Source organism: Engraulis encrasicolus, chromosome 16 (genome assembly GCF_034702125.1).
Source record: "Engraulis encrasicolus isolate BLACKSEA-1 chromosome 16, IST_EnEncr_1.0, whole genome shotgun sequence".
Classification (NCBI taxonomy): Eukaryota; Metazoa; Chordata; class Actinopteri; order Clupeiformes; family Engraulidae; genus Engraulis; species Engraulis encrasicolus.
This window is the reverse complement of record NC_085872.1, coordinates 3,646,886-3,712,583: the sequence shown is the minus strand read 5'-3', so window position 1 is coordinate 3,712,583 and position 65,698 is coordinate 3,646,886. Positions and strand designations below refer to the sequence as shown.

At 41.8% G+C, this 65,698-nt stretch overlaps 3 protein-coding genes across 6 annotated transcripts; all 3 read left to right on the top strand.

Annotated features, from left to right (window-relative positions):
* Window positions 1-11,873: 11,873 nt before the first annotated feature.
* Window positions 11,874-23,892, top strand: si:ch73-290k24.6 (WW domain binding protein 1-like). 3 transcript variants are annotated; one of them, XM_063218309.1, is made up of 7 exons: window positions 11,874-12,129; window positions 15,049-15,093; window positions 15,374-15,394; window positions 15,508-15,561; window positions 16,233-16,374; window positions 17,885-18,046; window positions 18,981-23,892. In XM_063218309.1, the coding sequence occupies exons 1-7, from the start codon at window positions 12,070-12,072 to the stop codon at window positions 19,883-19,885; spliced, it is 1,389 nt and encodes a 462-aa protein (XP_063074379.1). In that variant the 5' UTR covers window positions 11,874-12,069; the 3' UTR covers window positions 19,886-23,892. The 3 variants fall into 3 exon arrangements, with proteins under 3 accessions (XP_063074379.1, XP_063074380.1, XP_063074381.1); XM_063218310.1 differs by lacking the exon at window positions 11,874-12,129 and adding an exon at window positions 14,679-14,894; XM_063218311.1 differs by lacking the exons at window positions 11,874-12,129; window positions 15,049-15,093 and having other exon boundaries at window positions 15,382-15,394; window positions 15,508-15,634.
* A 5,674-nt stretch (window positions 23,893-29,566) lies between these two features.
* On the top strand, window positions 29,567-51,555 carry pdcd4a (programmed cell death 4a). 2 transcript variants are annotated; one of them, XM_063218307.1, is made up of 12 exons: window positions 29,567-29,830; window positions 29,960-30,080; window positions 37,434-37,733; window positions 38,336-38,433; window positions 40,250-40,363; window positions 40,591-40,812; window positions 40,905-41,002; window positions 41,243-41,357; window positions 45,819-45,926; window positions 46,142-46,252; window positions 48,732-48,871; window positions 49,680-51,555. In XM_063218307.1, exons 2-12 carry the CDS (start codon window positions 30,032-30,034, stop codon window positions 49,729-49,731), a joined length of 1,407 nt encoding a protein of 468 aa, XP_063074377.1. In that variant the 5' UTR covers window positions 29,567-29,830; window positions 29,960-30,031; the 3' UTR covers window positions 49,732-51,555. The 2 variants fall into 2 exon arrangements, with proteins under 2 accessions (XP_063074377.1, XP_063074378.1); XM_063218308.1 differs by lacking the exons at window positions 29,567-29,830; window positions 29,960-30,080 and adding an exon at window positions 35,538-35,614.
* Window positions 51,556-51,637: 82 nt separating this feature from the next.
* On the top strand, window positions 51,638-59,509 carry mogs (mannosyl-oligosaccharide glucosidase). Its single transcript, XM_063218306.1, has 5 exons — window positions 51,638-51,815; window positions 52,300-52,651; window positions 52,866-53,089; window positions 56,087-56,280; window positions 57,151-59,509. The coding sequence occupies exons 2-5, from the start codon at window positions 52,306-52,308 to the stop codon at window positions 58,919-58,921; spliced, it is 2,535 nt and encodes an 844-aa protein (XP_063074376.1). The 5' UTR covers window positions 51,638-51,815; window positions 52,300-52,305; the 3' UTR covers window positions 58,922-59,509.
* The last annotated feature ends 6,189 nt before the right edge of the window (window positions 59,510-65,698 follow it).

Here is a 65,698-nt window from a genome sequence, read left to right as displayed (position 1 = left end):
TTGCCAGCCAAATCAACTGTCTGGACTCGTGAAGAAAGTCACGTTGAAGTTTTATCCATACTGTGATTAATTCCCAGTAGTCTCCTATTCTTGTCAAACACCTAATGCAGAGAGGTATCCCTATCTTTGTTATTCTGTTTAGGTTGATAGACTAAGATTTGGCCCTATAGGCTACTGTAGTGAAATCAAGGCATGAATAGCCTAATGAAATCATAGCAAAGACAGATCTACTTCATCTCAAGGTTTACTTGAGATAAATAAAGTCTGCGTCAAAAAGCTGTTATAGAATCATCAACAGGCTCGCAAAGCAGGCCTAGTAACACTGTGAAGACATGCATTGTCCACACAGACTAGCCTACATTAGATAAAGCTTAGGCTATATGTGGGAATTATTTTGTTGTGTTGTTCAAATAATTGTGCTGGGCCTGTGTGTGTGTGCGTGTGCAGGGTATGCTGTCACATACGGCCAGGCTGCTTTGACTGCATTGTGTCTGCTCTGCCATCTCCCACCATTTGACTGCAGATGACCTTTGGTTGCATCTGTGGTTCTTCTCTGTGTTATTGCATGAGGTTGGCTAAAAAGGCATCTGAGTTTTAATCCTGTTTAATTTAGCCAGTAGCCAATTTGATGTTAAATAGTTATCTTGGTGTCAAAAGACATTTAAAAATGCAAGAAAACACTTAAAGCGGAAATAAACAAATAATTGAAAATGCTGTCTGGCCAAAAAAAAAAAGCTAGCCTACAAAATGTGACCTTTTTCCACTTTTTCTCTTTACACTCCTTTCTCCAAAACAGTGCTGCGACTTGCTGGTGCTTGGCTCTACTGAACTAATGTTGTTCATTCTAATTCATATACAAAGGGCAAATGTCCCTTAAGTATTGGGAGCCACGTCAGGGTTTGGCGACTGATGTGCTGCAACAGTCAATGACCACGTTTACATGTTTTTAATTCAGAATGAATAATTCAGAATGTAATAGTTCCGTCGAGTTTACATTGAACTTTCTTTTGATTCTGAATTGTGAAGTGTTTACATGACGTTTTCAAAGTAGAATTAATCTTTATTCAGAATTAAATTGAGTTAATTCTAAATTAAATGTCTCATGTAAACAAGGCCTTTGATGTCCATTTGAATTTTGATGAATACTTATTGATGGAAATAAACCACCTGCCCAAGATTCTCATTTCATTTGCAGTATTGGTGTTACTGAGGACATCACTTTTAATTTGGTTTGGCCTAGACACGACAAATTCATGATTGTTTACACTTTCTAAAATATAATACACATATACAGTGCTCGCAGTATGGCCTACTACAGTACATTAAACATTTAGGGACGATAGCATTTGTAGCATTATATAGCCCCTGATTGGGATATTTTCAATTAGTCCGACAGTGCTGATGCACAGGTCCCCATTTAGCCTACATGAGACGTTACCATTGACAAAATGTTTTCCCCACTGAAACAAGAGGATTTGAGGAAGGAATCCAAATCCATCGTATTTTAGATTAGAATATTAATGAAGAGGAATGATTCACCCAAATTTAGTTGTGTCTGTATTTATCTACAGTATATGCTGTACCATCGCAAATAAAGGACCGGGTGGTATGCATGAAAAGAAGGTTCATTAATAAATCTGTGCCACCCATACATGCCTACAACACAGGGAAATTCTATTCCAGATGCAAAAAAACCCTCTCTTCCTCCCCCACCTCTCTGCTGCTTTTTTCTATTTATGTGTCATCATCTGCATGCTCTCAGATAGGCTTGCCCCATCCTCCTCTCCTCTCCTCTCCCTTATGACCCTGACTGCCAGCTGGCCTTTCCGTTTCTCGTTGTGTCTCTACTACTCTCTCTTCCTCTCTGAGCTACCAGCAGACAGGCAGTGTCATCAAGCAACTTTCAAGGGGAGATGAGCCATACTTGCAGAATACAGTAGAGTTGGACATGCTGCATTTTACCCAGCAAACATTATACCCTTTATGAAAATCTTGAAATGACAATGAGAGCCTTAATACTTTGAACACTTTTCAGTTGCATTGTCATGTGCATGTATCAAGGCAATTAGGTCCGTGTACATCATGTTGGCCTATACTGTGCTGAAGTACACATGTGCCTGCCTGCATGAGTGTCTGTGTGGATGATGATTATGCGGAGGAGTGAGGCCTTTGGTCTTCCACGCCATTTCCTGTTTACTTAAGTTACATTGCTATGGGTGCACAGACCCTTGCCTTTAGCCTGGCACACATAAACACACACTTTCACGGGCGTGCACGCACGCACACACACACACACACACACACACACACACACACACACACACACACACACACACACACACACACACACACACACACACACACAGATAAATGTGTGTGCATATGTACACTGTCATGCACATTCACAGACACACATTTGTACTCATACACCAATTCACATACATTATTATGACATTATTATGCACATCCCACACAGCCAAAAGTTATTCCAGGCTTTTAAATGAATCAGCATTAGTGTAGTTTGGTTCATCATTCATTTTATGCAGCTTACACGTCTTAACATCATCAGGCATAGACTCAAATATTTTAGTTCACCCATCACATCCATCCAGACATCGGGGATATTAGTGATAAATGTCCAATTATCTGAATTTAATTCTGACCTTGTTCATGACCCTCTTCCCTAGTTGTACCGTGTACATGGGGAAGGCAATGTGCTTTGAATGATAGACTGATGGCATTGGCTGTTTTCAGAGAGAACTCTACAGCAAGCAGCCACAAATGTGTGGCTGGGAGCTATTTGAGGTTACTGTCACAAGGGAGTCCTCAGTCGTACTGCATTTAACAGTCGTGTTTGTGGCTCGTAAAACTGTTTTCTACAATAAATAGGCTGAGGCACTGGAGCCAGCTAGCCCAATCACTTGACTGGAGCGCTGCCAGAGGTGTCAGGGTCCAGGACATGCACTTTCATTCTGCTCAGGGAATCGCTGTCTGTTTATTCAATCTAATATGATAATGGTGACCGCATGGTGACACGGTCTCTTTACTTTGTTGCGTGTGAATTTCCACATCTTCAAAATACGTAGAGCTTTTCTGTGTTTTTTTCCAAGAAACATATGAAGAGTTCAGATGCAAAACCCCCTAACTCCATTTCTGAAGACCTGCACTTCTATATTTTTAGAGAACCCCATTGTTGGTTTGGCTTACATTCATTTACTTGATAATACATGTAAATAGTTATATTACATAAATAAAATAAAAAAATATGCAATTTTGACAGCTTTGTATTAAATAAAAATGAATTAAAATTATTTTCTGAAAAGGCACTTAGGGGGTTTTGCATCTGAACTCTTCATATGTAGTGCAGTCAACCAATTTAGTTTTTTTTTGTGGGTGTTTTTACGGTGTCAGTACTGAACATAACAATATGCATGGAAGCTAAGAGTTGTGGGGCAAACTACTGAACATTTCCTGTGAACATTTGAAATTAGGCTTTTGGTGGCAATTTAAAGCAGAAAAATAATATTTGACAAATGTCTGCTATTACACTTGATCTGCACCTCATACTTTCATTTCCTTCATGTTTGCTGCTTGCATTCCCAGTGCACAGTCTGCCATCCTGAAACCGAAACCCACCCCCACAACTCTTATTTCTATCTCAGGGTTAGGGCGATGCCATCTCCCTGGCCTAAGTCATCACATCTCCCAGATCCAGGGTTACACTTTGCTTTCTTGCTAAATCTGGATTATGTTTGTTAATCCCCTAACACCCAAGCATATTATCTACAAAAAGCCAGATGTATTACTCTTCAGATTATAATTGTGAAAACGTCTAAACTGACTAAAAGCACAGGAAACCCGTGGAAAACATTTCATTGTATTTAATTTTTTATATTGTTCATTGCAACACGGTAAAGATGGCCCATTACAACAGAAGCTACATGCACTGCATTGTCATGAGGGAATATTTGACACTTTTGTTCGGTGGTTTAGGCCTACGTGTGTATTTGTGCATGTGTGCAGCTGTGTGTGTGTGTGTGTGTGTGTGTGTGTGTGTGTGTGTGTGTGTGTGTGTGTGTGTGTGTGTGTGTGTGTGTGTGTGTGTGTGTGTGTGTGTGTGTGTGTGTGTGTGCGTGTGGGTGAGAATGTCCATGTCTGTATATGCATGTGTGCTTGTGTGTGTATTGTAATGGGAACAGGGTGTCCTCTGCCATGTTGCTGTAGCATACAGAATGTACATCTCAACCTTACTCAGAGTCAGGAGAGTGTCAGTAGCACCAAGGGATGCTAACGTAGGCCATATATGTCTTCACCATGGTAGCTCTCTCATGTATTTTCATGGAGACAGACATAAGCATGACAGACAATGACAGCATTTGAATTCTAACACAGATGCATGATACGCTCACAGCTTCATGGCGTGTGTGTGAGAGGGAGATAGAGAAAGACACACACAGAGGGAGACACAGAGGGAGACAGAGACAGAGTGTGTGTGTGTGTGTTAGCATCCCACTTCAGGCGCATATGCATCTAGCACATTTCAAACGGCAAAACAAACGAAAAAAAACTCAGGGACACACACATAGACAAAGAGCAGCAAGGAGGGGCTCCTCTACTCAAATAAAAAAACAACTAAAATCGTGGTCATAGCAACAAGCCATCTCTGGCGAATTTCCACATCCAAACAGTACACTCCAATAACAAACATCCTGCCTATAAATATGCAAACTGAGCCAAGGAGAGGGCGGGTGGGCAGTGGCTAGCGGACCACCCACCACCTTCCATTGATGACGGATGTGGTTCTGCATGGGCCACTCACTGAAATCAATAGCCTCCATGGGCTCTTGCGTGGTGGTGCATGACTTTTGTAAAAGAAAGTTAAAAGTGATACATTGTATTTCTTTGCACTTGCTGATCTCTGCAGGCTACATGATCTAATGAAAAGACTGTGTGTGTGTGTGTGTGTGTGTGTGTGTGTGTGTGTGTGTGTGTGTGTGTGTGTGTGTGTGTGTGTGTGTGTGTGTGTGTGTGTGTGTGTGTGTGTGTGTATGTTTATTAAACTATGCACTGCCTATTTCACCAAATGCACTACCTGTTCACCAAATAAACTACCAGCAAAGATACCAGTGTGCGGTGATTCATCTTTCATTTACTTGGATTACTCTTACTGCACATCACCAGCACCTGGACAAATGGTTGTGCACAGGGACGTTACTTTGAGTATGCACTGCCTATGTCTGCATGAATTATGTTTTAACTGATTTACATAGAGCTCAAATGCAGCTGAATCTTTCATCTGCCAGCCAGCACAGAGCTGATCAAGAGCCATTGTGCCGACAAACACCAGTGACATCCCTACTCTGTAATTATGCTATTCCCCTAGGCTTGTCGAATGTGTGTGTGTGTGTGTGTGTGTGTGTGTGTGTGTGTGTGTGTGTGTGTGTGTGTGTGTGTGTGTGTGTGTGTGTGTGTGTGTGTGTGTGTGTGTGTGTGTGTGCCTGCGTATTTGGGTGCGGGGGAATACAAATGTGTGAGTTATATTGTGTGTGTGTGTGTGCGTGCAAGTGTGCGTGCGTGTGTGTGTGCGTGCGTGAGTACAAGGACTTGGGGTGGGAATATTCAACTTGACATGTTTCAATGTTGCACTGTTTTTATTTTGTTTATATCTGTTTATGTTTAGAAAAAAAAGTGCAGTGCATTGCATGAAATTGTGATGAACAAAAGCACGTATTCCTTTGCAGATCAGCAGAGCCCCATGCATGACTACATAACTAAGGAGGGGCCAAGTACAATAATATTCCACCCCCCTCCCCCATCCACACGACTGCAGGGGCCCCTGGCAGGTGTTGTCTCAAGAGACCAGAGCTCAGACCAAACTTGGAGGTAATTACCCCCAGGTGTGAGTGAGTGGGGTTCTGCAAGTGGACGAAGGCTGTGCCTCCACCAGTGCCTCTCTGACCTTCACAGCCTCTCTCCCTACCATTCTCTTGTTCAGGGCCCAGACTCCAGTCAAAAGGCTGTACGTGATTCCCCCAGTGTTATTGGAGAAGGGGTGGGCACCGAGTGAGCTGAGATCCAGGGTCGTGTTCACTTGAAACAATAGTGGAGCTGCAAAGCTACACTCCCTCACAGAAATCTCACTGCTGAAATAAGGACAAGTCTCTTGGGGTGTTAGCTCTGTTGTTCTTTTCACTCGCTCCGCCTCCTTTGTCAATCTGAGAACCACATGAGAGAAACAAATACATAGAGCAGAGTGACAGAGTGAATGAAAAAAGAGTGACAGAGGGAGAAAGGGCTGGGGATAGAGGAGGGGTCTAACGTGTAGAAAAACAACCTCAGTGGTCGTCTCCCTATATGCATGCCTGCACCAGAGAAGTTGCCTTATACTAGTGCAGCTCTTTCAAGCTATTTGATGCCTATCTGTATTGATAGAATAGTGTACAGAAGCCATAGTCAACAGCTGACCACAGTATAGGCAGATCCTTTATTCATGACTGTTTAGAGAGCGGGTGGGTGGGGTGGAGGGAGAGGGAGAGGGAGATGACACAGACATGAACAAGAATAAAGGGCTAAAGACTGGGTAGGTTGCTCTGAGGGAACTGCTGGTTGTGAGGAGTTATCTCAGTGGCTAGAAGGCTGGCTGGCCTCCACAAGCACAGTGGCCAAAAATGCACAGCTGTTTCCAATTGGTAACTCAGCACACTGCTGACCTACATTCTACAGCTATTCCTCCTCTCTGCACGCAGACCAGGGAAATAATGTGTATCGGAGTGAGATGAGAACAGAAAAAATAGAAAATGAGCCATTACAAGAGCAATAGACAGTCAAAGTTTAAAACAATGTCCAAAATGGCCAGGGAGGACATAGACATGGAGACCCAGGCTTCTCATCTCCAACCGTAAACACACACATACTCAACATGGTATTGCGAGTCGTAATGAGGGATCAATGGATCAATGGTCTAGGGAGTCCATATGGAGTGGCAAAGGTGGTCTAACAGGCCTCTGCCCTTCTGTCACTGCGATGAACTGGAGTCAACTCGCACATTCACACAGTCCGCACATTGCACAATGTGAAGATGTAGGAGTCTTAAGGAAACACTCGGTTCAGAAGAGAGGAGAGCAAGGCAGGCAGAATCAGAGAGAGAGAGAGGGAACGGGGGAGTTAGGAGGGGAGAGAGAGAGAGAGAGAGAGAGAGAGAGAGAGAGAGAGAGAGAGAGAGAGAGAGAGAGAGAGAGAGAGAGAGAGAGAGTGTGTGTGTGTGTGTGTGTGTGTGTGTGTGTGTGTGTGTGTGTGTGTGTGTGTGTGTGTGTGTGTGTGTGTGTGTGTGTGTGTGTGTGTGTGCGTGTGTGTGTGCGTGTGTGTATGTAATGTGGTTTAAGAAACCAGGAAGTTGGTCTGCTCTCTGCAAGCCTCAGCATTACAGACACATGGAAAGAGCAAAAGAGGATTGAGCAGAAATTGGGTCACTATGTCCCGTGTTGGGGGAAAAAAACCCTGAAACAAAATAGAGTGAAAAAGCAAAGAGAGAGGGAGTGGGGCAATGGGAGGAGACTAGAGTGCAGACTCTCCACACAAGACTCCAGCAGAGGAGGGAAGTGGCCCTATAGGGAGGAGAGACCGAAAGCGAAGAGAATAAAGCTTAAATGAGCAACAACAGAAACGTTTTTTTTTGGCTTTTGTTTAAGCACAACTGTTTCATCTGTCCCCTTGCAGTCTAAAACAGGTGTGACACAGAAAACTGCAATTGCACGAAACAATTGTGTTGCGTGCTGATCATGCTGCTTCTCTGTGATCTTTGCATGTGTTCACACTTTTCTCTGGAAATTCTTTTTACCAAACTGTAAAAGAAGTTTCACTTTTTAACTCCATACTTATCTCTAAATGGAACCAGCAGTGGTGAATCTAGGACACACCGAAAAGTTTCAATTTTGAGCTCCGTACCTATCTCTGTAAAAAAAGAGCATGCATTAGCGGTGAATCCAGGATACACAAATGCATGGACTTGTTTCCTGTTTATGAGGAAGTGAAGCACTATTATTCTGATTGCCTCTTCAGTGGCAGAACAGAGAAGGGCTTTGTGTCAGGACAATATTATGAATTAAAAATATGAAGTTTTGAATTAATACACTTTCGGTTTGTAAATGCAAATGTTTGTGAAGCATCATTGTTATTTTTTACGTACGCTACAAGTTATTTTTAAGTAGCGTGTTATTATCATTTACGTTATAAAATGTAAAAAATAAAGCATAAAAACTTAAAAAAGGAGGACCAAAAAGAAAAGTTTCCATATTTCTTATTGTCTGACTGTATTCTTGGTGTGTGTTACCTGGGTCACATTTGTTCATCTTCTGTCCAACTTGCACACATCTTGATCCAGTACACTGAACTACACTACACATACTGTTACAAGCATTACATTGCATTACATCCTTTTATATTACACGACACTAATAACACAATACAATCACACACACACATAGACTCACTAACAAACTATGGTATATAGGCCTAGTTGTGTAGTCCTACACAAACTGTGCAGACAGTTAGGTGGACAACTCTAATTTCACGGCATGTTTTAATCTTATGTATGTGACAAATAAAACTCCTTGTATCCTTGAATCATTGTACATCATCACTGATGACCAGCGATGATGATGATATATCCAGCATCAGTGTCATAAAATAGGCCTATATACACAGGCCAATGTTGGCCCGCTGGTTGGCACAGAGAATCTCTTTGACCTATTGCACTACTTTTTCACATGTAAATACTATGCACATAAACTGAATAAGCTACAGGTGGCATATAATGATTATTTTAGAATATTCCTTAAGCTTCGAAGATGGACAAGTGCAAGAACCTTATTTGTAACTAGCAATGTCTCTACTTCAGTTTTCATGCACTGTTGGGGATTTTATGAACAAATTAATGTGTATAATCATTCTTTCTAAAAGCAGTTATGCATTTGCATGTAACCTGAGACTTGGCTTTCTGTGGGGGGTGGATGTAGTAGGCCCTCCGTTTGTTAAAATGGCTATGTGTAAAAACATATCTTATGTACTGTATGAATGAATGAGTTTATTTGACCATTCTTGATATAAGACATGGAACAGCAAACTGAACCATACATTAAAAGGAGTAAAAAGTCAGGTCTGTGGTACCACACTGCTCACATGTGCTGAGTAGAAATGTGATTTGGTTGTGTGTGATCAGAATGACAAATGGGGATCGCTGAAAAGAATGAGAATGTCGATCAGTAGCACCACTAACCTTTTTAAATAAGGACAATGTTGTGGAGGTGCTGTGGTGCAGCATGCTGCAGCTGACCACATAAGTAGGGCCTACATGCATTGCCAATGCGGACCCAGGTTTGAGTCTGGCCTGGGTGGTTTCCCAGCCCTGCGCAGCCTCTCTGGCCCACTCGCTTCCTGTCTGGTCTGTCTGTTCCTGTCTGTCCTATTTAAATAAAGAAAAGAACAAAACAAACAATATTGTATCAATACTGACAGTTGCCAAATATTACATTTTTACATGTTAATTTCATATCAGAAGCATCAAGTAGATTGAGGATTTCTTGCAGCACTTCTGGGCTGTAAGCTGTTCTACCGTACTATCTCCAGTCCTTTCCTTGGGCCTCCAGATTTGTGACACGAGGCTTGATATCATCCATGAGCAAATTTTCCATTCAATATCTTGCAAAAAAACACATTTCAAACATTAATTCTCTCATTTGTGACAAGCATATTGAATGGGAGGAGTCCCCAAAAAATGTCTATACCGCTTGACAGCAGAGAATCCTTATTGATTTCACTATAGAAAAGGAGACACAATGAGGCTGGAGGACAGGAAGAGTGGAACTAGAATGACGTGCAGGCACTGTTTGTAGCGGCGGAGGATCCATTTCAGAGGTACTACTGTGGTAGCCAGGCCATGCCCTCCTAGTGGTACAACATCGTGTTGCTTCTAGTCAGGCCAAGAGCAATGCAAATATCGTTTCTGATCTCCAGAAAAATCGTGAACTCCACCCACTTTGTCTGACACCTGTCAAACAGTAACAAACCTTGGGAGGCGGGTCAACCATGCCGTTTGGAAAACTTAAATTGTCATGCGCTTGGTCAGACCAAGTCTTGAAAGGATTTGAAAGTCGATGATAATCAGGCCATGGAGGATATTGTTTAGTCTCTTCCAAATGAATGCACCTTTCATAAGACTGGACTGATGCACTGATTCAGATACAATGTTTAAAGAAAATTCCATCCCAACCGATCCCAACCACTAATTTGATCAAGTCACAAGACATCTCTCATGTCAGAACTAGCATTATTCAGAGGGAAGAAGTGTATAGAGGTTAAATGTGAGTCCATGCACGTGGATGTCTTTGCATGTTTGGGTGCATATATTCATGTTTGTTGAACATTTTTTCTTCCTGACCAATAACGTCAATGGGGTCCATGAACAACTGATTCCTGTGGTCTGTTCAGAGCAGTACCCTGTTCAGTAGTACTGTTCTGCCTACTGAATGTCTGCTGCCATCAAGTGGTCAATGAGTGTATTCCACAAGCCATGGCAACCACCATCACAAAGTTCTTCGCTCGACTAGGTCATGAAATATGGTGCAACGCTACAGGTACCTCACAGGCGCTGGCCATAGTGAATACACAGGGAAATGCCTGTTGCTGTACGGTCACAGTATCGTGGCAGAAATAATATATTTTCTATTTTGTGATTGAAAAGTGGATTTGCCCGGTGAGAATAAATCAGTCAAATGCTCCATGCTGTGGAAAATGTGCCACAGTAACCTATATGTGTAACAGTTTGGTTGCTCTTCACATAATGGCTTAATGTAGAATATTGTAAAATATAGAATTTCTTTAAAGGTGCACTGTGTAGGATGGTGGCCATAGGTTTTCCAACTATGCTGCTCATTGAAACTGAGGCTGCATATTGCCCAAATCAATCTTTCCTTTAATATTTACTAAGTAATAAACCAATATTCAATAGTATGACCAAAGCAAAGTAAGTTTTACAGTTAAAAATATCTATTTCTGGAAATTAATTAAGTTGGCTCTCTGTTCAAACACATGGAAGGATGGAAATATTACACTGCGAAGCAAAACAGTCCTACTGCAGACATCCTGACAAGAATGCTGTCGCCGCAGCCCTGAGTGGCTTCTCTGTTACATAATATAATGGGTGCAGGACTAGACCACTCGCTGGATCACCTCTGTGAGTGTTCTGAGTAGAGGCTACCCCTCCCCTCCTCCATACACACTCCTGCAATCTTCCTTGGCACCTTTTCCATATGCCTCAGCCTCTCTGCAATCACTAATGAGTTCACCGCAGAGACCCTGTTTCACACAAGGCAGCTCAAATGTTAGCCTATATAACAGGAACCAAATGTGAGTGTTCAATAGGTAAAAGGATTAAGCATTGGATTAATTGATAGTCATAACAGACTTTAGTAGGGCCATAGTGTGTATTGTTTGTCACCAATATCTTTGATGCATCTGATTGTATGAAGGCAGAGTGCAAATGGGCCTACTCAATACTAGAGAGTAACCAGTCAACAAGGCCAACTTAGAAGAATCACCGTTAAACTGAGAAGATCATCTCCTAGAAATTGAGTGGCTGAAGAATTGAAGTGTCTGCAGTTGTTGCTATGATAAGTTCCGTCCAATCACTGCTGCAGCCGCCACTCCACTCCCCGTTTGTGGGCTGGGGTTATATGACATCATTACAATTAGACCAGACCCTCCAAGAACAATTTTCTTACTTTACAACAAATATATTGGAAAGCCGTTGTTCTCCAGGAACTACTCACGGTAGCCTACGCGTAAATTGGAACGTTACCTCCTCCTCTCATTTGCACCGCCTGCATCATTGAATTGGCCGCGGTATCCCCGTTGGCGTGCAGATCTGGGAGGGGCGTCCTGACGGCCACGGGAATGGCGGGCGCGGAGGAGGCTGTGTAGGAGGACGCAAGAGAAAGAGATGGGGACTTAACGATCAGCATCCCTCCTCTCGAGACGTTGACCCATTCTACTGTCCACCGGCCCTCAACCGGGATGGAGGATTCCCGCGAGGATCATGAACTGCATTTCTGCCATTTGTTGAAAGTGGAGGAGGTAAGTACTGCTCCTCGATGTCATGGGAAGCTATTGCAAAAAGGAGTTATCAGTGTCAACAACAGGATAACCACTCCAGCTGCGGTCCATCACCCTATATGCATTGAATTTGTTATGGTCAGCGATGCACGAATTAGATTGTCACATGTGTTTGCCCGTTTCTTTGCAATGAGCAAGTGTGATACATGAAGTGCTGATTGAAATGTCTCAGTGACAGTTATTTTTTCTCTCTGCGTCGGGTCATTCTTGGTTATGTGTGTGGTAGTTGAGAAATGCAGATGGGTCGAGTTTCCATGCCGGGTATCATGCATGTTTTTGTCCAACAGTATTGTGACTGTGAAGCCGAAGCACCTGCCACAGTCTTATCATGGGTGATGGACATTTTTAGTCTGGAAGCAACACGGCAAGACTCAGCATCAGCAATTTCATATGATTACCACTTAATTTTGTGCGTTATCCCAACGCACATCTTTTGAGTCATTTTTTTCCATTTGTATTTGTTTCATTTTAGAGATGGCATGGATGGGGAAAAGGCCTGTGCCAGATTTGTTATTATTGCCTATGCAGTAACTATTCAGATTTCCTTTCAGCTAGCCTGATGCAGTGATAATAAATGGCCTGTTGTCCTTAGGGCTAGTTAGATGGGCCAGCAGACATCTCTCAGTCCCAGTTATGGAGCCTTTATTACTGTTGCAATAGGCCTACGTGTGCATGCCTACCTCTGTTCAGTTTCTTCTCCTATTGTGCAATTCCTTCCTTTGAAGACCACTGGAAGGATTTCTGAGTGTTTACCAATAATAATAGTGGCTCTGGTAAGTAGTGGCCTACATACCAATAAAGTTATGGCCTGACAAACACCAGTGAACTACAGGCAACAGATGTTCGTCTGTACTTTGGCAGACACTTCAATATCCAAGGCTGAAGAGAGACGTTTGTCTCTCCTCCTGTTGATGAGGCCTCATTCCCCTGTTTGTGATAATTAAGCCTCTGCAAATCCCCCTTACTTATCCCCCAATTACTAAGTGCTATTTATTTATTATTGATTGCTTGCTTGCTTTTCATCCGCAAGTTGGGAGGTTTTTTGAAAATGTAAAACGCATAGGCTCCTAGAGATAGAGATAGAGATAGAGATAGCCTACCGTTAATATTACAGTCAGTTGCTTGGCCTTGTTGCTAGGGAGTTGGTTTGAAGATCAGAAGGTTGCAGGTTTGAATCCCATGTTGACCTACATATAGTGCATCTCACATTTTAATTATATAGTATTACTTAGCCAAGTTAGAATAGCATACTATTTTTCTTAAAACTGCTAAACTCTGGCCCAAAAGGCAAGCCCCCCTTTCGCATTTTCTGTGAGAATGCAGTCTAGTTATTCTGTAGCCTCTTAGTGCAGATGGGGTCGCCGGCGGGTCTATTCACTATTTGCTGAAAATACTCAACTACATCATAGCAACATTGATGACAGTTGGTTATAACATAGTTGGACAGTTGGACGTTGGTGACAGTAAGGTTATAACATAGGCTTTGCGCTAAGGGGTTAATGAGACTCATAGTCACAATTGAGAAGATGTTATCAAAAGTGAGAACAGGACTTACATTATTGTTACGGGCCCATTGTAGATAGAAATGTGGGTTGTTTTATGGACATCTGTCAGAATCAATGGCCTTGGGTTTTGGTAGAGGTTGTGATTCATATATTTGTATTTAATGTTATATAACGATTGACGATTTGTATGACTATGCTTTGTACTGTATGCCTCTGAAAACATTGTATTGACAGGTTTAACAAGGCACTCACATGCGTACTCCATGCCTTTATCATTTTGCAAACTAGATGTTGCTCATATGGCCACAATGCCTTTTTTGTAGTGCATGCAGTGCATGCTTTTCTTCAGACATAATGCCATCGGCTAGGATGAGTTTAGCATCTGAAACGCATTCATTTGGATGAGGGGGTTGAGTGAGAGGGTGCAAGGCATGGGATTCCAGATCAGCTACCGTTTTCCTGTTGTGGCAACAGAGGAAAATTGCTAAAGGAAAATTGTGTTGACTTGAGTTTGAATCTTAAACACAGTTCAGAGTGACCTTCAGCCTCCTGCAGCATTCACCTGGAGACAGAGACCTCTCTGAAAACAACTCACACAGAATGAATAAGTAATGAGCTGTGACATATCGTCTGTGGTTTGTGTGTGTTTGGGTTTCTCTGTGTGTGTCTTTGTGTCTATCTGTGTGTGTGTGTGTGTGTGTGTGTGTGTGTGTGTGTGTGTGTGTGTGTGTGTGTGTGTGTGTGTGTGTGTGTGTGTGTGTCTGTGTCTGTGTCTGTGTCTGTGTCTGTGTCTGTGTGTCTGTTTCTGTGTGGCTCGCTGATAAAGATATGTGTGTTTCAGCCAGAAAGGGAGTAAGAAGGGGCAGCGGTTTGAAATGGTGAGAGTGAGATGTATGAATTGAGGGTCGTGGAAACGGTGTTGACTGCATCTGAGGAGGAATATCTGAGGCTTTTGGCACTGGCTGTCTGCTGGTTCTGTAAAGGGCCATTGAGGAGGGGAAGCCCATCCACAGAGGAAGAGAGGATTCATTGTCCTGCTCTGTTCAAATGAAGGGACACGGGGAGAGCAGAGGCCGTGCACTCAACACAGCAGAGCCGGGATGCACACAGTGTGGTACAACAAGACAGCTTCAACAGTGATCAGCAGTGCAGCGTTCTGCAGCAGATATGTGGATGAGATGAGGGATGTAGCTGGTCAGTGGCAATCACAAAGGGTGCAAGGTACAGGAAAAGGATACAAGGCACATTATGAGAAGAAAAAACAATGATGGATAGTCTGATCTTTTTGTTCATTCTGTGCATTTCGTCCTGTTAATCACTGTTCCCTCACCCTCTCTTCCATCCTCTCCCTATTCCGATGGATGTGCTTCATCAGCCAATGACCATCTCCTTGCCAAAGCCAGATGGGACTCCAGCTGAGGTAAATTGTCTCTCCTTTCCCCACTAATCCAAGTAAACTAAGCAAATGCAACTCTTTCAGAATATCTTGTGAATCGCTCATGTTTTGCTGTGGTCATTTCATCTCAAATACAGTCAAATTAGATTGTCTTCTCCAGTATAATGGGCAACTGAAAAACTGTAAAAATGTGTGTGTGTGTGTGTGTGTGTGTGTGTGTGTGTGTGTGTGTGTGTGTGTGTGTGTGTGTGTGTGGGTGTGCGTGTGCGTGTGCGCGCGCATGCGTGTGTGTGTGTTTCTACAGGTGTCTGAGACAATTCCAAAGGTGAAATCTCCACATTCATGAATGTCCTAAATTGTTTCAATTGCTTTGAAATTTTTTTTAAATGAGAAATGTTCAACCTTCTGTTGACACATGTTGTGTCTATTGAATGACAGGTGGCTGTATCTCCTGAAATGGTAACCAGTGCCAACATGGGAAGCATCAGCAAGGCGAGAAATGCATGAACCTCCCTGTTGCATGTAGAACTGTCAGTCCTGTTCTGTGCTGTCTAAACAATACCCGGTACGGTATTGTGGGGTTTTATGCATATACCACATTTGCATAAAAGTTTGTTTTGCATGTTCATTATGTGTTGTACTGTAACGTACGTACGTTCACTCTGAAAAGAATGTGTCGTTTTTCTGACACATGCATTGTGTTAAGATGGTTTTAACACATAGTGGAATGTGACACAACAGCGTGTATTATCCAGTTAAAATGCTGTGTCACGTTTGTTTTAAATTGCACATTAAATATTCTTATTTTAAATGTATTATAAACTTACAACTTAGCCAAATGTACTAACATTTCATCAGTGATCACAAACCAGGAATGTGGCTTATTATTATTATTACCCCTTGCTTACACACATATGACACATCTAATACAAAAAAGTCATTGACACAAAATGTGTTGTCCTTGACCTTACACTGCAAATGTGTTGTCCCTGAGTAAACACAGTTTGTTATTTGTGTCACGTGACACAGCACGTCTTGGAGTGTTGGTAGGTTGATGCCAAAACAGTGACTAACAAAGTTGTTGTATTTCTGATTACTGTACGGCCATTTTTTTGAAACTATGACAAACTGAATAGTTTTGACATTCACGTTCTCATGTGCAGGGTGTGAAATATCAAGGTAGCCAGCACATCATGGAAAGTACAAAGTATTGCCATGGAGTGAACAACAACCCTGGTTACCTGTGTGAAACAGGCCACTGTTGTGGAGAGACGGGCTGCTGCACCTACTACTATGAGCTGTGGTGTAAGTCCTGGCTGTTTACCTCATCTAAAGTCCTAGAGTATGTAATGTCCTAGAGCAGGGGTTCCCAAACTTTTTTCCCTGCGCACCCCCTTGTACATTTCAATGTGGTTCGTGCACCCCCTGAGCGAATATTTTGGTGTGCTGATGGCCGCGCAAGTATGGATTCACTGCTCATTCACTGCATATTAAGCACAGTCGTTTTTGGGGAATATAGCCTTGGAATTAAACGACACTTCAGATGGACCCTTACAGCATATAATGCACCATACTATTAAGAACTACTTAATGTTCATTAATACAGTACTGGATAAAAACTACCATATCCGCCATTGCTCTATTCAGCTCGCGCACCCCCTCAAGGCAGGCCGCGCACCCCCAGGGGTGCACGCACCCCAGTTTGGGAAACCCTGGCCTAGAGTAAAGTCCTCTTGGCAACTGCATTTTATACTGTACAGTGTACACCCACCCACTAGGCTCAAGACAAGACTAGGAGTGAATTCTGCCATTACCAACAGAAAACCTGTAGGATGACAGTAGTAATCTTAAATGGAGTAGGCCTACATAACCAAGCTTTTAATAAAAATAAAAAAACACTAAGTGCAAAGAAGGGCTACTCGATTATGTGAAAAATCAATATCATGATTATTTCAGTCAATATTGATATCACGATTTTTAGACAATATTTTTTTAAGACCAATAATTGTGCTAACAATTCACACTCTTCCAGTGTGAGTGGAGGGCCATAGAGAAACATACAGTGGTGTTCTGCATGAGTGTTGGTTAGCAAGTCTGCTCTGTGCTTGCAATGGCTCAAGTGGAAGGGAATGTATTTCGCTTAACGTAAGCTACCTTTTGACAGTGTATACAAATGGCAAAATATATTGTTTCAACTCGATATTATGAAATTTTATATTGTTTGACAGCAATATTGATATCACGATATAAATTCGCCCTAGTGCAGAGGACACCCTAATAAACTGTGGATGACTAGAAGTGATGCTGGCCAACTCTGTGGCATGACATCTAACTTGACTTAAAATGCCTTCTAAGCTGATCTATGGAGGTTTTTGTGAATACTCTTCCACTGTTCCATATATTATGCTACTCTAGAGCTGGAAGTCGATCCAAATTTTCTGGCTTGATTTGATTCTGATCTAGAAGGTCACAATCCAGTTCGATCCACGATCCGATCCGATTCGATTCAATATCGATCTTCTGTATTGCTGGGTTACTTCAACCCATATATTCCTAGACTTCTAAGACCGGCTATAAAAACCTAAATATCTCAGCCTTTGATGCCCACACAAACATGAAATACCATGATAGCCCACATGAATGTGGAAGAGAGCTACAGGATGCGCTTGAGAAAATAGCGCCTATAATCATCTGCAAAAGATCGATCCACAAAGTTGTGAATCGATATTGGATTGCGATTCGATCTTTTGAACGCAGCCCTATGCTACTCTGAAAATCGTATGTGTCTATGTGTGTGTCTCCATGTGCTCTACAGGGTTTTGGTTGCTGTGGACCGTCTTGATCCTGTTCAGCTGCTGCTGTGCATACCGACACCGTCGAGCTAAACTGCGCATTCAACAGCAACAGAGACAGCGAGAGATCAACCTCATTGCTTATCATGGAGCCTGCAACTATCCTGCCTCCATGCTGGATCTTAGTATGAATTATCTTTTTTATCTAAGTCTGCCATTCACTGATGTTTTTGAGCCATTGTCGCGGCCTCTCAGCCCTCTCTTGATATAAAATGTTAAGGATTTAAGTGCGTATTAGTCCAGTCAATATAGCTAAAAAAAAGGGCAAACTTAGAACAAATTTCAATTGTAATGGTTCCTACATTTTCTTTATCCTTGAAACCCCTTGCATCACTTATTCAAAATCTGCCTCCATCAATTTAGTGGAAAATACTTTTTTAAAGCTCAAAGGTTGTACATTTCCTATGGATTTTGCCATAGAGAAATTATCATGTGAATAGTGTAACTTTTTAAACTGAAAGATATCAAATTGAAACATTCACAGTTGGTAATCCACATTAAGAGATGTTTTTGTATAATCAGTTTTTTTTAGGCTATGTTTAAATATGCAAATTATATCATATTTAATGAATTACAGTATGTTGTAAAGTCTGGCAACGGACCAAACATTAAACAAATTGCACACATTTTATTGATTAAGCTGCACACAATCCTAAAATGGGCTTGTGGGGGGATTTTGGACAGGACTGGTCGTGCATGCGGACTGTCAGTGTGAAAAGCCAAAAAGAACTAAACTCAGTGACGGTCAGTGTGTATTTGGCCTATCGAAAATGTCCTGTTTTTTTGGGTTAAATCTGGGAATTGTCCCGTTTTTTTAAGTTGACAGGTATGATCTAGGGCAGACTAGGGATTACAAAAAATTGGAATGATTACTTTTGCAGTTTGCAAGGTGTCAAACGCTCGATTGACTGGACAACATGTGAGCTAGATGGTCATGACAACTGCTGCCCTGATCAAGTCAAAGAAAAGAAATAATGAAAAAGACGCATAAAGTTTGCCTACATTTAAGGTAACGTTCTTAAGCAATATTTTGAAGTATGTTGTTACCTTTCTGTTTAGGTTTCCTAGCATCTTTCAAACTCCCCTCATACGAAGAGGTGGCTGCGCAGCCCAACACTCCGCCTCCACCATACAGCTCTGTGTTTGCTCTACAGGGAGGCTCCCGCTACGCCCATGCTGGTCCTAGTGGCATGACCTCGTCCCAGAGCTCCCACAGCAACTACACCAGCTGCTCCTGCGAGTCCTGCTCCCTCACCTCCCACAGCAGCACCTCCTTCTCCGTGCAGGTCACAGACGAGACCGACACCAGCAACGCCACAACGCCCAGTGACATCGGTGGCTCCAGAGTCCCCAGTGCCAGCCTGGAGCCTCGAGTCCTGGGCCCGGAGTACAACCCCTCAACGCCTACGCGACCTTTAAGTGGGCCAGAGGGCACACCGCCCCCTCCTGCAGTGCTGGCAGACCCCCTAGGGGCAATACCAGTGCCAGAATTTGAGGAGAACCATACTGATGACCAAGCACAGCAGCAGCTGTCCCCCAGGGCCCCGTTCTCACCACCCAAACATGCCCTGTTCTCCTCCAACGTGGACTTCTTTGAGCCAGACAGTCACGTGTCAGCAACATCGGATGTGGAGGGAGATGTTGAGGAAGACGAAGAGGATGACCTGGATGACGAGAACCACTTTCGACATCGCCGTCTAACAGGTGACTCTGGCATCGAGGTGTGCCGCTGCAAGGTGAAAAAAGAGGCTGTGGAAGGTGACAAAAAGAGGGATTTGTCTGAAGATCACGATGGTACCCTGAGCGAACAGGAGGAGAGGGCTGAAGCGGAGCCTGTGCATGACAGTGTTGATTGCTCCCTCCGTGCTGCCCAGGAAGTTCAATCCCAGCTGCCACTTGAGGACTGTGCCGCCCGGGCCATCCAGAGGGGCGCCGAGGCCATTCTCACTGTCCATTCTTCGTGAGGTGGCAATTGATGGTTGGTGGGAACCAATCAACTTTGTTGAGATATTTGAAAGCTCTCAGTCCACATCTGTCAGTTAAGATAGAGAAATGATGGACTCAACAGTCTGTTCAAAGAGATCAGGCTTGTGTCCTGAGCGACCATGCAACGATTGCCTGGGATGTAGGTACCCTTCGCTGTTTGCGAGACCTTTGGTACTGTATTTTGGTGCTCAGTAACCCGAAGATGACCCAAAAGACAATACAGAGGGGTTCTGATGGAGCTGGACGAGCGCAGGGCCCCAGAGGAGGACATTTCACTTGTTCATTTCCACCCCCGCCCGCTGCAGCCTGAGAGCGTCTGAGAACAAAAGAGCATCTTTTTCCTGGGCAGAGGAACAAAAGCGCCTGTGAAAAATGCAAATGGCCTGCCGCCCTCCCCTCTGGAGTGGCAGGAAGAAGAGCAACAGCTGTGGGCAGCAGTGTGAAGTCAGCATAATGGCCACCCAGCTCACCACACCACCCTCTCCTGTGGCACTACCCCTGCCCCTCCACTTCCCCAAGAAATACGTTCCTCTTGATCTCTTTCTCCTTGTTATGTGATTCAATTGCCAAGGCTATGAACGTATTGGAGCTGTTGGCTTTTTGGAACATCAGTGACTTCCCCCCGTCCCCTGATTTGCCTGCCGTATAGCGGGATGCCCCTTGAACTCACTGATGTGCCCTTCAATCTTTACGACGCTGCTTGGACTGCTGCTCATTTCCTAGGCAATAATGACGCAACTGATGCTGATGCATTTGTCTTCTGACACAGAGGCTTGTGTGTGACTGGGGCTTAAATCGATGAATGTAAGCATTAAATGCCCAAGTTGTTTTAACTAAAGCAAGAATTATTATCTTGCAATTAAATTCCCTTCAGCCCAAAATCTTACTTTATAAAGGTGTGTGAAATATGATCATTATCTGTGAACTGATATGGTGAAGTTGCTCTGACTACTGCTACTGAATGTAATACTCTTTGAGTTTACGGGCATATTTTATTTTGGCCTGTTGCATTTAACACACTTGGGTGCGATAGAAAAAAGCCCAGTAGATCATAACTTAAAATCTGTTGGTGAATTCACCTCATTCAGTTTTTTTCAGGAATGTTTTTTTTTCTATCTTCCCAGGTTTGTCATTCATTTTTAGGCTTCAAAGTTACCCAAGTCCCAAGTCATGTACAAAGACTAAAAAAAAACCAATCCGTTTTCCGATGGACGAACCGTCATAGTCTCTTAGAGTTAAATGCACGCAACTAAAAATCTAACAATTATTCAACCCCTTTTCTGTTACGTTGCAATATACCCTTCATTCTAAAATAGGCAGAGCGCTTAGAAACATCATTCTAGCTTATTATTAAAAGTGTCACACTGTGAAGAGTTCAAAATGAACCACTATTAACATACTGTAGATTTAACTGAGAAACACTTTGTTTTCACATCCTAGTAACACAATCTTCTGTAGGTCGGCTCATATGGCTGTTTGCTTTGAAATTTCCTTTCCCAGCACTGAGAAGTCACAATAATGTACGCAAAGCTGCTGTATCACGTCTTAGCAAGCAACAACAAAAAAATCATAAGCAGGTATGTGCCTGATTATGTTAATATGAATGATTGAAATGAATAGTGGTGGAAAACACTCATGAAAAAGGACAGGCCTGTGACTGGGAAAGCAAAATGGCAAGAATGAACACCTAAACCTGCCACACACTGGACCTTTAGAGTGCGAGGTGGCACTGCTCTAGTTTCAGAACCAGGAGCATTATCATTGCTTTCGAGAGTATATACAAAGTACAGTGTACAATCTACTGTATGTTACGTGTTCCAGTTTAACTTAAAAAGCATCAACGACAGCCATCTTTATATGAACCTGGAAGAAAACTGTTTCTACTTTAATTGTTTCAACTGTAAAATTTAGAAAGAGGTTTGATTACATGGATACAAGAAACCAACAAAAACACTAATTATCCCTGCTCTAGTAGTGTACATTATGCCGTGTGTGTCTGCGCGCGCGTGTGTGTGTCTGTGTGCGTGTCTGTGTGCGTGCTTGCGCACGTTGGAATTTGTTTGTTGAACATGTACTGTTCAAGCTCTTACATGGCAGCTTCTGTGAATGCATCAGCATTTTGCTTTAGATTAACCCCATTTTTTATTCATACAATTTTTCTTTCTTTTTGTTAATGGAAGCCAAAGGAATAATGTCTTGTTTTGTTTGGATTCGGAATCAACACTGTGTTTGCATCAACAAATTAGTGACCATACTGCTGGCTTTGCCTTTGCTTCGACCTTTCATTCAGACATTCAGTTTATTTATCATCTACTATTTAAATTCTCAGATTTAAGTCCCAATGAATTGGCCAGTTACTGAGGGACTAGTAGTATTCCTACAGGTTGCTAAAATAGACATTAAGTATTATATCAGGGCACAATAGTTGTTAAAAATCCAGATAATTACTCCTTGTACTTACACAAGAAGCCATTCGTGCCCATGACTCCCAACAGAGGCCAATTGTTATTAGTTACTGTATTATCAATTAGAAACAGTTGCACACCTCACTATAGCCCAGTGAGGGTCAGATATGAGCATCTGATTTAGCTGGAACATTAGGGCTTTTACAGATTCTTTTTTTAAATCATATTTTGAGCTTGTTAAGGATACAGTCACGTGTGCATTCATGTTTTATCTCAGGATAAGTTATTGTGATGAACTGTGGCTACATTGTGTTGTTTAGAGCAAAGCCACTGTCACATGTCGTTACTTTGACAGAAAATACAGTCTGATACTGTTAAATTACTTGTGGTGTACATAAAAGGCAAACGAATTGTAAAATCATCACATTGAGAACTGTTATCCTTCTTGAAATGTATGTGCCCTCTATGGCCAAGGCCTAGTGTCTGACTGTTATCTCTAGTTAAAGGCTGCAAGTAGATGTTTACGCTTCAACAATATGCTCTATATTTTTACTAGCTTAATTTTTGTAAAGCAGAAGGAAACAAGAAGACATACAAACTTCACATACAATGCGATGTGCTCATTTTAGAAGCCCTTTGGTACTTGTGTATTTCGACTACTCCTAAGCCCGAAGTGACTGTTTGAGTTGTGAGGAAAGTAAAAAAAAATCATGCTGTAAGAGACCCACTTTAACTACTGGTGTACATCATATGTACATGTCCCATTTTTGTGGCAGTGGGGTGTTGTAGTCTGATAAACAATAAGTGCTTAGTGCCGATGTAACTACTCCTCTGTGGTGAAGAGGCTTTTGATGTTGTTGTTGTTTCTTCAATTAATCCTTATATCCTGCATGAGAGGAGCGTGGCTTTGGGGTTGCCTCAATGACTGTTTTCTGTACATGTTTTGACACATGTTCAACTTATATTTGCCATTTGCAGATCATTAAATGTGGTTTATATTAGACTTTTGTAATTAACCTTCAAAAGCTGAATTTAAATCATGTGAAACCACCGGCCTGTAAAAATATAGTGCAGCAAGAGGTTTCTAGTCAGCTACAAGTCACCAGTGTTTGTTGAGTAGCCTGTGAAACATGTGATGTTTATTTGGGATCTTTTTTATCAACTTTTCACATAGGTTGGCTATTCATATCAATTAGTTAATTTTCTTTTATTGATGAATTTCATTTTAAGCACTGACAAAGAAGTGCTAACGTTGTGTGTTCTGATGGTTAGGCCTTTATTTGTTAAACTTTGTCCAGCTATCTCTGTCATGCCTTATGTAGCACTTTATGCTGACACATCGTAATAAAATGCTTGTCAAATGTCAAAATTAATTTCTTTGAAATGTACGACTCAGCAGTCTTTGTTGCTTATGATAACTTGTTGATTTGTGTGAAAATAAATGTTCCCAGTGATCACAATGTTGCATGTGATGAATATGATGTCATCCCAAAAGTAATCAGGATTCTGTTATGTCTGGCCAATCCTGTATGACTACAGGATACTGTATGCCTCTTAAGAATAGCCTACATAAAAATAATATTTTCCTCCATAACCTCTGTCTCTTGCTTGGCACCGGCGATCATCCAGTACATTGATCCAAGATAGGTGGGACAAGTAAAATAGTGGAAATGCTGTGTGCAATCCTGCATAATCTTTGGGCAGATTGTGTTATTTTGCATGAAATTTTGTCTCTCAGCTTTTTTTTACTCAGTACTCAGGCCAGTTTCCAGTGTTAAGTGTTTGGGTCAAAATGCACTCAAGTACACATACAACTATTACCTTTTAAAAACTACTTAAAAAGTACAAAGTAGTGTACTCATAAAAGCTACTCAAGTACAATACTTGAGTAAATGTAACTAGGAAGTCGCCTCCGACTGCTAAAGGTATATCCCCAAAACGCGACGCTTCCAGTCCCCCATCATTCCTACCACTCCCGTCCACCTATTTAGAAACTTATATGAAGAGTTCAGATGCAAAACCCCCTAACTCCATTTCTGAAGACCTGTTCTTCTATATTTTTTAAGAACCCAGTTGTTGGTTTGGTTTACATTCATGTACTAGATAATACATATAAATAGTTATATTACATAAATAAAATAAACAAATATGCAATTTTGATAGCTTTGTATTAAATAAAAATGAATTAAGATTATTTTCTGAAAAGGCACTTAGGGGGTTTTGCATCTGAACTCTTCATATATTAAATACAAGATATAAAATAAATATATTTAATATCTATACATTGATCAGTGACCTACATAGGCTTAAAACCAAACGACTATTGTGAAAACGAAGGGAAAAAATGGGGCAAATGGTGACACTATTGTAATGGTTCATTATTACAGTGGATCTAACCCATTAGGTGCAGTTTAATAACCAGTGTAACAATGTAGTGTAACACTAGATGTGCCAATTTGTGCTTACATCATGCATTTGTGTGAAACTGGTATTACATTAATTGTACACAAAGCCTCTTCCTTCCTACCCACACTACACAACAAATAAAACATGAAAAGTTAAATTGACAAATGTTAGTTAGTTAGAGCTTCCCCGTGGGATAATTGTATAGATAGACAAAATGTTCAATTTTTTTTTTTTTTAAAGTATTTTGGGGGCTTTTCAAGCCCTCATTGGTGTTTATCAGACAGGACAGCGAAGCCAAGATTGGGAGGGAGAGAGATACAGGGAAGGTACGTGCTGCAGACGAGTGCCCTACCGTTAGCGCCATGTCAGGGACATGATCAATCAGTTTTACAATCAAGTTTTACTTAATCTTCATCAGTTTTGGTTTATATGCCTAATGTGCATATTCTTGCAGACTGGGTCTCATTTGCATAAGTAAATACAATTTTAGTCAACTTGTAATACAAAAAGTGTTTTTCTTAATGCAGGTAAGAAAATGGTGATATGTAAAAGTTTTTAAGAATTACCCTATCTACCATTATTTGCCTGCCGTATGAGCAATATACATTTTAATGAAGAATTACAGAAAAGTAGGGGCCTAATTTCAATGGCATACAGTGGATTTGTATTTAGATGATTTTTAAGTGTACAAAAATGCTTTTCCCCAAAAAATGCCCACATGTTACAGAATTCTGAATATCCGGACATGTGTATGTTATCATAGGCCTACAATTTCTACACAAGTATCTCCAGTTTCCATGTCAAATTGTAATAAACTGGCAGTTTTATAATGTGCTCTGCGCACCTGTTCATCTAACCTGACTCTCGCGCAGATAGCTCACGAAGTGTAACGAAGATGCACGAAGCACTCGGGGTCTCGCGAGAGCCAGGCTACTGTTCATCAGGGGTGGATTCCAATATCCACACACCCCCTCCTCTCTTGCTCACTTGCCTCCTCGTCACCTCGTGATGATGTCATCGATAACAGCATTGTATTTCAATATCTCCCAAAAGCTCATTTATAATGTCATTTCGTCATTTGCAAATGGGATGGTGAATGAAGAATGGTCCCCTAAAAATAGTTGTGGCTAGGCTGACAGTGAGGAAACTTAATTAATTGTTTACTCCACGGAGGCAGGACGTCAATGAAACGCGAGGCCACCAGCACAGACCGAGTAAAGAGTCCGCATATTGGAATTCACTACAGGTCTGTGCCCCAAGTGATTCCGTTCTGCATCTGACCCCTGACTCTTAAGTAGGCCCAGGGACTCAAAAGTTAGGCAGCGCCCCCGTGTGGTGTGACCATGTTAGTGTGCTGTTCATTTCCAATGCACCTAACTAACCCTCTCCTAACAACTGCAAACATGGAATTGTAGGCCTATACAACAGGGTGGTAAAATAAGATAAAATCTTTATCGTCTGTTACATGAAACAGATGATTTTTGGTGTGGCTCCAGCCATTCTCACAGACATTAGACAAGGCATGACAGACAAGACTTTTACGTACATTATAGTGGCTGGGTAACTGGGATGCTGTGTTTCAGGAAAATATGTATTATGTGGGTGGGCAGATGGTGTGTATCAAATAATAGATGGTAATGGTCTTTCACAATTCAAATTCACTCCCTTCTCTATCCATAACCCAATGGTGGAACAGAAGCCACTGTCTACTTCAAATACTTGGGACTCACCTTAGAAGACAATAAACTCACTTTTCATCAACACATCACCAACATCCACAAAAGGTCTCACGAGGCTCATGTCATCCAAAAACTCTGCCTTCTCTGTTGCAACTAACCTCCTGTTCCTTCTGTAGCCTACTCCAATATAGTGGGATCGTATGTATGTGTCATTTTTATCAGTCATTTCAAATTGGTGTTAAAGTTTGGTTTTCACTTCCAAGTTGAAGTTTAGGGTCTATAGAATAATTTGAGTCTGAGTGTCAAACACACAGATTGCAAAATGGCCTCTGGGGGGCGCTCTAAAATATATAAACTGCTATAACTTTTGATTAGTTTAACCAAATTTAACATATGAGGTATGTATGGATTCAACATTAAGAGGAGGAACTGGTGGACTAAGCATTTGGTTGCCAGATTAAAGACACACAATGTAATAAACACACTTTTAGCCAATGGACAGCAAAATTCAAGGTTTTTTTTAGATAAAGGGTGGAAATGCCCTCAAAGTTGCAATGAAACGTCATTTATTGTTAGATGTTGTTGTAAATAAAGCCAGGGTTATCACTCAACTTGATTTGTTAAGAATATCCCTGAAGCACAAAGATACCTAGGATACCCATACACAAATATGGCTGCATAAAGCCTGTGATATTAAGCACCCAACTTTCAACAAAGAGTACCAGCATTTTATTCACAAGAAAATTACAAATTAATATCTGGAAGAAAGTAAATCAATAATAATAATAATAATAATAATAATAATAATAATAATAGTAATAATAATAATAATAATAATACAAATAAATACTATGAGGAACAACAGTTTTTTTCTGGCAGAAAACCATAGGGTTGGGTAGGGGTTATTCCAATACTCCACTCTACAATAACTAGAGAACAGATATAAAATACCAGTCAGTGGTAATTCTTAGAAATTGCATGTGCACTTGCATATACGTGTGCGCTTTAACTCTGCCTTCATGCACTTGCACCGAGAACTGGCAGGTCTATTTGTACAAGTACTCTACACAAGTAGTACTCTACTTGTACAAGTACTCTACACCTCTACCCCTCTAATTGGAATACATCTTTGGCAAGTGGTAGTGGAGTCCAAACTGGACAACTTTGCAGTCCTCTTCTTTCCAGCCATGGTCAGTGGAGTTGTTGACAGGCATTGTCTAAATGAATGAAATGAACTAAATGCATGATCTTTTGTGATTAAATGTATAGTACAATATTAAAATCCAGACAGGTGCATACTAACATCTGGGCTGTCGTCCAGATGCTTGCTTGAAAGACATTTCTTTTGAGATGGAAATCCAAAGCATCCATGGTTGCGGGGATTCTTTCAACATCCCTCATCCAAAAGCCTCATTCAAAGATGATCAACATCATTTTCCTCATTTGGTTCACTGGAGCCCAACCTACAGACAAAGTTTATTGCAACTTCTCTCAGCCTTGGAGAGGTTTGGAATAGAGTCTCAGCGATACTTGTGAACATCTCTGTGAAGTGTGGAACTTCATGCATCAATTTGCAGCAGGATCGCTTACCCCTGAACTTGGAAGAAGATGTACTGTCTGATCCAGTGAATGGGTGGAGGAGAGCCATGGCTTTACATGTTTCTGTGTCCAGTTTTGTGGCAAGAGTGTTCTGGGAGATCATTCTTGATGTCTTTACAATTTTGAAGCAGATGCAAATTTTAATATTTGCATTGAAATCCTTGATATAATGGAAATTACCAAGCAGGATGACGACAACATTTGTGTCTCCAGTATATAGTCCATTCCAACTGATGCTGTTTGGAGGGCATGGAGAAGATGCAGTAGGCATGAGTGTCAGCTTCCTCATGGTTCCAGTGGAGGACTATTTCCTACATTGTAGACACAATCATCTGCTATTATGAAGACATCTTTGTCATCTGGGAACTGTCCATTTGTTACCAGCACAGTTGACATGAATGAAAACAGTTTTGTCTTATTATCCGCATTTGCCAGAAATGCCTGCCAATCTGGTAATACATGGACAGTTCCCAGACTCTTGCCACAAAGCTGGACACAGACACATGTAAAGCCATGGGTCTTTTCCACGCATTCACTGGATCAGATTTAGGCTTTATGCAGCCATATTTGCGTATGGTATCCTGTGCTCCAGGGATATTCTAAACAAATCAAGTTGAATGATAACCCAGGCTTTATTTACAATAACATCTAACAATAAATGATGTTTCATTGCAACTTTGAGAGTATTTCCAGCCTTTATCTAAAAAAACAGTTTTTTTTCTGTCCAGTAGCTAAAAGTGTGTTTATTACATAGTGTGTCTTTAATCTGGTAACCAAATGCTTAGTCCACCAATTACTCCTCTCCATGCTGAGTCCATACATACCTCATATGTTAAATGTGGTTAAACTTATCAAAAGTTATAGCAGTTTATATATTTTAGAGTGCCCCCCAGAGGCCATTTTGCGATCTGTGTGTTTGACACTCGGACTCAACTACAGACCCTAAACTTCGACTTGGAAGTGAAAACCAAACTTTAACATCAATTTGAAATGACTGAGCCTATTACAACCCCACTAATAGACCTATCATCCAGCCCATACTAATGCTCACTCTGCTTCCAACATGCTCTCCACCAGCAACAAAAAACACACAATCACACACAGCATCCAAAAACCTTCACCAGCCCACACACAACCTAACTGATCTGAACCACTAAAGAGTCACACACCTTGCACATTGAATAACTAGAGAGTGCACTCATCAACCCCTCCAACAGCCCCTCCATTTTTTCTCTCCATCGTCCATCTCTGTACAAAACAAACCCCCCATAACCACAGTGTCTGATTGTCAAAGTTGTGTTAATGTCTGACAGTCTCTGAGTGTAGGCCCACTTCTGTCTCACCAATGTTGTGCTAAGGTAAATAAATTCAATTTTAATTCCATTTTCAGTGAGAATTAAAATAAGCTGGGTCACTGCTTCAAATCTTGTACGGTTGATTTGTATTTAGATGGATTTGAATTTCCGAAAAGTGCTTTAGCACGATACGTTTTCTTCTGGCTGGAAAGGCGGGGCCTTAGTATTCCTGCCCCTATCTCAACCACTCCCCTTCCACATTTGTCCCACGTGATTCTATCGAGACGCCAAAGTTAAAAACAGACTTTGTTTGTTTAGCAGCGCAGTGTCGAAATGTGCATGTTCTAGGGTTTTTGTAGCCCACGTAATATTAATGTTCAGCTAGTTGTACTTACTAGTGCAAACTGCTTTATAGGCTTAGGGTAGGTTTTCAGCTGTATAGTATCCCCGTAGTGCAGTAGTTGGCAAATCGTGAACGTTATCGTTTCTGGTAAACACCTAACGTGCGCTAACGAATTGCTTGTGGGTTTAAGGAGAAGGTGAGTTAATGTGTAGAATCGCACGTAATTCAGCATGTTATAATGCACTTCTCGAAAATTGCATATTACATGTAATAAGTCTGATCTAAACGGTGAGCATAACCCTGACATATATTTTATGATGGGCAGACACACTTGGAGTGCAAGCAACTAGCCAGCAGTAAACAAACACGCGGTCAGCAGCAGCTAGCTTGCAACGCAATGGCGACCGAAGTCGAGACATGGACTAATGCTGCTGCTCAGCACGACGGTAAGTACTTGTCCAAGGCAAGCCCTTTTCATATACCTCTTCTCGTCGAATTGTTGGACATATGCAATGCACGAATATTTGCTCATGGCCAGTGTCATGTTCAACTCCAGCCATTGTCTCAGGAAAGGATGGGCTGCAGTTGCATGCCCTCTCCGCCATGTGCTTGCATGCATCGTCAATTTGGCAAGATTGCTCGATTGATTGGACGTCAGATGCAAAATTAACGGGGACTAGTAGAAATAATTGAGGTTATTTTGATATAATATTATGCGCATGCATAATCTTACCAATTATCCACTTTTTCCTAGGCAAAACACGTGTAAGAACATGCTCAGTGATTTAACCCTTTCGAGTTATGACTGTTGGCTTGTCAGATTTGTGTGGTGTTGTTGCTGACTGTTTTTCACGATTAAGGGAAGTGCGTGCCAGTGAGAGAATTTATTTTGTCGCTCTCCTCAGGAGAAAAAAAACAAAACTACTAGACAACCATATGATATAACATTGGGTGATATGGAGTAATTTTCCACAAGTCTGCAAGGTATTTCATGATGGGCCATGGAGTCATTTTCCACAAAGTCTGCAAGGTATTTCATGATGGGCCAGTTCAGAGTTTGTTGAAGCAGTGAGACACTTGTCTCCACGCCTATCTCCAAATAATCTTTGGTCAATAAAATTGACTATTTTTGAGGATAGTTTTGATATAGCCTGGTGTTGTCCCTATACGTTTACGCTGCACGATATCCGAATGTTTTGTTTTTCTGTTCCACTTCCGCACTGAATCTCGATACTGGGTGTTTGTGTTATGGTTAACACGCGCACGTTGTTTGGATGTTGTGTGTTGAGGTGAGCGTTTTAGCAATCGTAGTTTTACTCTGCAATGTACTACTCATGCCTTTTTAGTGAATTTCGTGACGCATGCCAATGTATATGGCAGTACGGACCAATAGCCGTTCCTTACGTAACATACGTGCTTTATTGAAGATGCTGGTTACGTAAAATATTTATTCATTTTATCATTGAGTTTCTATCTTAATTTCTGGATCAATTTGCAGATCTTGTAGTTCACTGGTGAAGTCGAATCCCTCTGTGAGATGTTGCCCGCTAGTGCATCACGGCATTTCTCTCCCAGGGAATAGCACATATCGTTACTGGACCACCATACGCTTTATTTGGCTGGCAAATATAAGGCAATTGTTAACTGAAGCCATTGTCTCATATGCATATATAGCCATATATTTATTCCAAATTTATTTGTGCAGTATGTACTTAAATGTACGATTTTAACCTCCATATTCATATCTGCCTTTGCAATACAGGTGAGGTAAATATGTGTTTGAGGATATAATGGAGTAGGCTTCTGCAGACAGATGTCAAGCCTGATTTCACAATGGACCACTGATGCACTTAATATGTGTCACATGCTTGCTTTTCTCCCACCATGCCACTGGCCACTGGGCCAGGCGTGAATTGAGACTGCAACAGCTATAAACACGATGCAGCATCAACTTGTCCAATTTTAATGTTGTCTCTTAAAAGACCACATCCTGCTCAGTGCATGCCAACACCTGGGAGCTGGTGACATCGAGATGTTGGCAGATATTGTTTCAGCACTTGCTATATACACCCATGGATGTCTCTTTGGTTAATGCTATGTGTTTTTCAGTAACACCTCTTTCAATCAACTTTGACCACAACCAGCATGTAATGCCTATTGGCTTATGCCTATTAGTAAAGTCTTGCTTGTCTCAATCACACAGGGTCAGATATGGGGAGTAGATTCTCTTGATTTCTGCAAATTGAGTACAAACTTTCTGTCCATTGTACTGGATCAGGGCCGAGCTCCCACTACAGAGCTGTGGTCATTTTTTCTCCTGTAGTTGAAGACTGGTGAATGTTGTTCCTGTTTGCAGGTTAACTACCTCCAAAGTGTTGTGACCTGCTAGCCCTTCATTTACTAGCTTTAACGGAACACCCCATGAGTGTTCCAAATGTGGCATCATGCCCATGACTAGGGCTGCTCGATTATGAGAAAAATCAATGTCATGATTATTGATATCACAATTTTTTTTAGATGATATTTCTTTTAAAGACCAATAATTGTGCTAAACAATTCACAATCTTCCCTCCCTTCAGCAGTGTGAGTGGAGGGCCATAGAGAAATACACAGTGGTGTTCTGCATGAGTGCTGGGTAGCAAGACTGCTCTGTGCTCGCAATGGCTCAAGTGGAGGGAATGTATTGCGCTTAACATAACCTATCTTTTGGCAGTATAGACAAATGGCAAAAATATTGTTTCAAATCGATATTATGAATTTTGATATTGTTTGACAGCAATATTGATTTCACGATATACAGGGCTCCAGACTAACTTTTTGCACTGGTTGCACTGGTGCGCCTAAAAAATTGTTTTAGGTGCACCAGCACAAAATTTAGGTGCACCCAAATGTTTTCACCACCCCATACACACGCACCTCAGCTTTAAAAAAATAAGAATTAAAAATAATAATAGCAATAATAATAATAATAATAATTATTATTATTTTGAAAGACCTGGAGCCTTCCATGTGCTATAGGTTAGTCTTCCAAATGTGCTCCTTATAAAAGACATGACAGTAGGCTACCTAACTAACACATCTTGGCTACAAGCAGAGCTGAATTAACACCAGCCAGTCAACCGGCCAAATGCTGGTGAAATATCAGTTTGGCTGGTAGAAAAGATCAAATTAGTAGCCTTTTAGTCAGTAGTGACAAGTAAGATCAACATACCAGCCTTTTCTGCAATAAGGCTACACATACAACACAAGCACAGAGTTCCAATATGAAGATAGGTAGATAGATAGATTAGTTTTTTTTATAACAAACCCTACTAAAAATGGTATGATTTTTAAAATCATTAGACACAAATAGTCTAGCCTATGTTTACAGTGGAATCTGAGGTGAATTGGGTTTTGTCTATTTCCCCATTTTTGAGCGCTCTCCCTCTGCATAATGATTGTGGTATCAAGCACTACGAACAGACACGACAGCACTAGTGCGCTCGCTCGCTCACTCTCCCTCTCTCTCGTGCTGTCTCGAGGTGCATGAACGATGCCTTGCCGACTGATAGGCAGTATGTAGCCTGCCCTAGTCGCTATCAAAAAACTCTCACAGAAGTCCCGACAGACTAGCGCGTCACCTGTTGTTTGGCCAGCTCTGCTCGCGGCTGAAACGGGCTATTATCCGCGCACCCGTCTGCGTTTTTGTGTGGCTATGTTTAATATCCGCTCAAGCCATTTCGTTTTTCCCCGTGATTGTGACTCGCTCATGTTTAAAATATCCTCAAGTCATTTCGCTGTTTTTACCGTGATTGTATCTCTCTCGTCCGTTGCAAAACTGGTTGAGAACACAAAACTCGCTGTTGAGCGAAGTTGAACATTCTTTTCTGAAACGTCGGGCTGCCTGTGAGCAAGGAAGGGGGAGAAAGCTACCGGTAGTTCAGCGGAGTTGAAGGAATGACCGCATCGACACGTTTTATTGCGTGATGATGGGCCACTACTGTAGAATGAATATTAACTTTATGTCCATTAAAACGGTTGTTTGGTAATTGATTTTGTTCTACTGATGGCTGGTCGCACCGGTGCGCCTAAAAATATTTCTTAGGCGCACCATTGAAAAAAATGGGCGCATATGCGACCAAATTGGTCGCACTCTGGAGCCCTGATATACATTTGATATATTGCACAGCCCTACCCCTGACAACCTATTGGAGTATGCTTTTGGTAGCAGATGCACAAAATGAGTTGGGTGGGAACGTTGCCTGTCTTGCAGCAGCAGCAGCAGCAGCAGCCCAGGCGGTGTGGATGCCTGTTGGCTATTGGCTGCAATAGCTGTTTGGTCTGTGGCGGTTATCTGCTGTGCCTAGATTAAAGACAGGGCCCTACATCTGACCGCATCTGTTGTGACTCCTCCTTCAACTAGGCTTATTTTTTTGAGAAAAAAATGTATAACTTTGTTTCATTTTTTAAAAATCCGCTCACTTTTTAGGCTGTTTGCATTCTACCCTTCAGCCAGGCTTCTTTTGCATACTGTTTTGAGGTGAGAAGGAAGTGGTCAGTGGGTTGTTTATGATTAGTGTTGTACAATAGGCCAGTGAGGGGACCGAATGGCATCTGTAGTTTAGGTCTGTGCAACGCAAGCATCCTATGAACCTCACACTCATGTCCACTGTATGCTTGATTCTCCTCTTGTTTTGGAGTTTGGATTGATCTCCGTAGTCATCAGGTGGAATAACTGTACACTAGATAATGACTGTCTCCAGCATATCTCCTTCCTTTCCCCCTGTGGACATTTGTGTGGTTGTGTTCTTGTTCATTTTAGAAACATGATGGCCATGTCACATAAATTATGTTAACAGTTAATATAAGTTAAAACGGATGCTCCCAATTTTGTAGTATGGTAATTACTTAGCTCAAATATATTTGCCTTCATGGGGTAGATGCCACCCAGCAAACAACTACGATTCCCAGTGAGTCATGAATTAAGCTTAACATGTTGACATTAACAGAGTGGATGATAAAAGCATGAAACGTACATGGTTGGCTTCCAACCCCAAGATCTGGAGGTGTTCTCAGAAGAGGCCGGTAATCTTACATGCAATTTAGTGTATACCAGGAACGGCTGGATGCTTGGAAATTCACAAGTCATTTTTGAATATACCAAATTATAAATGATTACCAGTGAAAACGCAAAACCATGTAAATAAAAGTGCTGACCAGATTTTTCTCTTTACTCTTGTATATTAGATTGAATTCCAATGTCAGCATTAATCAATAAATGGTATTTTCCCACAATATGGTACCAGCCTTTATGGTTAGTTGCTGTGTGTGGCTTACATTCGCACATGCTAGCTTCCCTGCATCTTATGTGCTTTCTGGAGCACTGTTTACATAGTATGTAGGTTAGGTAGCGCACACCCTCTGGTAGCATGCAGTCAACATAACTCTGCTGCAAGCCTGTTGCCTGTTATCTTGTTCAAGCAAATAAAAATGGCTGGTTTCTGTTCGTGCTTGATTAGAAACTTTCTCTGCATCGTTGTTTAAAGTTTTCCCCTCTTTTTCTTTATATGTTTCATGATTTCTCCCCTTCTGCCTTTCTGGCTCTGCCTCTCTCTCTCTCTGTTCAGCCTAGCTTGTAATCTATGGACCATAAGTCTTTCCTGCTGGAAGAGAGGGTATTCATTACAGCCTGAGAGATTCTTGTCCCTCGCATACGAGGAGTGGTCATGTGACCGCTGGCAGGCACTGCACTGCCATATGTAGTCAGCCCTCTTCTAGTGGTACGGAGGGTTGGAGATTCGAGGGCGGTAGGAGGACTTCGGAGAGGGAGGGAGGGGAAAACTCCCCACTCAGCATTTCTCCTCCATGTGGCCCACTGCACTTGGCTTGAGTCTCAGCTATCTGCTCTGCCTTTTGTTGATTTTCTGGTTTGGAAGGGCAGATTAGGGGGTAGACGTGCTGCAAGAGACTGTGTGCGGTGGTTGCCGAATGGATCTTGCTGGTGAGTCATGGAGGGAGCATGTGGGTGTCTCTTCTCTGTTCTGCTGGGGTGGCCTGCAGTGATGACTGTTTACTGGACAGGCTCTCCAGTAGTGGTGGAGCACGTGGCGACATAGGTGCAGCATTTAAACTGAGTATGGCCACCACTACCCCCCACAAACATACCTGTAGTCTTGGCCTAGTTGTATTGAAATGCATGCATACATGCTTAGGCTACAGCTGCCCCCAGTGACTTGAATAACCCCATGTAAACATGTTAGCCTTGGTCATAAATAGCCCCATGTAGGGGGATCTTATGCAGGTCAGGGCCTCAAAACACAACCAGCCTTGTTCTTTGTCTGCCACACTGTGTTGGCTACCACTGCATTCAACTGTACACTGTAATAAATAAAGGCTAGGTTTATTATCCTTGAGCAGACTTGATAAGCTTGATAAGGTTGCTATTATGGGTGTAATAGTCAGATGGTATGGACTTGTTTGTGCAGTTGTTCAGTCTGGTTGGAGAGAGCCAGCTGACCATTCAGTCCATTGTCCTTTCATTCCTCTTTGTGAGGGCATGTTGAGTAATAGAGATGAGAGTAGCATGGAGGGGAGGTGGGTGAAGACTTAATTATGACAAGAGGATATAACCCTGTTACCATGGGTACAAAGGGGCCATGCTACAATACCGATGGTCCTTTGAAATTGGTTGCTTTGCATCTTCCTTAATCATAGGAATCATATCATCAATGGATCAAGAAGTACTTAAAAATCTTCAGACTAGTTCATTTCATTGTCCTTTATAAATCCTCAAAAAGGAACTTATCATATGTAACTATTCGTTGTAAAGACTTTTGCAACACTTTTTGCAACTAAGTTCCCTTTTTGTGTTGCATTTCATGTCCTGATCTGTTTTTGTATGCATGCATGAATGTGTAGCTTTCACCACTATAATCCACAGTAACTGGCATGACCAGTTAGGGTACTATCTTTGACACCTCATCACCAGACATTCTAAACTACGCCTGTTTTTTGTGTTGCTGCTTTGTAACAGTCGGACATGCTCTGGGATTGGCTCATCTTTACAACATGGGCTCAGGGGAGGGAGTGTCTTTCTGTTGTTGTTCCAAAAGGAAATATTAAAGATGGAGCGGCTGAGTGATTGTAAACAATGGGGTGTTTTTTTCCCCCCTCTTCACAAATGTATTAATATGAATAATAAAACACCAAACCCCATAAAACGTAAGGGAACCCATCACTATTGTTTCACCATGCAACACAGATCAGCACAAATCACCATGCAGCACACACCAAGATATTTTTATTTGACCTTTATTTAACTAGGAAGGTCCCTTTGAGGTATGAAACCTCTTCTTCCAGAGAGTCCTGGCCAAGACGGCATCAACAAACAGAGGAGGCACATGCATTAGACTAACAGCCAAACAAAAAAGCACATGCAAGGATAAGCCATGCACATATCAGACATGTGTGCAAGCAGGTAGACACTAGGCAAAGGCTAGGAAGCAAGGCAGGCAAGGAATGAAAATAAAAGCAAACACGCAACATACAAGAATACAGGGGAGCACAAAACTGAACTGACACAGAATGACACTAAGACGTACACAGTAAAATTGTGAGATTAAAAACAGTGACACTCCTCTACTAAAGTTGTTTTTATCTATAGAGGGGACAGATTCCAAGTTTAAATATTCTGGAGGTTATTCCAAGCATGTGGGGCATATGAACTAAAAGAAGATTTATTGTTTTACAATGAGCTGGATCCCCTGTTTACAGTGCTTTGTACTATGATGTGACCTGCCTGATTTGCTGCTTTCTTTCAGGTGTGTTTTGTGCCTTCGAGCCGGAGCGTGTTGGTGAGGATGGCTTTGCTGGGGATGAGGATCTGCTGGAGGTGAATGAGAACTGGACGCCACAGGAGAAGGCTCTGCACGAGGCCCGCCTGAAGGCCAAGGCCAAGCGCCGTTTGCGCAAGTCCTCGTCTCGCGACTCCACCCGGGAGTCATTCTCGGGCTCCATCAGTGAAGAGCCAGGAGCAGATCCCAACAGCCCCAAGGGGAAGGGCATCACTCCCAGTGACCGCAAGTCCAGAACTGGCAAAGGCAGAGGCCTGCCTAAGAAAGGTCAGTATTGGTGAAAGGTGTGACTTGAGATGACTTTTGGTTGTAAGTGTTGTGTGTAGGTGAGTGCTGAACAGAAGAACAGTTTAATAAAGTTCATTGGTATTCTTTAAAATCTTTTTTTTTAGCAATCTTGAACTACTTGTTAATTGAACTACTTGTAATTGGGCCATTTCCCTCTCTATAACAGTGATGCTCTCTCTTTTTTTCCTCAAGAGCCACATTGAAAGGAAAAATCAGGCATATTGGTCTGAATATGACGTTAAGGTTTTTGTTTAAATTTTAATCACATTCTGAAAGCTCACAAACAGTATAAAAGTTGCACAGAAGTTCACGATTAATCACAGAAAGTCATTGAGTTAATGCGATTAAAGATTTTCATGTTTCCTTTGCCCACCCCTAGTTTGAACATTATGGTTTTATTTTTTTGTCCTTTGCACTGTCGCATGGCGTTGATACTGACAGTCGATAGACATCTGGATCAGCATTCACAATAATGAGGATGTGATCTACAAAATTGTAGGCAAGACCTCTATGTTAGTGAGTGTTGTGAAGGATGGTGTGAAGGATGGTTAAGTTATGAAGTTTTGTTGTCATGTTACCAGGTGGTGCAGGAGGAAAGGGGGTTTGGGGAGCCGCAGGTATGGTTTATGAAATGGAGGAGCCCGATGCCAAGGACCCCAACTACGATGAATCTTCACAGGTGAGGATTTCACACGACAATTAATTTAGCACAAGCGTATGTCATGCACGCTCGTGTTTGCCTACTTAAGCTAAGCTTTCATTTGGACTTCAGTCATACTGCCTCTTGAGAGTTTTGTAATTTGTAATGTGCAGTTGGGAGGTGACCAGAGTTGTGACTTGCAATGGCTATGATTTTGTTTTTTTAGATTGACTGAAATGGGCTAATGATTTTTTTCACTTGCAGCACCTATATAAGATCAGTGAAACTTCGACACTGATGAAAACGAATAAACATAATGGTCAAATTTGTTCAAATGCTTTTGAGGATGTCTGTTCTGTGGCACAACATGGACTGTTTATCAGTACCCCCCCTCTTTGTTAGTTGGGTCAAACCCATTGATGGCCAGAACCACAAACATGCTGATGCCTGTACTGCTGGCTGATTGCTGAGTGCAGGGACATGGGCTCAGTGCAGACTGACATTGTGCAGAGGGGTTAGCACCTGTGGTCGCCCCCTCGGTCTGCTGTTTGTCCACAGCTGTCCCAGGGGGCCTCTGCACACTTTCAAGAATGGACAGCATTCATGCACTGTCACATTACTCCACAGGGCTGTTTGTTGTGCAAGTAGCAGTGCCATTGGGTTTGGGTTTGCAGTGTGAAATGCATTCATCTCACAGCTTTGGAATGCTCACCATGATGTGTTTGTGGAAATAGGTGAAAATGTGGTTGGGTTTGAGGTGCATGGTCATCTCTTGGATTTTAGGTTAGATGTTTCAGATTCTTGTGGTGGTCTTCAGCATGGGGCTTTACGGAATGGAACTTTGTGTACAAGAGTGTTTCCATTCCTCAAACCTCCAGGTGTCCAGATCCAGTAACGATTTTTGACTTTTGCATTTTATTACTGAAAATGACTGTTCAGAGGTCCTATCACCTATGTGTGAATTCTTGCCATTCAAATATTTTGAGAACATACTTTTTGAACCTATATGAAATGCATTTTACAATGCAGTGCAATGGAATGCCCAGTACAAAAATGTCAATTTCCCAACATTCTACAAAATGGAGATACACCATTTTTCCAATAAACTCTTCATATATTCTCCCCAGCCCTTTCAAAATATTGCCTCAGTGAAGAGAAGGGAAAACAGGAAAGTGAGTCAGTGGCTTGGCAAGGGCCAACCCCTTTGGAGTGCAGCAGACTCTTCCTTTCTTTAAAGAGTACTCGCGGTTAGCAGAATGGATCAGAACAATGGACCCAAAAGAGTTTTCTCCCTCAGTTTCCTCCTGGCAGCAGGCAGAGGGCAAAATGACACAAACGCCAAACTCCCACGCTGCTATTTTCTGCAGGCTATCAGCGCTTCGATAGCAGTGTTCTTTGCATCAGCCTTGGAGTGGGTACTCAGCTGGGGTTTTCCCACTTAACCCCAGTGCTTATCATTTAGTCCAGTAAAATATTACTGTATATCGGTCAGTTGACAGGTGGTTCCCTACTGTCACATAATGAAATGGGGGCATTGGTTCTCCAGGGAGTACAGTTCTATATCCTTCCTCAGTCTTATCTTCAAATAAACGACTTGTGGTCACTACACACGATGCTTCCCTAGGGCAGGGCGGGGGAACCGTTTTCATTCGAGGGCAAATTTCCTCCAAGTCCTCAAGGGAGGTAATATGAACATGAACCAGGATTTCCCCCTGTACTTCAGGAAAATATTGTCTTGAGACACAGGTTCCCCACCCCTGCCCTGAAGGCTTCACCTTTCTGTGGCGGTTTTGTGATGCGTGTGTCCAGTAGTCATGCAATCATCATTAACATATGTCTCATTATTGTCCGTTAGGGAGACACGATATATGCCACTGTGAGACCAGAACTGGATGAGCAGGAGCTGGAGAAGATGGTCAACCCCATTGTGCAGGAATATTTTGAACATGGAGACACCAAAGAAGTTCAGGTGAGTGGCAGCAGCCTCTGTTATTGCTTTAAATAGTCCACCCATGTCAATGCATCCAGTGCTCATTACACAGGGGGAAATCACAATAGGTGCCATCTAGGTGACCTCTATATTTACATTAAGGAGTACTTTTACAGCTCAGCTTTCTTTGGAATTTGCATTTCTGTATGTTTTTTTTTGTTTGCGCTTATGTGCTATGTGTGCGTATTCCACATCTTTGTCTGTAGATGTTGCTGAAGGAGTTGAATCTGGGACCACACAAGTATGAATTCTCGTCAATGGCAGTGTCTTTGTCGCTGGAGGGCAAAGCCAGCCACCGGGAGCTGACCTCCCGTTTGCTGACAGACCTTTCTGGCAAGACACTCTCTGACAAAGACATGGCACGCGCTTTTGACAAAATGCTGAAAGAACTGCCAGACCTCATTCTAGATACACCGGAGGCTCCTCAGGTAGGACCTGAAACACATGAAGAAAAAAAGGCATCTCAAAATGCTGTTGCTGTTTCTTGACCATTAAATGCTGATCACTGTTGTGCCTTCAGATGCTGGGCCAGTTCATAGCGAGAGCCATTGCGGACCACGTGCTACCCATGAGTTTTTTGGATCACTACAAAGGAAAAGTGGACTGTGACCATGCAAGGTTGGTACCAAGGGGCAACTTTGAATCTGGGCTAATGCTATGTTCCATGGCGATGATCTTTGGTTGTGGAGTACTGCCAGGTCACCTGCAGACAACAACTGGACTTTGAACTTAGTCGGACACCTCTAGGGATCGGTAGATTGGTGGCAGGAGAGAATCAGATGCTCACAAATGTCTCACTGAGCCACATGAGAATAGATGGAGAATACATGCTGAACACCATTTTCCCTCTCTCTCTAGAGCTGCTTTGGATCGAGCCGCTGTCCTCCTCTCCATGAAGAAGGAAATAGTGCGTCTAGATAATGTGTGGGGAGTCGGTGGTGGCCAGCGACCTGTCAGACATCTTGTTAAAGAGGTAAGGGGTAGAAAAAAAAACGGGCCCACAAACGGGGCCCACTCACTGTGAGCATAGGAAATATAGATTCATACTGGATGTGATGGGGTACAATAGCCAGACTGTTGCCACCAAGTGCCTCTGCTTGATTTCATTTCACTGCAGCAAGTTCGGTTTCTTCAGTAAAGACTGGTCCGATGTACAGTCAGCCAATCCTGAATGGAATTCTGAATCCTGAAGAGGCGTCATGCTACAATGTTGCCCATTTGTCAAATGAGTCAAGTTACCTTATTATTACCCGGTATGAACTGGTTTCACAGTTCAATAGAGACGTAGGTGTCCACACATATAAGCTACAAACACATAACACATCGTTCTGGAATGTTGTATACATTAGATTCTATGTACATTTGTTCATGTTCTGCCATTTTATGTTTTGCTGGCGATGCTGATGAATACATTGAATGTAGTTTAGAGTGGAGTGTCATTTTTAGAAGCTATTAGGTAAATGTTACATCCCACGCTAACATTCCTTAGACTGAATGTATTTATTAACGTGACAGTAAGCATGCATGGATGGATGACCGTAATGGGAGCAGGTGGCCTTTCCACTTCTCAAAGTACTCAAAGTACTTTACATTGTATGCCTCACATTCACCCATTCACACACTGGTGGCAGTAGCTGCCACGCAGAGTACCACCCTGCCACCAGGAGCAACTTGGAGTTCAGCATCTTGCTCAAGGACACATCGATGGGGTCAGGCAGAGCAGGGCTAGAACCTGCAACCTTTGGGTTGTTGAATGGCTCCTCTACCACCTGAGCCACCACCGCCCTACAAGGTTGAAGCTTTGTGAAGAAGGGGTGAGGGAATCCCTTTATAATAATCCATAAGACAACAAATCCTATACTTTCAAACTTGTCACGCTCTCCCAACTCAAAGTCACCATTCTTCATCATTAAAACCTAAGTACACTCCAAAGACATTTTCAGTGCTTAGAAAAGGAAACCAGTGCACACGTATAACTGATTAGCAACATTGAACAGTATTTTCTTGTCCGTGGTTTTTGAAAGTCAAGACCCCTCCTCTGAAGTGTATTTGAACCAATTATAGTGTGAAAATGCCAACATATCAGCTGCTGTGTTACGCAGCTACCAGCATGTGCCTGAAAGCTACCTGTTTCAGTTCCTGGTGCGAGGGTTGCCTATGCAGCATCCATAAAGTGGTTTAAAGAAAAAAACTACCACTATATCAGGAAGAATCTTATGTCTGTTTTGTACATGTATCGGTGTATGGGTAAGAGGGAACTGGGCCACAGTGGAGTGCGGGGATGGTTTTAACCCTTTCATGCACGGTGTCCACATACGTGGACAGTAATTCTAACCCCACTTTAGATAGGTAAATAGTGGTTATTTTTTTCCAAATTGTATATGGGAAGTACCATGAGGTTCATTACAATACTTTAACAGCAGTTATAACTTTTTGCACTAAATATTAAGTGTTTGATGACATCATCAATCTAAGAAATCCACCGATGTGAATTATGACCATAACAAGCATGTTTATATCTGAAAATCAACCACACCAAAGGGCAATTTCAGGTTTTAAAAAATATTATGATGTTTAGTACAGTTCACTTGAGAAGTCTATGTTGTTAAAATCCAAATTTACAATAAAGGTAGGTTTTTATACAATATAAAGCTACTGTCCACGTATGTGGACGTTGCGCATCAAGGGAGTCTAATGATAAACATATTATTTATGATTACCGTGAGAATATTCTGCTCATTTTGGGCAAATACTTAATGTTAAGAGCATTTATAATGATTATAGTGTGAAAATAAATTATTTTTAACATATTTAACACATTTTAACACTTTTAATTTAATAAATTCAAGAAAAACTACCTAAAATTAGTGTTTCACGCACGTGTCTATAGGCATATTTCGGGTTTCTTTCACCACAAAATGACACAAATGATGTAGGAATGAGCTAGAATACATGCTGAATCAAATACAGATCTGTCTTCATCAGAATTGAAGTTTTTTTCCACATGCAACAAGGTTTCCCCACAAATCTTGCCATAGCTGTGTATGTAAATATTGCTAAATTGACAGCTTTTTTTCTCTTTTTTCATCTTTGTTCGTTAAATACTGTAATATATAATGTGTAAGTGTCATATAATGTTGTAATATTACATATAGTAACATGGAAAGTAAGTAAAATAACTTGCATTTATAATAGGAGGTCTATTTAACACTATTTTTTCACAGAAAATACTTGAACATGCTGATGAATGACTACAGAACGCATGTGTCTGGAGGCAAATTTCATATTACCTTTCATATAGGGACAACATAAATGATGTAGGATTGAGCTAGAATCCATGCTGAATCAAATACAGATGTGTCTTCATCAGAATTTAAGGTTTTTTCCACATACAACAAGGTTTCCCCACAAATCTTGCCATAGCTGTGTATGTAAATATTGCTAAATTGACAGTTTTTTTTCTCTTTGTTTCATCTTTGTTCCTTAAATAGTGTAATGTATAATGCATAAGTGTCATATAATGTTGTAATATGACACAAGGTAACATGGAAAGTAAGTAAATTAACTTACATTTATTAGGGGGTCTATTTAACACTATTTTTTACAGAAAATACTTGAAAATGCTGATGAATGACTACAGAACGCATGTGTCTGGAGGCAAATTTCACATTACCTTTTATACAGGGACAACATAAATGATGTAAGATTGAGCTAGAGTACATGCTGAATCAAACTGAGCTTTTTGTTCACCAGCATTGGCTGTCTTATTGCATGCAATAAGAATTTCCCACATATTTTTCTATGACCGCCTATATAAACAATGCTATTTTTATATATATGTTTTTGTTGTTGGTTAATTACAGTGATATCTAGTGTTAAAGTGTTATATTGTGTTGTTATATAGCATAAAACACCATAAAAATGAATAAAACAGCTTAATTTGAACTTGAAATACAGTATAGGCCTATATAACTTTTCACTCCTTTGATGCGCAGTGTCCACATATGTGGACAGTAAAATAACTTCCACATCAAAAGAGATTTTTGAAAAATTCCAAAAGATTCTTCATATTAGCTCCATTATGAGTGAGGAAATCAATATATAAAAAATCTTGCACATTTTTTTCATGGTGTCTGCATGAAAGGGTTAAGATGAGGGAGGTTCCATTACTCCGACACATTCCTCAGGGGATTGTTTATGTCTGAACTTGTGAGTGAAGCGTATGAGGAGATCAGCTCTGCTTTCAGGGGCCTCGATTGGCCAAGTGAGCTTTGTTACAAAGAGAGTCCCACTCAAGATCAGAACAACAGCGTGTATTTATTAAGCACAATATTACAACTATACAGTAGACTTAGTGCTTTCCAATACACATACTCATTCTCACATTCACACACCAGCTCTGGAGGCTGCCATACGGCACCAATTGTCCAGGGTTCACGTGAGGATGCTTACACGCACAAACACACAAGCATACACACAAATAATGATAATTGTCCGGATTGGCCATCGAAGGCCATCGTAACAGGCTAATTTCATAACATCAGAACTACATCTACTAGTGCAGGAAGACTGTGTAGTTCTGCTTATTACTTGTGTTCTTGTGACCCTCTGCAGTGGCTGTGGAGTGTAAGGGACTGCTGTTGCAACAGCATATGCATAAATATCAGTTCAGTTACCGTTACCCATTTAATAGTTAAACCTTAACTTTTATACCTTTTTATTGCTTTTTATATACTATTTATAATACAAAGCAAGTGCAACATGATATATGCTCATTTAAATGGACAAACTGAGGTCTGTGATGAGAAGTCCATCATGGATTCAGATGTAGCGATCATGTTGGTCAAATTAGTTTTTAAAAAAATACCTATACATTGGGTTCACCGTGTTTATAAACACTATGCTGTGAGGAGGGGCAAGACACCGGCAGCGGTTTCCAACAATCAGAGTTGTGCGCAGCTAGTGTTGCGCCGCCAGGAGAAAACAAACATTTAGAACCCATGTATTCATACTGCAGAACTTCATCCTGAATGCTAATGCATATCACAGAGCAAGTGTTCCCAAACTTAACCATGACGAACAGCAGGCAGCGCGTAGACATGTGTCCTGTGCGGCTAAGGCTCCCATAGGCCTACAGTGGTCTAGGTGTGTGAGGCAGTGCCCCACTGGGATTATTTTGCTTATTTTTTGTTTATTTTGGTTTACTTTTCTTAACCAATTTATTATATTATATTTGTTTTGCTATACTTTTCCTGTCAACTTGCTGTGCCCTGCCTAGCTTCCATTCCCTGGTCCTCACTTTGAAAACCACTGTCAAAGAGGGCATCAGGAAAGCAAAATCTGCTCAGGGGCACACCAGATAAGATTGTTTAGGATGTTGAAGACACATTGTGGGAAAGCAGACCTTGCTGATGTAGGATTCTGTGTGTTCCAGATGAACCTGCTGCTGAAGGAGTATCTGGTGTCTGGGGACCTGTCTGAAGCAGAGCACTGTCTAAGGGACCTGGAGGTGCCTCACTTTCACCATGAACTGGTGTATGAGGTAAACCAGACGGATATTATTCTACAATACAGCTGCGTTTTATATCAGGTTATCCAGTGTGACCTTTGAACAAATTAAATTGTTTTTATCGTGTTTGGGTTTCAAGTCAAAGTCTGACCATCAGATTGCTGAACAGTGCCTCCCTGTGGCGAAGTATTTCACAGTGGTTGTAAATATTGTCAGCAGCAGTTCTTCATCTGTTAATGTGTTTATAGGTTGTGGTCATGGTGTTGGAGTCCAAAGGTGGAAAGTCAGTTCAGATGATGATGAAACTTCTACAGGCATTCTGGAAAATGGGATTGATCACTCTGGACCAGATGAATCGGGTTGGTACTTTTCTATCAGGGTTTATCAAACCTTTTGGCTGAGGGTACCCTCAGAGCAAGTACTTTCTCATAACCGTTACACAATTTACAGTTGCAGCAACCTTTTTAAATAGTGATTTTCTGATGGTGATATTCTAGATGATGAAAGCATGCATTTTGCACTCACAGGTACTGTAGGCACTGGAGCCATTCTGCAACTCTGGTGTAGCATTTCCATTTGTCACACTAACATTTTTCATGGCCCCCTGGCAGTGCACCACAAACTCATTCAGAACCACTTTTTATGCAGATATTTTAGGATGTTACATGTACATACCTGCCGACCATTACGCATTTTGTGTAGCAGATACGGATTTTGACATCAAACTACGGCGCTGTCACTTCAAAATACGCGAAAAACCAATAGCAAAGTGGGCCCTTATAAATTGCTCTGTAGACTTGCAACCAGACAGAGCCGTAGACATGGCTCTGCTTGCAATTGTCTCGCGCTGGCCTTTCCATTGGCCAGCAACGTGTGGGGGGAATATTGACCAATCAGAGCGCTAGAACTAGTTTGGATGTCTTCATTTGTTATGCTGCGCTCCTCCCGAGTCGAGGCATCAGCTGCCGCTAGAAAGTTTGCTTCGAAATCTAATCACACAAGCAGAGAGACTGGTTAATGTACTCCTATAATCTCTGAAACAAGTGTCCTCCTCCTGTCGTCATGTATTATCCATCTTGGTACTGTCGCTGTAGGCCTAGTTTTACAAGTGAGCACCGTCAAAATCACCGTTTCAAAGGTAAATGGACTTTGAGAAAGGTAGCCTGTATGGGAATAGTGAATTGCGTCCAGTTGCTAAATCCCTAAACTTATGAAAATAAATAAAGGCCGAGGTCTGTCGTAATGATTCACCCAATGTTTCGCCGTATTTGACGGCAATATGTTGTTGCTTGTTTTGATATTGGACCGACACGAGATTACTTCCGAATGAGAAAATGTGTCAATGACCGCGCTATAAATTAGCAGATTAGCAGCAAACTAAATTCGGTTTCCCTTTGCGCCGGATCATTTTAACTCGGGAAAATAAAGCGATAGTTCTAACGGTTGTGCTCGGAGTAGGTCTACATCCATAACCTACCATGACACCGTATAGGGATACTGTTCCCCCCTGAGTCATGGCCCATTCTGTGAACAGGTGTAGCCTAACAGGTCGTGCGTCATACCAAATATGCACCACTCCACGACTACTATCCGTAATCACGTATGGCAATCTATTAATAAAATCAATTCTCCTATCATCATATATGTGCCGAACAGTGAACAATAGCCAACTCATGACGGCAGATGAGGGTAGATAGGCCTACTATTATGCAGAGAAGTGAAAAAAAGAAGCGATGCCCCTCAAAAGTTACCGTGGAAGTTCCAAAAGCATTGGCCATTAGCCCCCGTCCCTCAGTAGAGCCACTACATGACGCATTTTGTACTGATGCTGAAAGTGTGATTTTGATGTTAGCCCCCAACGTAATAATATTAACCTGATATTATCCTAGCTTAGATAACACTTGTCTTTATCTTTTTCTCTACTGCTGATGCTTCTTCACAGTAGGTGACATCACCATTTATTAATATTGGGGGAGATGATGTAAGAATCATTACAATTCAACTTTTTGTTCATAAAAATCACTGAAATGCCTCGGTATTTTATAATCAAATTATACATTTTCCTACATGTACCTTCTACAGCCAAAAAAATAATCAGCAAATGCTTCAATTTCATACTCAATTCCAGCTCCAACACCCCCCAAGTGACCAAATGCTCTGTTTGGCTGGTACATAGGATAACTTAATAGCCACTTAGGCCTACTAGCCAGACTGGTGGTATGTTTGACTAGTAAGATTAACAGCCATATTGGCTGATGATCAGTAAAGTTAATTTAGAGGCCTCCAGCACACTATATCATAGCATTTTATTGGTGTTATGGTGTGAAACAAACAAAACAAAAATCTTTCATGAAAGTTTAATAAATTATGGTAGTTCAAAGTACTGTGAAGAGCAAGATAAACTATTTGCCAGATACACGGGATGTTAGGCTAAAATGCATTAAAATGCAGGAAATTGCATCTAAGAAAAGCATTTTTTTCTGGGGGAGGACCCCCCTGCCTGAATGAAGTGTCTCATATCTTCCCTGTTGACATTTGGCAACCCTAGGTGTAGGGCAGACTATGCAAAACAAAGTAGCCTCTCAGATGGGCCCGCCGGCGACCCTGTTGCCTTTGCCATGCCAAGTTGTTGCGCCGTGAATTGCCGCGCCGCGATAAGTTGCTACTCAAATTTTTTTTTAAAGGTTGGCAGGTATGCATGTAGTATGGGTGTAGTATCATGGAATTAGTGAATAACCCATTGTACTATGCTGTCTACAAACCTGAATGCCCATATGGCTGTGTTTTGTTTGTACTTCTTATGCATTTGACACATTGCATTTTACTGTCCCACCACAGGGATTCCAGAGAGTATATGATGAGATGCCAGAGCTCAGTGTGGATGTGCCTCATGCCCATGTCAGCTTGGAGGCATTTGTGGAGCTTTGCTTTGCAGAAGCAGTCATAACCAAGCAGCTGAGAGATGCCTGTCCATCAAGGTCAGTGCAATCTTTTACAGATTTAAGTCAGATTTATCATCAATCCCTTCACAATTGCAAAAGACAGTGGACCAGAAATCCTGTCTTGCGAGTTTATTCAGAGTAGTGAGTGGCAACCTAATATTTGCTGATACAAATTTTGGCAGTTGACATCCTCAAAAGGTGCTGTTTGAACAGATAAGTAGTTAAGTGTGCTGCCCTTTAAAAGTTGCTTTGTATAATTATTGTACTATATGTATATAATTACTGAAAAATGAAGGTCATTGAGCCAACAAACTCAACCATTAACAGTGAAGGCATATAACAATGAATTGATAGCCATTGTTATAAGTATTTTCATTGTGTGCATACTGCTTTTAAAGAGATACCTGGGAGGTAATACATGTTGGCCTTAAGCCTGACTTTGGTACTGTTGTAACTTAGTGTAACAGGGTTGCTTTCCTACATTTGCGCAACATGTAAGCGGTCGTCATCTTTTGTCTCAGTGCATTCTGGAGGAAAATAACCTATGGTTAGTACGCCTGGTTTTGGCAGTAACCACTTGACCGATACAGTTTGATTGGCCTGGATCAGCTGCGATCAGAACAACAATGGCAGTTTTCGAGTGAAATAATTTTTAAACCTTTTTTTGAATCTTTAAATAGCTTTTAAATTTAACTGACCCCAAGGTATGTCTTATGAGGCCAACATTTCGTAGTAGCCAAAAAGAATCTCATTCTGTTGCCTAGTACAGTGCATTAAGAGCTATTTTGAAATTCTATTGTCCAGTTCAGAATCCATATGTGATGTGACTGTTTTCTTCCACCAGGGGTCGTAAGCGCTTTGTCAGCGAGGGTGATGGTGGCCTTGTGAAAAGCTAAAAGGGGCAAAGAACAGCTCTTGCATTCCCACCCCCCCTTCACCCACTCTCCAGGTTCTATGCTGGTCAGGCTAGGGGGTGTCAGGAGTTTCAACTCCTCTCCCCTGCCCTGCTCGGCTCTGATCGCCCCCGTCATCAGCATCTCCACCTCCATCCACACATGCACCACCAGTACCAGAAGCTGGAGACAGATATTTTCAAGCAGAGTCTGTGGTCTGGGAATAAACTTAATTTAATTTTGGATATTGCTCAATTTTGGGGCGTTTTCATGGGTCCTGTTGTTTTTTTGTTTCTCTCTTTTCATGTGGGTGAAAAGGCCTTGTGACCCCTACTGGCCCTCTTGTGTGGTCTGTGTAAGGTGCAGCCATCAAGTGGTTGAGGATGGGGCAGGAGGAAAGGGCCAAGGGATCACTGGTGCAGGGGTTTGGAGGGTCGTGGGTGTTTTTTTTTTCTGGCCTATTTTTGCTTTGCTTCAATAATGTCTTTTTTTCTTTGTTCTTTCTTTTTTGCTTTGCATGTATAATGCTAAGAAGCACTTAAAACATATTTTTGAAGAAAAAAAAAGAATATGTGCTTGGACATGGGAATGTTCTTTGTTCTTCAGAACCCAAAGTCAAGGCAATGGCGTCTGTCGTCACCTTTTGAGTGATGCATCACTTATGTAGGGATCAGTTTTTCCTCTTTGATTTAATTACTGCTGTCAACACAAGGCCTCGGCCTGTCTTGAACCAATATCTCAAACTGTGAAATACTAATTTTATGATCTTTATCGCTTCTCAGATCCATCCAAATTCAATCTACTTTACAGTCTATTCATTTTGTTTAAAGCCCTTTAAGTTCTTGTTTTAATTAGACTCCGTTTTCTTCTTTGAGAACACTATGCACCAAGCCTGGGATTAGTAAAGGTACTATCCTTATGTGTAGAATAGCAGTGTTTTTTAAAAAGCACAACAACTTCAGGTCCATAAAATAATGGCAAATGGGGGTAGGGGGGTGGCACACTCACTTGACACAAGAGAATTATTCCAGTGTTAAGGCAGAAAACATGTAAAACACCCCCGCTGTGAAATCAATTTCTTAAAGAGACCCTGATGCATAATAACCTCATGCAAAGGAGCTTAAGCTGGTGGGTTGCAAGTGGTTGGCAATTTGGATTGACCGTCAGACTTGTTTGAAGAATAGAAGGAAAACAATGTACACCTGCAGCAATGGCAAAGAACACGCTGTAGTAAGCTGTATTGGTCATTGTGGGGGTTGGAAAAGCAAAGTTGAATAGGATGGATTATATAAACGCGGGTTAACAAATTGTCATCACCACAGACATTGCCACACTCAACATGGTTAGGTTTTTCCTCTTTAAAATGTCTCAAATGAGTTTTGAATCTTTGTGTTGAAGTGATGATTTTCATTGTTTTTGTTGTTCATGAGAGAACATTCCTGGATGTTATGCACAACTGGACTTACACCATACACTTCTAAGACACTGGTCTCAAACTCCAGGAGGAACATGCAACCTACCCCATCAGGAAGAACATTTTTTTTAGTTGTAGGGTATCCAAAATCAATTCTACCATGTGTACTGAAACCTTTGGTCTGTTACATTTGCTGTACGATTTTTTGAGACTATTAACAATGATGTCATATCTCAACCAAACCAAAAAGTGTTGCCTGTCATCATGTACATAAGCCCCACCTGTTTTAATTATTTTCGAAGCAGAAGCATTATTTTTGAACAGCTGTTACTGTTACAGAATCCCAGCATTACCAATACAGTCCATTTCGACACTGTAATTATTTCAATAAAAGTTCATTGCTCTTAATTATACATTTTCTGTTGTCCGATTGTTTAATTATTTTTACATTTAGCTGTTGATTGATGACACTTTGGTTGATGTCGGATATTCATGAGACTCACAAGAAATCCTAAGTGGACACTCAACAAGACGTGTGCGTCATGACGCATCTACACAAGCTATTCAGAGAGCCAATGGCAATGTCAGTTTACAGGCAAATGACACAGATGGCGCTCTCACCAGGAAGTAGCTGGAAAATTATGTGCCGCTGAGAATTTCGGCGAATATAAAGGTATTTCTTGAAGATCGTTCCCTTTTACTAAAATGGCATTGAACTTTTCCATGGTCTCAATTTCACCATTACGATAAATTGCCATTATGCAAATGCCTTTGTATCTGAGAGACCTGAAGTCATCCATTGGCAGCTAGCTGCCGGGCTAATCATAGTGCCATGCGTGTACTTCTGTAAGTACACGTATGTTGCATTTTCAATAGCTAATGTGTAAATAGAATTAGAACTAGTGAACGCCTTACGTTTGACGGCCTGGTCCTGTCATCGTGTCTGGAATCAACGTGTTTTAGTTCAGCACCACGCCTTTACAAAACTGCAATGTATTGGCATGTTGTGGATATTTTAGGTAACCTGCTATGATGAATGAAGTTGTTGATGTTCTTTGCCCTCATGCATGCCCTGTACGAAAACATGCAAGACCTGTTACAGTTTTTATGTTCATTGGAACAAGCCATGATAAATGATCTATAACTGTGGATTTTAGGTTAGGATGGGTCGACAGAGAAAAAGGATTCTGAGTGATGGAATCCAGTCACATACGGAAGACAAACCATCACTTCCTCCCCCCCGCAAAGAGAAGAAAAAGAAAACTGACCTGGGGAAAGTGTTTATCAACATTTCCATCGGTCTTTGCATCTTCAGCCTCATCTGGTTCTTTTATGCACTCTATATGAGGTCAACCCAGGCCAAAAGAGTGGTGACCCTACACCCCTCCCCACGCGTGCTTGACGCCAACAGCAGCAGTGCAGAGGTGTCTCCACAGAGGTTCTGGGGTTCCTATCGGCCTCAAGTGTATTTTGGCATGAAGACCAGGAGCCCCCTTTCACCTGTTACTGGTATGGACGTTTATGATGAGCATCCTTCATACCTTTCATTTGAATATGGATGTTGAGATTGCAAGATAAGTTTTCCCAAGATTGTTTAGAGGATCTCAGGTCCATATTTGTATTGTGGCATGCACTATTAAAGTCACTGCAATGTATACTGTACTGCCTTCAGACTGTTTCTGTGATGTTTTGACAGTCACCCCAAACATCTCTTCTGCTTCAGGGCTGATGTGGTTGCGGCAGTTCTCTGACGTGGATGTAAACCTCAGGCACACCTGTGAGCAGGGGGACAGGCTGCAGGGCTATGGGTGGCTAATGCACGATGGGAAGAGCTTTGGTGTGCAGGAGATCAGGGACGGTGACTTCACCCTCACCACCGAGTTTGTGAAGCGCATGGGTGGAGACCACGGTGGAGACTGGACCTGGAGGATAACTGCCAAGCAGCATGTGAGTGACTGAAAGGTCTCATGACTAGGGATGGGAATTGATAAGGATTTCACGATTCCGGTTCCCTTATCAATTCTTCGAAACGATTCGATTCCTTATCGATTCTTATTTGTGGAAATTAAACTATTTTTATATAACTATCGATATAGACATGTTTTTATAACCAATTATAATCAAAATTTGCATATGTAGATTATAAATGTCTTTCATATTGGCCTACACTTGCCATAGGGTCATTCCATGTCAACTCACATGATTCACTAGAATCTCCCCATGTGACCCTCTCTGATTTACCCGATATCTCACATACAGGTACCTTTTGATGTAAATTGAAAGAATAGCAAGTATTAGCACCCTACGTCCAACGGTTGCAGAGATGAAGCCCTCCAAAGTTGGGGTGCCATGCCCACTTTTCAAGCCTGCGAATTGCATACAAAATTTACAAGCAGATTTTGACACCTTTGGTTTTAGTTTGAAGGAAGATACAGGTCTAAAAATCACCATGGCCCCTCAATATGACCCTGTCTACCAGAGGATGTACTTACAAATGGCATGCCTTGATTATTTTTGGCTATATTAAGCCTAAAAACTGAATTTGTGAAACTCGTGTTGGAGAGTCTTGCCATTTTGGGGTTCCATATCTTGGAAACTATGTATGCTTTGGGAGTTATAATTGATTTTCCATCATATATGGGAACTGTACAGTGTATTCCAAAAAATGTAGGGCGCTCAGACTTTAAAAGATAAAATAGGAGGGACTCAAAAACAGCTTTGGGACAAAATGACCTTACGGTACCCTCTGCTTCAGGCCTCAAAACCATGTGGGCACTTGATGACTGGAACGCCCTTTTAACCCCATGGACAGTAGCACTGTATCAAACGTTCAAGCTGGGAAAAACTTTCTTTTTCAAACTTCTTCATATTAATCTTGGCCTTCAAAGTATATGTTTTTCTCTATATCTTATCACAGTGTCTGTTTTGTCTGCTGCTATCTGCTGGTCTAAAACAGTAACAGCGTAATGTAAAAAAACAAAAGGGGCTGGAAACTCTTGCCCATAATTTACCAATAAAGCACTGTAATTATTATACAGTATATTGCTATATACTAATTGTGATTTTAACAAGCATGATGAATATGTATAGTTTAAATAATGTCCTTAGTGTGACTGCTTAATGCTCAATCATGATGCCAGTCCCAAGATGGCCTCACCCTGCACTACAGTTCTACCAGACATGGGGGTGGGGGTGTCCTGGTAGAAATGTAATCATGATTGAGCATTCTGCATAATGCATGTTAAAATCATAATTAATATATAGCAATATACTGTAGAATTAAAGTGCTTTATTGGTAGCCTAGCAAGCTTAACCCCTAGGGGCTTCTAGATTTCTAGGCTACTTTATTGGTAAATTATGGGCAAGAGTTTCCAGACCCTTTTGTTTTCTTACATTACACTGTTGTTGCGTTTTTTGACCAGCAGATGGCAGCAGACAAAACAGACACTGTGATCAGACATAGAGAAAAACATACTTTGAAGGCCAATATTAAAGGAGTATGCCACTATTTTGGGGCTTAATACAGTCAAAGTCGTTGGCTGGGGTTTATAAAGGTGGTAAAGTGTCTTATTTTTCATGTTAAGCGTTGTCTTGCTTTAAGACAAGTTCAAAGAGGGAGTATGTCGCTAAGCTAGTGAAAGTCAATGGATCCATGTAGCATGTTGCAGTTTGTGTAGGGTAATTTTTATTTAACAGGTTTCGCATTACAAACCATTGTGTATTACTCAAATTCACCTAATTCAGCTGACTAGTTGTTATCAAGAGTAAACCCCTTTTCAACATGAGTGTGACAACAAAGTAAGTAAGCTAAATAAATTTCAACTTAAATACGCCGATAGGGCGGTATCGGCTGGTATCGGTATCGGATCGGAAGTGAAATAAAATATCGATATCGGATAGGAAGTGGAAAAACCTGGATCGGGACATCTAATCTGGAGTGAATAGCTTTCTTGGGGTCATCATGTCATATCATCTCAAATTGTTTTCAGGGCTTTGACTGGGCTATTCCAGAAGGTGTATTTTATTGTTATGAAGCCAATCTAAAGTTGATTGGCTTGTAAAGTATGGGTTGCCCACTTGTTTACCACACATGCTTTTGACACCATCTAAAGCTAATTTATTGAACTTGGTGTCATTAGACCACACAACATGGCTCCTGTGATCCACATCCCTGTTCTGTTTGTCTCTGATGAGTCCATTATAAACAAATTTGCTTTAGATGGTCTCAAGCATGTGTGATGGTAACCAAGTGAAAAAAAACAATAAAAAGTGTCCAATCTCTAAAATCAAGCATGGTAGTGGGATTGCGACTGCATGAATACTGTTAACATTGCAAAATTTAATTTCACTGAAAGAAACATGCATGTCAACAGGCACTGCAACTACTGAAGCAGATCATTATACTCTCCATAGGATTTCACTCAAATCTCACACTCATCTATTTCAGCCAGGTGCAGACTCAAAATGTTAAAGTTCAATGTAAGGCAAGGATGAAACACACACCGACGACCTCCCTTTTAAACCCTATTAATTTCATGACGTTTCGGGCTAACACTGCCCCTTCTCAGGCACTCTCTACAGGATTTTAACCTGGGGTGTACTCACTTTTCTGGGTACATGTTCAAACATTAATGGCTGTATTTTGATTTTATTTTGAGTGAACAAGTTGAAGCTGTTAAATCATGACCATATTAAGAACGCTTAAGAACGCTTCATGTGTGCAAATGATAGAGGGGTTTAACATTCTCCATGTTATAAACAGGTTAAGCTTACTAATCATTCTGTCGAAGTGAAATTTCTTTAATGCCGTCATATGAAAAGATATACAAACAAATCTGCAAACATGTGATGTACTCACTTCTGTGACATACTGTACAGTGTAACTTCACAAAGACATTGTTGTGGCTTGATTCCTAATGTCTACTGTACTGTGTGCTTCCACAGAGCTCCACTGCCCATGCACCTGTCATATCCCTCATGTTCTATGTTGCCATGGATACCCAGGGGTCACTGCAATCTCATGTTGAAGAGCGAAACCGCCTGAGCACGGTCACAGGCTTCTCAGAGGAACTAGGCAACTTCAAGGTCACCTTTCGAAAACCCACAGGTGGAGATGCTTCCACTGCAAAATATGCCAGGTAGTGTTATGCACCTGTCACCTTCTTTGTACTTTGTAGAAAGTTCTTTGTAGAAATTAGGGCTGTAACTATACACTCAACTCACGATTCGGTTTGTATCATGATTCCTGACCTACAGTTCGATACACCCCACGATTTCTGAAATGCATCTCATTTGAAGCTTGGAAGCATTATTACATTGATTCATATGGTTGTTTTCCGGACTGAAGGATAACAAAAAATTAAAAGGGTGTATCACGATACTGCCTCCCTACATCACTATTCAGTATCGTGACTCTGAGCATCACGATTTCTCGGTTTGATCCAATATCGTTATAGCCCTAGTAGAAATCATGAAAATGATGGCTATTTTGTGTAAAAGACATGGAGGACATGGAGGATCTCACTTTATTTTGACTGTAATAAGTATTTAGGAAAATAATGTTTTGCTTTATGGGCCAAACAACCCCTGTAGGTAAATTGTCATGTGAGCATGAGATGAGGTTACATTTTGGGTGGGAGTCTTCTGTGTAGCTGAAAGCTAGCACCAGAGTAGTAAACCCTACATCAGTGGTCTCCAATGGCGGCCAGCGGGCCAGTTGGCTCACCATGAGGTTGGAGCAAATGAAAACTTATGTGTTCTATCTGTGGTCATATGGACGGACAATTTGTTTGGCCCTCAATCTCATTTGCGCTACATACAGTAATTTGGCATAATATAATGTTATTATAATGTTATATAATGTCATATGATGTTTTTAAAAAACATGCATTTCACCTTGAATATTGTATTATTCAGGATTTGCAAGAACTGATAAAAATGTGCTTATATTCTTTGCATTTTATGAATTTTAAGACCTATATTGACCAGAATATTTATTTTGCCAACAGCTACAACTACTTGCAGACAGTCACTCCTGGCCTGGAAAAGCTCTCTGACATTGTGAAAAACAGCCTGAACCGAAGGTTTGTCTTCAATCCTCCAACAGGTGAGAGACGTCCCTACATTGCTGTGGACACTTATAAGCCTCCACACCATCACCATCAACAGAAATCAGCGGACACGAGGAAGGAGAGTGACTTTGTTGTTCACCAGGTTACCGTCCAGACACCTTTCCAGATTGAGGTTCTTTTTGAGTCCGGAAGTTTCCATGATCGTCCAGACCAGCTAGCAGGTTCCGTTCTGACCGAGGAGCTGGAGAAGAGGAAGGAGACGTTTGATCAGAAGTTTGAGAACACCTTTGGACTCCAAGCTAAGGGCTTCACTCAGTCCCAGGTCAAATTCAGCAAGGCAGCCCTCAGCAACATGCTAGGTGGTATGGGCTACTTCTATGGCCAGTCTGTGGTGCAGTCAGTGTATAATGAGTATCCCTTGTTGTATCCAGAGGGGCCACTCTTCACTGCTGTGCCCTCCCGCTCCTTTTTCCCGCGTGGCTTCCTGTGGGACGAGGGCTTCCACCAACTGCTGCTGAGCAAGTGGGACCCTCAGGTGACGCGAGAGGCTGTGGCTCACTGGCTGGACCTCATCAACGTTGAGGGCTGGATTCCACGGGAGCAGATCCTGGGTGATGAGGCGCGAAGCAAAGTTCCTCACGAGTTTGTGGTGCAACGCAACGAGAATGCCAATCCCCCCACCCTCTTTTTGGCCCTGCAGGAGCTGGTAGAGCAGCTGACAGCTCAGCCTAATGCCCCCTCTACTCAGGGAACCTTGCCGTTCCTCCGCCGTCTTTACCCGCGTCTCCAGACATGGTTTGAATGGTACAACACCACACAGGTTGGGCCTAAGCCTAACTCCTACCGTTGGAGGGGCAGAGACAAAGACACCAACGCTTTTCTTAACCCCAAAACATTGACCTCTGGCCTGGATGACTACCCACGGGCCTCTCACCCTTCTGCAGATGAGCGGCACGTGGACCTGCACTGCTGGATGGCTCTGGCATCAGGCATCATGACCAAAGTGGCACAGCTGCTGGGAGAGCCCCACCAGGAGTATGAGCACACGCACGAGACGCTTAGTGACAACCATCTACTCACCGAGCTGCACTGGTCTGACCAACTGCGTACCTTTTGTGACTATGGCAACCACACTCAAGCAGTGGAGCTGCAGCAGGAGAAGGTGTATGTTCCCCCTGGGCAGCCGCGACACCATTTTCCTGTCGCCCGCCTGGTGCGTTCAGTGCGTCGAGCACCTAAGCTGCAGTTTGTCAATGCACTGGGTTATGTTAGCCTCTTCCCCTTCTTGCTGCACATTCTGAGACCCGACTCTCCCAAGCTGGAACACCTTTTGAGGGACATGAGGGACCCTGAACGTCTGTGGACTCCGTATGGCTTGCGCTCACTCTCCCGTACCGACCCAATTTACATGAAACGGAACACCGAGCACGACGCCCCCTATTGGCGTGGTGCAATATGGATTAATATCAACTACCTAGCTGTCAGGGCCCTGCATCACTACGGCAACTTGGAGGGGCCATATCAGGGACAGGCAGCTGCCCTCTACCAAGAGCTCAGGACTAACATTGTCAGTAATGTTTACAGACAGTACATGGAAACCGGTTATATATGGGAACAGTACAGTGACAGCACTGGCCGTGGACAGGGCAGTCATCCATTCACTGGCTGGTCAGCACTGACTCTCCTTATGATGGCTGAACAGTACTGACATTCTCTCTACTTCTCTTACTAACAGGTTTAAAGAAGGTGCCATCAAAAGTCAGTGCTGTTTCATCAGATATCTCAGTTGACGTTTTCAGAGTATTTCTATAATTGGTGTTTTGTTTGGGTGTTGTTAAAAACATGTTCTATTTTTTTATTTAATTTTTTGTGGTCTTCATTTTTGTCCTAATGAGAAATAATGTATGTCCCGTCCGGTTACAACTCTATCAAGCTCCCCGAGTTGTGTCTAGCCCAATTAAAGAGAATTCAGTATCACAAAAGGAACATGGCTTAGAAGTACTTCAGCTGGCCAAAGGCTTTTTAATTGCAATCATGGGACTATTTACCACTTTTAAATACTGCTTACTTATCACTAACAGTGAATTTGGACCTTCAGAGTATGTATACAATTGGGCTGTATTGTTTTTTGATCTCCCACAATCCACATGAGCCATTAAGATTAATTACATCATCGAATCTCATTACATTTTTGATCCTGCTGTGAAAGGAAAAGATTAATCGAAAAAAAATCTTAGCTCTGAATATGATGCTTGTTACAGTACCATATGGACAATAAAGGTATTTGATTAATAAACACCTGAATATGTGCTTCCAGAGGTAAAACAAACTGCACTAGTTTTTTTTATTATTATTATATTCACATGCATCTCAGTATACCATTCCTCTGTGTCTGCTGGTCCTATTAATTTGAGACATTGAGACAAGAAAAAATAATTATGTTGTTAGCCAAATCAATTGAACACTTTGGGCAATGACTTTGGGGCATTATAGGCGAATATTTGTTTACGCGTTTGTGCGCAATGCTGCGCATGCGCCAAAATGCTGGGTGGCAAGAAGAGCTGAGATAACATCATTCCCTATTCAATTACAAGGCGAAATCCCTGGCATGAAACCTCTCATCTTGGCAGAAACTTGGCCAGGAATACCACATGACGTTTTATACATTACATATTGGTTACGGGGGGTTATGGTTTCAATTTATTTCACTAATTGAAGATTTGGCCAGGTATGAAATGTGTTAAAAAGTGTTTCAGTGAATGTCTTTCTCCACTATGTTCAGACAATGAGACATTGCATCAACTGAAACAAAACAGATTTGTTTCTGAAAGTTAGCTGTGTGGTTTGTCACATAAATACACAGTATACTCATTTTTCATGTCACAAAAGCACCCAGATAAGCCTCATGACTAATTAAAGAACTGAGCATTGAAATCTAGTTCCACTCAACACTCGGGTTGATTATTATTATCTACATGACCGTCACCTGCTGCAAGCCCAAACATTTGTTTTATTGTATGGCTGTTTGCATACTGATACCACACCAAATTGTGATAGGTTGCAATACCTTGGACAAAATACTCGAAGAGAGAATGTGCAGAGCAAACTGCATAGCTGTGGGAAACTAGCTATACTTGATGGATCAGGTGTATTCCACAGTTGTCATAAAAGTGAGCTGTTAAAGGTGCTACACCTCAGCACAATAAATGATGTCAGAATGGCAAAGATATCGTATCCCTAGCTGTATACACATTGGCATTAGGTATGGCCTTTGAAACCCCATACCAGATATCCATATCTGGTTCTGAATGGGATACCAGCAATGGACAATGATGGGTATTAAACAGGTCAAAAAAATAATGTGTAGTAATGCCATAACACCTGATCAGAGTGGAGGGCCATACCTTTGTGTCATGTCAGACTGTGGCACAGAGTGAGAATGTGTTTGGGATGAGTTGAATAAAGCTCTTATGCTTCATATTCTCACAAAGAGACAGCAGCTTACGTCACATTGTACCAGGATTGCATTGTTTTCACTGCCTTGTTACCATGGAAAGGCATTGTTTGAGAGGTCAGATAACTAGAGTGGCAGTGCACAAATTGGTTGTGGATCTCTCTCTCTCTCTCTCTCTCTCTCTCTCTCTCTCTCTCTCTCTCTCTCTCTCTCTCTCTCTCTCTCTCTCTCTCTCTCTCTCTCTCCTCACTCACTCACACACGCACACACGCACACACACAATACTGCTTTCGTCGCCACAGCTGAACTTTTCCCTGTACACCTTGAGACAAAAACACCAACAGACCCTCTGTCATCTGGTGACGTTGGGCACCTGTGTGTTAGCGGCTCTGACATTGTAATGCTGTTTCTTTTCATGCGATCCAGTCTGAATAGACGAGTGGTTCAAGGCAGCGATCTGCGCAGTAAGGTTACAGCTCTATAAATAGGCCTGTGCTGCTGAGGAAGCTGAGCTGCTGCAGCCTTCAGCACAACACACTGCATACATGGGAAGGCAGAGAAACGGCACGCTCACAGAATTTGTCCAGGGTTGTTATTAAGACCTGTTCACTCACACCACAGTAATCTTCCCCTGCATATGCAACGTTTCCACATTATACTATTTATATCGTAAAAGCTCGCCAAAAGAAAGGGGCCCCTTCATAATACACATTGCTTACTTAGCTGATGCATTATGCTTAGCTGATGCTGAGACAAAGCTGCTTATAATTATGTAGGTGCAGATCAATGTAGATGCCTTGCTTAAAGACATTGAAGTCATGGGTTACTTATACTGGAGAGTACCTACATCTTAACTACTACATAGTGGACAAGGGCAGTCATCATGGGTAAACGGTTAGGGTGTCAGACTTGTAGCCCAAAGGTTGCTGGTTCGACTCCCAACCTGCCAGGTTGGTGGGGGGAGTAATTAACCAGTGCTCTCCCCAGGGGCGTTGCTAGACCTATTTTACAGGGGCATGTGCCTGGGTAGTGATTTACTGTGCCCCGGTATGAGTTTAACAAAAGAAAACAACAATCTTGCTATCTTGGAGTTTAGCTCAAGTTTAGCATACAGAGTAATCTACAGAATGTGCACAAAATAGTGTACATGCACTACTTGCAATAATACAATTAATTTAAAAGCTTTTTAAAATAAATAACAAAAAAAATGTTTTGCCTCCGCACTTTTGCGCGCTAGCATTATCTCTTGGTGCCCTTCTGTGCCCCTGTATAGCATTGGGTCTGCTGACGCCCCTGGCTCTCCCCCTTCCTCTTCCCTGAGGTACCCTGAGCATAGTACCGTCCTGCCACACTGCTCCCTTGGGGCGCCATTTGGGGCTGCCCCCTAGCACGGGTGAGGCATAAATGCAATATTGTTGTGTGCAGCGTGCACTTTTCACTTTTTAACTACTGTGGGATTCTAACGTGCCAATCATAAGATCCAACTGTCTGACCATTATACCACAGCTGCCTCAACATGGCCTGGTGCCATACCATGCATCCTGTGCTACTAATTTTCTATTTTTGCAAGTGCAATAATTACTAAAACCAAAGATCAAATAGAAACTATTAAGTGTGCAGACATTTTATCAACTGATTTTTCTACAATCATTCTTACCATCCAGTCTGCTGGAATGAGGCTGTATGGCGAGTGGTCTGTGTGAAGGAGAGGAACCAGTGTCCTAAGGTTTGGAAATGGAGAATGATGTGAGGAGAGAACACATGCTTGTGGTGCTCTGAGATGGAACACGTTAGTGCAGTATTACCAGAGAGAAGAATCTCTGGTATTACTTCTGTACATGAGCAGAAAAGACATTCCATTCCATGTAAAATGATCTGTTCACTGTTAATTGTCTCTGTGTGAGATATAGAGCGGTTCTCATTTATGTAACGCCCTAGTTGTTAAACATTTGTTACAGTGACTGTACACTACCCTATAAAGGCAGAGTGCAGTAACTACACCCTCAATGAAATGGAGAAATAGCCCTTCAAAGTATTTCTATTAGGTTTGATATTGTAATTCCTGCAAATTTTCACAAGAGTAAGAGTATGCAGGACAAAGGCGTACAGAAGCAGTGGTGTAGCCTACGTAGAACGCGGGTATACGGAGTATACCCACTTCTAAATTTCAGGGATTTCAGTATACCCACTTAAAATTGATTGATCCATTGTTTTGAATGGCACATATATATACAGTATACCCACTTCAAAAAAATCTCAAATATACAGTATACCCACCATAAAAAAGTAGACTACACCACTGTACAGAAGGTACATTCAGACAGAAGGTTTATTCAGGTCATACAACGTTTTGACCCAAAAGGATTGCCTGATGAAGACCCGGTTGGGTCAAAACGTTGTTTGACCTGGATAAACTTTCAAAGCAGAGCTACAGTGTGCAGACAATTACTGCAAATTTGACATAGCAATATCTCTAAAAACGGGACACATTTGGAGCATAAGGTTTTGTCACAAGATGAATAATAATAATAATAATACATTTTATTGTAAGCGCCTTTGAAGATACCCAAGGACACTTTACAATCAAAACTGATAGATAACAGTAGAAAGTATAACAAAGCTTCAATGAATTAAGAGTTGGAGAATAATTAAAATGCAAAAAAAATAGATTTAAAGAAAAAAATTAGAATAAGAAAAAAAGGAGGTGTCATGAAGACCATTTTCAGCCTAAACTCAGTTTTGACAAAACATATGCAGTTACTGTACTCTGCCTTTGTATGGTAGTACAGTAGATGCATGGGATGCATGAGAAGAAATGTACATGCACAGATGCAGGAAATGGGCAGCAGTGGGTAAATAGTTAGGTAATTTGTCTTGTGTTAGGACGGTTTTCATAGCAGCATACATATGTGGCTGGTGGATGACATAAGCAGCACCCCTCATTGCTGATGTGCCCTCCGTATGGGTGAGGTCTAACACCACTCTGCTCCTAGTCTGGCTGCACCCAATTAGCTTTACGTGTCTCTGTGTAGAGGAGCTTGGTAAATGCGTTTAATTTAGTACAATTTCATCTCCATCTGTTTGCGTAAGTGGTAAAGCCACAGTGATAAATGCAACTGTGAAAAGTGATGTGATGCAGAAGGGGTAATTGCTAGATAATGATGCTAGATGGAGCTGTTTTTGCAGTTTCTTTATGGACATTCTTTTAATCTACAGACCAATTTGATAAATATTGCTTCATGACCTAACAAATATTAATTTTATAAATATAAATTGAGTAGTTTCATGAGAATCCTTTAATGAGTGATCTATTCTGTCTTGTGTGTGTAATTGATTTATATCAACAAAATCTTACTAACCCTACTCATTTTACAAGGCCTGAAGCCTCTGCTGACTGACATCATGGTGTGACGTTGTAGATGGGTAGACGATGACCACATGTTTGTGTTCTGAACAAGACCCCCAGGCCACACCGCCTTTTGTTTGCCGTTATCTGCCTCTTTTCCCTTCGTGAGTGTTCGCTGTGATAAACACTCATTACCTCGTCAATGAGCTTGGCCACTGATGCAAAAAGTGTAACCGTGACGGTGGTCGTTCACCCTCTGGTACCACAGTGATTACGCTCATGGATCCCCAGGGAATTGCCTTAAAGAGAGGCACCCCAGCATTCTGCCATCCATGTCCATCACTAACTACAGCAAGCATCTGTAAAAAAACATTCCATTTGTCTGTCTCTGTCCCTCTCTGTCTCTCTGTCTCTCTTTATTTGCCTCTCTCTCTCTCTCTCTCTCTCTCTCTCTCTCTCTCTCTCTCTCTCTCTCTCTCTCTCTCTCTCTGTCTATCTTTCTCTCTCTTGCACGCGCTCTCTCTCTCTCCCTCCTCTGTGCTTTTTAACCCTTTCAACAGCTCATCCTCCTCCTCTCCATCTCTCTGCTTTTTCCAATTAACCTCCCACAACCCTGAGGACCTGTTGTTGCTCTAGATGGTTTGAAGGACCTTTGTCCTCTATCTTTCCTCTGCCTGTTGCTCTGTGGACCCATGCCCCTAGCTGGCCCTCCATCCCTCCAGGAGTCCTGCACCCTTCTTTGACTGCCTGTGCCAATGCTGCCCTGTTGTATATGTGTTATGTAAGCACAGGGGCGCCTATAAATAGGCTCTGCTGGGATCTTTTGTCTTTACCTGCTCACTCTTAGCCCAACAGTTTTATTTCTGGAGAGCCTGGGGAAACAGTGCCATGCCGAGTGCCCGTTACCATAGTTACTGCTAAGCGGCAAAGCAAGGCTCCACAGTCTTGGTCTTGGTTTCCTCGCAGGAGGAGAAAAGCTGATTTCAATAGGGCGATTTTTCTTTTCACCTTTGGCTGTGCATGAGGAGGTGATGGGTGCTGCGCACAACACAGGGGGATTCTTATATGTTGCTGTCCTTCAATCCGATTCAAGCCAATGCTATTAGAACTTAGAGTTTGTACGATAATGTCAAAGGAATGAAGGAGTGTGTGTGTGTGTGTGTATGTGTGTTTGTGTGTGTTAGCTCAAGGTCTATCATGGTTTAATGAAAAATGCACTGACAAGTCTGAATGTAACTCGTGTCAATGTCGTCTGCACTGCTTTTAATGCATGTGAATGTTGTGGATTGTGTTGTGTTCGATAGGAGCTTGCAATCCTCCCGTTGAGGTAGCAGTTGGATCATAAAATATAAGATGGTGCGCATACTATTTAAACACACACATAGGCTCCATCATAAGCATCAGAAGACATATTGAAGTAGTTTAGGAATCCCTTTTAATGGGTGGATTGTGAGAGAGCAAGCACAGTGTGCATGCAGCAACATACAGTACTGGGGTGCAGTGAGTGAGTGCAAAGGGAGAGGGGTAGTTGACCACATTGACACCCACCCTCTGTGGTTTTACCTCTATATGATGGTTAGGTAAGTCCACCAGGCAACTGGAGCTCATCCAGAAAGTTATCCCAGTTGAAGCACACTTTGAGACCTGGTGTTAAGGGAAAGGGGTTTGAATGCTGGTAGTGTGTG

Bases quoted from the DNA above. Each gene is read 5' to 3' on its own strand.
- pdcd4a (XM_063218307.1), top strand. From the start codon at position 30,032: ATGGCGACCGAAGTCGAGACATGGACTAATGCTGCTGCTCAGCACGAC. The intron at 38,434-40,249 runs GTGAGGATTTCA...ATTGTCCGTTAG, and splicing joins ACTACGATGAATCTTCACAG to GGAGACACGATATATGCCAC. The intron at 40,364-40,590 runs GTGAGTGGCAGC...CTTTGTCTGTAG, and splicing joins GAGACACCAAAGAAGTTCAG to ATGTTGCTGAAGGAGTTGAA.
- si:ch73-290k24.6 (XM_063218309.1), top strand. From the start codon at position 12,070: ATGGAGGATTCCCGCGAGGATCATGAACTGCATTTCTGCCATTTGTTG. The intron at 15,395-15,507 runs GTGAAATCTCCA...ATTGAATGACAG, and splicing joins TGTCTGAGACAATTCCAAAG to GTGGCTGTATCTCCTGAAAT. The intron at 18,047-18,980 runs GTATGAATTATC...CTTTCTGTTTAG, and splicing joins TGCCTCCATGCTGGATCTTA to GTTTCCTAGCATCTTTCAAA.
- mogs (XM_063218306.1), top strand. From the start codon at position 52,306: ATGGGTCGACAGAGAAAAAGGATTCTGAGTGATGGAATCCAGTCACAT. The intron at 52,652-52,865 runs GTATGGACGTTT...CTTCTGCTTCAG, and splicing joins CCCCCTTTCACCTGTTACTG to GGCTGATGTGGTTGCGGCAG. The intron at 56,281-57,150 runs GTAGTGTTATGC...TTTTGCCAACAG, and splicing joins TCCACTGCAAAATATGCCAG to CTACAACTACTTGCAGACAG.